Below are 71,648 nucleotides of genomic sequence, written 5' to 3'. Positions count from 1 at the left end.
TTGAAAACAAAGTATACGACGGCGCTAAAAATGTGTAAATATAGAACTATAAAGCTTTCTGCACATTATAGACCGGGGACCACTGTGAGGGGCTGGAAAAGCAGCATCTGCGGGGGGCAGGAGGTCCTCTGAGCAGCCACACCTTGTCTAACCACAGAGATAAGCTCCTTTTTGAAAGTTCACTGTTTGCCCTACAGAGGTTTGTCTGTACGGAACACGGGGCAAAGATAAAAATGTTCCCATTGCAACTGATGTCATGATTGCATTTAGAAATAATAAATCCTTGACTTTATGGAAAAAAATTAAAATAACCCACACGGGAAAAGGTGATATTTATACTCTGTTGCAGCTGGAAACACACTGTAATGAAGAATTAACCACTGTGTCTTGGTCTACTGCCTGTTTTTATTTCATTATAATTAGGCAGGGCTATAATTTTATTTTACCAAGTAGCTATACTGGTAAAACATTTACCGCATATGCAGTTCTGCTCATACAAATGTTTGATGTGTTAGCATATGTGATGCCATCCCCATTTTAAGCAAGAGATACGTGTAAGAACAGCACACATTGCACACGCACACATGTAGCAATTGTACTGCCTTCAGTGCAGCTGGGTAGATAGAGGAACATGGTGTGTGTGTGCAGATAGGTTCTCAGAAAGTTAGAATGGTATTCCAAAGATAAAACCCTTTTCCAATTATTTGTAGGAATTATTAACAGTAGAAAAAGCCATCTTGGAGACTGAGATTTAGCAGAATAAAAGGGTAAAACAGATTTGCATAAACAAAAAGGTAGGGTATTTTTCTGAATATTTTCCAATTACGCAGGTAGAACAGGCTCTGAGGGGAGCAGCAGGCACAGCCTCAGTAACAAAGGAATCTTTTTTCTCGAGAAACATTTGAATTCACTCATTGCTGTTCTAAGTGCTAAAAGGCAAATCACATCTACAACGTCTCCAGAAATAAAAAAAAAAGAGCAAGGACAGCTTCCTAATAGTTATTTTTAACATAACTTTTAAAATAAGAAAAAGAATCTTCTATGTAAAAAGAATGAAAAGAAAAAATGCTATGCTTTGAGGAATAGCAGCAGGTCGGGCTGCAGCCTCCTGCCTGGCACCACACCTTTCCTGTCAGCCTGCAGCAGGCAGAAGAGGTGCAAGGACTCACAGTAAAACAAGCCAGCTTCAGAACATTAATGTAGGGAGCAATAATTTTTCATTCAGCAGTGAACTCATACCAATACCTGAACATTCTACTTAGACCAGCAATGATCCAAGAAGGCAGCACATTTCTCCAGGAGAAACACTGAGCATCACTGCAGTGCTTGTTAGGACTGTGACTGGAGTACTGAGGAAATACTGCCTAGTGCCCAAGCACTTTTTTTTATCCTCAGCGTATCTCCCAGCACTGACCTGGAGCCAGCAGAGCTGGGCAGGGCCGGGCAGGCTCCTGCTGGGCCATGTGCCGAGGCACGGTGCTGGCAGCTTGTCCCAGCTGCACGCTGCAGCGGCCCAAGTTATTTATAGGCACCCTCCTGCAACAGGATTCTTGAGGGAGGATGTTGGGGCAGCCACTGCTATTCTGTGCACATGTACACATGCATCCACACACGACAGCTGCGTCTGTATTTAATAAATGGAGAACGCTTTTCTGACATAACTTCTGTGTTGTTTTTTTTTCCCAAGGAGGTCACAGGCACTGGGGGAAAACGAGCACAGCTCTGACCACAGTTAATCCACATCTCCTCTGAAAGCCTGGAGGCCTCCCCGCAAATTGTCATAACATCCTCATGAATTCATCGGAGCTGACAGCAGGGGTAAGCCTCTGACCATGCAAACAAGCTGTAATGCAAATGTGGCTCCACACACTTAGGCTGTACAAATACCTCTTCCTGGCCTCGAGTCACCACACTGCTCTAAAACTCGTGGTCCTCGGAGGAGCCCCAGACCTGGCCCCAGGGATGCCTGATGGCACTGCAGTGAGGTACAGAGCCCAACCACTGCTCAGTATAACCAGACACCCACCATGAGCAAAGAAAGACCTACATGGGGACTGTCTTCTGCCTCAGAAAAGGGATGAGCTGAGCAGGAAAATGAAACAACCTGAAAATGATTTGACAACAGGGGCGAGAACAGGTACAGTCATGAGGCACCCAAGAACGTGCATCTGCTAGTTTATTTTCTGTGCTTTACGGTTTCAAACGAGAGAGCACGGGCTGCCTGTTTGCTGCAGGAAGACTTTGCAGCAGGAATCACTGCTTCCTCGACAGATTCTGTATGCCTTCCTTCCCTTTCATTTTCCTGTGCAGAGGGAAAATGTACGTTTTGCTCCCTGTGTACAGAAAATATAAAGAAACTGGCAAACAGGATGGGAGTGTTTACTAACCCGCTCTGCAAGCCAATATAATGGGGAGAGAACGAATGCAAAATCTCCATGAGAGAGAAAACAAAGCCTGCCGCTCCCATCTTGAATTCTCATGGTCCTGCCAGGCAGACATGGTGCTCCACACATTTAAAGGCGCAAAGCACATTGTAGCAGCTATACCATAGGGGAAAGAGGAATGGCTGCACACATTTCATAGAAGGGAGTGCTGGAAGCCAGGAAAGCACAAGCACAACCCTTTTCCCACCTTTTTCTTCTATATGTGATCTGTGTTTTACGAATTACCATGATTGTGGAAGGTGGCATTGCAAAACAGACAGACAACCAATTCCAAATTTGCAGTTTCAAGACCTCTTGCACATGGCACAGCAGTCCAGATATTGGAGCCTTCTTTTGCAGCAGTGGAGCTGAATAAAGCAGCTGGCATTCCTGGTCATTGTGAATTTATTTCAGCCACAAACCTTGGGTGGCTTTGGGGATCTGCTTCCCACTCAGCCACCCTTCAGACCAAGTGCTCCAGCTCCTGTGGCTTTATCGCGTGCCCCTTCAGGCGTGGCCCAGCCTGTCAGATATTTGTGTATGTTAGAAATATTTCATACCTTCTTAACAACAGAATCCCTCACCTGGTCAGCCTTTATCTTATTGTCCCATGATCTTTTATCATGCACTCTCCCCACAGAAATCTTAGCAGGTGAGGTCACACCCAGGCACCAGCGGACACACAGCCCAGTGCTGCACCACTCAGTGCATGTCCTGCAGGGAGCATGTGCAGGCAGCTTGGCCAGCAGGACACTTCTTTCATTGTTTTAAGGTGCTGCACATCACGAAACACCTTGACACCCAACTTCAGTCTGGTTCGACCAAACACCTGCATACTGATCTCAACCTGAGCGTTCCACCTCATGCACAGGCTCCAGCAAGCTGAAGGGGCACCCAGCTATGTGACAGGGTATGGCTGTCATTTGGAAACTAAAAAGCAGAGAACCTTTCTCAAATGGCTTACCAAGACTTGAGACATCTTTTCTCCAACAGTTCTGGAGAGGAACCAGTCCCTAGATAATCTTCCCCAAAATACAGTTTTGTGGAACCTGCTGCCTTCAAGCTCCTACAGCAGCAGCTGAACTGGCTGCCTGGTTGTAGATGCACCACTGCTGAAGCTGTAAAACAAACCTGGGCTCAGCATTTGAGGGATGGGTGCAGAGAGGGAAACACAGGAGGAGAGAAGGGTAGTTGGGAAGCGTCCTGCTGAGAAACAGCCCCTCCCCTCCACGGCCTGGCACAGCTCGAGGTCCACATTGTGCAGTCAGGTGAGATGAAAATCAGGGCAGGAGTGAGGCAGCAAGGCACCATCAAGCACTGGGAAGCAGTCAACTTCCCCATGAGCAGTGAAGGCCGAGAGCAGCAGGGAGCAGAGAGAGGACAGCAGCAGCCCGAGGAAGGTAAAATGCACTGCAAGAAAATGAGAAAGGAAAAGAAGCAGATTAGCTGAATAAATTTTGTGGTGAAAACAGCTGGATGAGCATCTCAGGAGACTGAGAAAAACCAGAAACAGAATGGAGAGATCATCATCATCTGTCCATGCTTGTAACGATGACAGATATGACAGACTGCCCTAGCTAGGCATTCTCATCGTGCTGTGGGACCTCCCCTTCCTGGAACAAAGCCACCTCCAGCCCAACGTTTCACTGCTGCCTCCCGCATTTTCATTTTCATTTCACTGGTAGTTTTCTATTTTCTGGCCATTTTGGGGATAAGTAAAGAACATTACCTGGAGAACCATGCTACTTGTACGCAGGGATCAGGAGAGGCTCAGCTGCCTCCTGGCCCCTCTGGGTCCTCACATGTCCTCAGCAGCATTTGTCACCCATTGGATGTCACATAAGTAGCATTCATGTTCAATGGCCAAAACCTCATTGTGACATTCAACCCAAAGGGCCCATAATTAGCTCTGTTCTTCATTTTTGTGTGCATTTCTTCTTTTAAATTCCAATCCATAGGACTCCAGTGTAGAGTTTCACGATCTCCGCTCTACTCCATTACACTGACAGTGCAGACACTCCCCCACACTGCAGGAAATGTCCTCATCAAATACGAGTAGCATACAAATAGAGTAATATAACATATGAAAACTATGACAGAAATGACATTATCACCGTACCTTTATGCATATACTCTGCTGACTGCTGTATGAGAAGCCATGCAGAATGCCTTTTCTCTATGGACAGAAGTGCAAGAGAATAGCTGGTGCCTCAGGACCCCTTTACAAACGAAGCAAATGTGTTTTGAAGCAAAATAATGAGTTGCCAGCATTTCTCCTGGCGGTGGTTTCCAGTCCTGAATGCAGCCCCACTCTGTCCCTGACTGCAGTTCATCCTCACTCCTCATCCCCAGGGCTGCAGGATGAGCAATGCATCTCAGCATCAGTGCAAGCAGCCAGGCTGCTGGGGGCTGGCAAGCTGCACTCACACCTCCATCCACAGAAAGGACGGTGGAAATGACCATGGGAGCAACAGACCAGGAAGTTTGCCATCAACCCTAGACAGTAGAGCCTATATATAAAGTCACTAAAGACAGGGGTATACATGGTCTTTGGAGAAGACAGCACAGCTCCTGCAAAGAGAAATCCTGCCTTGCTGACCTGTTGGAGTTCTGGGTGCACGTTGATAAGGGCATGGAGAGAGGATCCAGTAGGTGCAGTACAGTCCAGCTTTGAAAACAGTTCTGACGACGTTCCACATCAAAAATTACCCAGAAGCAGAACTTGCCACAGGATGGGAGGAAAAAGACTCTTAGAAAACTGGAGGCAGAGCAGAACAGTCAGCTCCAAAGCCCAAAGATCATCCTCCAAAGAGGGTGATCTCTTCCGTGACAGGAATATCTCAATCCATGAAGAAGGTCACTGCCAGAAGTGTCATTAATGAAATGAAGTCAAGCCCGTGCAGCCAGCAGGGCAGACCCCTGGAAGCAAGGGCCATGGGGGAATTGGAATCAAGAGAGCAAAGAGGTTTAGCAGCTTGCACAGTCTGCAGCAGCTCTTCAGCCCCACATGCCATGTCATTTCCACAGCAATGAGTAAAAAGTGAATTCTCTGCCTCTCTCAGCTACTCCTCTTCCCCTTCTGCTTGGATTGCATCTCGAAGACTTTCCGGCTTTATGTCCCCTTTGCTAATGCTGCAGTGCAAGAGCTCAGAGGCTTCCAGGCTCCCGTTACAGAGGAGGGCTGCAGAGGCCAGTCCAAAGAGAGACCTCTGCTACCACTTAGAGCTGCATCCCAGCCCCCCTCAGCACCACCCACGCAGCCATCCATCAGCATCACCCGCGGAGCATCTGGGGGTAACGTGTAATTAGGAGTGATGCTGTCTGCCATTTATAGGCATACTGCTACAAAGCAAAGCTGGTGAAAGTAATACCCACCGACAGACATACCTTACAGCACACCTCAGAAGGTAATGGGGAGAAGGAATGGAAAGGTGGAAGAAAGATGCAGAGAGGAGAAAGATGAAGGCAGTAGCTGGCTCCACACAGCTTTAAAACAAAGCAGTCATTAAAACACACAGAGAGGGGTACTGATGAAGCTGTCTGATGAAATGGTTTATCTGAAGCAACAAATGAATTCCTGTCTTGCTGGAGAAGGGGAGCTACATTTGCTCCACGAACCTTGTCCTGGGATACAAAGCAGCAGAAGTCATGCAGGCACCCACATGCAGCATTTCCTATCCACAGGACATCATGAGGCCTGTGACATTTTCCTCTGCTCCTGAAGTCTTTCACTGAATAGCTTTACTTTTCGGTTTTACAGAGAGCTGATTAAGTCACGCTGTGTGGCTCATCACAAGCATGCCTGCTCCTCGATTGGGGTGTGCTGCTTTTCAGTTTTTTAATATTTTTTTAAGCTCCACATTTGGGTTTGGTTTTTTAAAAGCATTTTAAAAAATTGGTCGTCCTTGTCACTACACTGTTAGCATTTAACATGGAGTTGTGTATATTCACTTCAAGGCATGCATCAGCCAACTGTCACAGCAACAACTGGCTGTTACTGCCAGGACTCAGTAACTAGCTTTAGAAAAGCAACAGCAATCCAAAGGAGCATGAACTCTGACAAGGAATACGTGGAATGGTAATTTAGGAGGACTAAAGGAAATCTGAAGTGCAATTAGCTGAACGAATGAAAGCACAAGACAAATTATAAAAATGCATCACAACCTGGAAGCACGCAAGAACATTTTCCAAAGCAAGCAACAGAGAGTGCTTAAGGTCTAGAAAAGCATCAAGAGGAGCTGAAGGAGAGGTTTACATCCCTTGCAAGGATAAAGTCACATAGGAAATACACGTATCAATGAACTTGAATTAATTAAATGAGCTAAACAAATTAATAAGAAATAAAAAAAAAAGAGAGAGAGAGAGAAAGAGAGAGAGAGAGATGAGATGAAATCCAGAAAAAAAGTGACTGAACCACTATTTCATTAATGGAGAAAGGGAAGCAAATGGTCCAGCTCAAGGAACAACAGTATGGCCACAGAAGACTGCTAAGGCCTTAAAGCCACGTGTCTGGGGGCTATGGAAAATGCTCCTCTAATGAGGAGTTTTTCAATTATACCATGAAACAATGGTTGCTAATCTGCAGCAGTAAAACCGATGGCAGTTAAACAGGATGGAATTTATATCAGGCTCCAAAATTTTACTTGCTGTCTACAGTTTCCCTGCAGAATGGCTTCAAATTACATCGCGCTCGTGTGAAGTTGCCGAGTTTTGTCATCTGCCGATTCCACCAGCTCGGAACACACCACGGGAGCTGCCGCCCTCATCTGACTGCCATATGCCCAGGAACCTTCCCTGCAGCACACAGGCACCCTCACATCAACAAAGGCTCTTCCTGGCTGGGGGTTTGCAGGATCAGCTGCCATACAAACAGAACGGCCGTCTGCAGCACCAGTTAGCTGACATCCTTCTTGTGTGGATTCTTCATGTGCCTCTCACCCCAGGATCCAACCACACCAGCACCACATTTAATTCATCTGCCACAGATTGGATTGAAAATTCAACTGAAGTTTAATTAGCTTTTTATTTTTTAAATGTGATCCGACTATTGATTTTTCCTCAATTACTTCTTTTGTTTTGGGGATTTTTAATTTCCTTCAGTAACTATTTGCTAGGGTTTTTCACACCAATCCCATCAGGTGATTGCTGTATAGAAAGGGATCTCCCTCCAGCTTTGGTCCTTTGGACTACTCAAGCTGGGGGGGAAGGGAGAGGTATATCAATCCTTCAAAATTCAAATAATTTTTATGAAGATTACAGAAAATTACTTGTGGTCTCTGAGGAGCAGGAAAAATCCAGATTTCAGATTGCTTTTGTAGTTCTGTGTCCTTCCTTTAGGTGTATGTGCAATGATGTAGCTCTATTTGCACACAGAAGGAATCCAGCTGAGAGCACATTTTATTATAACTCCAGATGATGTTCAAGAGAATGAAAAACTCATTTTTCTCAGGCAGTCAGCGAACAAGTCCCAGCTAACTGGCATTCTCTTCCATCTAAATTATGCAGAGGAACTCAAACCATTTATAAAGCAGTTTCAAAGATGTCTTTAAAAATAAACACATGAAATGCAAAGAGAGAGAGAGGAGGAGAGACGGAAGACAGTCCTGGACTTTTTCACCTTTTCAATTAGTTTTTAGTCTCTTAAGAACAGTCATTTAAGTCAGAGTAGTCCAACTGTTATAAAACAGCTGCTAAAGCATTCTTCCATTGCAAATTGAAAGTTAGTTTACCAAAAGTTCCCATTGCACAACTACACCAGCAAAAACACAACATCAGGATTTAAAAAACACTAAGGGGGAAGGTAAGACCTAAAGGATCCATGACCTCGTGATAATTCAAGTCAATGACAAAGTTATAGCAGATTTTGTTCCTAGGAGATCATGTGTGATACAGAGATGCATAAATGTTGGGAGAAGGTCCAAATGGAGCTCACGTTTCAGGGCGAAGGCCAGGTTTCATACCCCTGCTGTAGAGCATATCTGTAACTTGGGCGAATTTCTCCACTTTAAACAAGGGAACTACCACACAAAAATGAATTAAGGTCAGCTACACATTGATCGCATTGCAGATACTAATAACTCAGCATAGCATAACATACACATAGCAGCTTTCAGCTTCGGAGCAATTCTGAACCCTCACACGATGTTCTGGGACACACTGAGGAGGAGAAAGTCCTCCAAGTGCCAGAACCAAACAGACAAGGGTGGTGTACTCCTGGACACAGGATAAAGAAGCAGAGTGGAATCTGTGCTTCCCTCATCTCTATAGGTGCAAGCTGTACGGATGCGCAGCCAGATCTGTCTCAGCTCCACCTCTCTGCCTGTGTTTGTAGGCAAGGAGCCCAGTCTCCCTGAACCCTGCACATTGCAGTGGAAATTGGGTGGGTGCTGCCTGTGCCTTTGTGGGGATCAGTCCCACAAAACCCACAGTAGTGAGCAGAGGGCCTACCAGTACCTGCTCCCCTCAACCACCAAGGATGCTTTACAGGGGCAAGCCTCCAGAGAGCAAAGACAGAAATCCTAACAATTACAACTCAATTAACTAATCTTGTATATGTGTATACGTGTGTACACAGGGAGTGGTTACATGAACATCGGAACAGCCTTTAAATGGGAACTGTTCTTTCCAATTTTATACATTGCTTGAATCAGAAAAAAAAACAAAAAAACAACCCAGCTTCTCACAACTCTGTAAATTTCCTTCCCTCTTTGTTCATACTCACTCTAGTATATCCATCATTTTTGACCCTCTACCGATTTCCATCGCTGGGACTCATTTTCTGTGACTTGAGAACCTGAAATTATACTATATATCTTTGTAGCTCATTGAACTAACCAGCATTTATTTCAATTTAGTAAGGAAACATTTGGCTGGGTGTGACCAAATAAATACTGTGTCTAAACCAACACAAATATACTTTGCACAAGGCTATAAACCTGTCTCGGAGCTCTAATGATATTGCAAGTCAATGAAGCTTCAGTGTTCTCATTAACATGACTCCATCAGACCTCTATGCTGCATATTATTAATTTTTAACAATAGGCGGTAATATAATTATAGCACTGTGGGGCAACAAAAGCTGAATCCTGGTAATAGTCCAACATTTTAGATTGATAATGGCTTTAGCACTGACCTAATATTTAAAGGTGGCCATGCACAGCGGACATCAGACCTAATTATAAACAAGACAACAGGGATAAAACACATCACTAGACTGTCGCTATGAAAACAAAACTTTCCTCAAGGAGCAAAAGGCACAGATCTTGTCATAGGGTCATGAGGAGTTTTATCACTTATTTTGTCACAAAAATAATCAAGAGCTTTGATTTAGAGAAGGATATTAGCACAATTTTCCCCTGCCCTTAGTCGGTTTTCTGATAAAAGGAGCAAAGTATAGAACAGCACAAGTTAAACTGGGTACCTATCCTTTAACTCAATTTGGAGGTAGGAATCAGCAGGAACAAGCATACTTTTACAGAGAAAAAGCAAGCCATCAAAATCTCTTTTGAAATCCATTAGGTCAATGACATTAGTACACTCACACTGCTCCTCTCCGCAGCCTGCTGATGACAGGGAACACAACCAGCTTTACTACAGACCGCAGATGTGATGGTTCTCAGCACTGTTCTGAGCACACAGCTCACCTCGTGGCCAGACCTCTGAGCAGGAGGGAACATGAACACCTAAGAAATGTTCAACTTATGTGGGAGCAACCTCTTGTGAAAGCCAACACAGCACAATTTCTTGGTTTAAAAGGCAACCTACTCACCAAAACATCCTTTAGAATTCCTGGTATTTTCTAATTGAGTCTTTCGTACAGTATCTAGAAACACAGTACAGCAGTAATAACGTAATTAGTATTTTCACTAGCTAAATTATAGAGCTGACTACAGAAGGTAGCATAGTAGTATCAATATTAACAGCTCGGTATTATACAAAATGACATCAATAGTTTTAGTACCGTCACGAGAGACACTGTAATTTCCTCTTTCTCTAGGATTCCTTCAGTTTGTGTCAGGAGAGGAAACTCATAGAATCCTCTGATTTTTAGTTCGACTCAAACTCTAAAAATTAGCATCTCAAAGGTATCTTATGTATCTTAATACTGTGTTCAGAAAGGAATATGGCATTTAAGTCCTGCTGCACCGTCCTCTGACGTGAATGTAGTATTTCTAGCACTTATGCAAATTAACACACACAGCTGAAGACGATGCATAGGGAGATGTAATACTTGTTCAGTACATTAAAAGCAGTCTTATGTCAATGCAAGAAGTGGAAGCAGTAGCTTTGCAGTCTAGTGCTACTCTGTATTTCCTTTCTATCCCGGTCACATACTGAGATCTAAAATTCTAGCAACCAAAATACTGGACTCTGAGCAGCTAATAAGGAGGACACCGAGGCAAGCATACTTTCAGATTTCTGACTATAAGGGACAACAGTCAGCCACATGCACATGCCCAGAAACCAGAGAACTCCAGTTTACACCAGAAGCTGCGGACTACCCCATGGCATCCTCCACACGTAGAACTCCCTTCTGGCCAAACCCATTCACAACCCACAGCACCAAATCAAGAATACCAAGAACACTGACACACACCATCAGCTTCCTTAATTACAGTAACTGTATGCTTTACTTCATAAAATGAGGTTCACTTGTTCTTCCACCAGTTCCATTCAGCTCCTCCAGCATTTTGTTCATTTGTTTGTTAAGACACAGCTCTTCAGCAGATTGATCACTTCAGATGAGACAAAGCAATGGCTTCGTAAATCCCTCTGGAAATGCGGAACATATTACATGCATAACAGTTGAACTCCTTGAATTTCCCCTTTGCAGATCCTCTTGGTTTCCAGTCATTCAGATAAAGAATGGAGCTTTTGTAGGCCAGTTAATCCACCCACTGAATGAAATATAGTCAAGTTTTACACATCCACATGTTCTTTAGAGGCCCTAGTTTACATCTGTAGATGTAATAATAGATGTAGTAATGTAGACAAAAATCATAGCTTGGGCCCCCAGAGAAGATCTTTAAAGACTGAGGTTCAAAAGTCCCCATGCTGCAGTCAAAGCAACTGGCAAAATGATTTAAAGGCTGTCTCTGCTTACATTTACTCTTGCCAAAGCACTAGCTTAATTTTCTTTGTGTGTCTTAATAAGCTACCTCTGCCAGAGAGACACTTACTTAAAATCTTTGTGTGTCTCTAAGCTCAGAAGGAGAAATGTAGGCACTGCTGAGTGGTATGCTGAGACAAACGCCCAGAGGTGGTGTCAGGCTCAGCTGCAAAATGAGTCTGTTCTTCATTTTCTCTAACATCACAGTCACAGACTAGCATGAAAACAGCATTTACACAACAAATTAAAATGCAAATCTATATTTTATTCTATGAAATTGAGACGAGTGGTACACACTTGAAGCTTGCCAGAGTAGCAATTACACACATTAATATAGTTTTAGATGATGACTTAAGACAAACAAGAGGATAGAACAGAAACGTTGTACATCGGAGCCTGTGAAATGCTCCAAGTAAAAAAAAAGCAACTCTTGCTCTAGTAAACTAAGTCTAAACCACAAATTAGTGATAATTCTGTAGCAAAGGCCTCGAACTGGCTTGTGCAGATGTGTACTGCCTGGAAAGCCTCCAGCCCCAGGGTGTACTACCATGCAGGGAAGCAGCCTGACAGCAAAGGAGAGCTGAGGGCTCTTCCAAGAAGCAGGCTTCTCAGAGAAGAGAGATTGGCTTTGCCACAGCCTAACGGGATATGCCATCATCAAAGAGGGAGACCTGCAACTAAAGGGCATACGGTTCCTCTGGACTAGGACAGAATTGCAGAACAGGAGTAAAGAGGGATTTTATGCTAGGTCTGATTGAGACAGTGCATTGCAAAATCCAATTGCTTTGAAGGTTTGACTTCTACAATCATTTCCATTGCCAAGAATCAGGAAAATAAAATGTGAGAAGATTGTGGACAAGGGGTTTAGACATTGAAATTTAACCCAGTGGAATCATCATGGTGTAACATGTTTGCCAGGGAACTGAAGCCTCTTTGCTCTCTCCACTCCCATTAGCATCGTGTGCTGAGCATGTACTCCCAAACATCTGATGCACCTATGGGGACACAGCTGAATGCCTACCCGGCCTCCCAGTTGCACTCCATTCAGCCTTCTACAGTATTTCTTCCCTGCTAGGTAAAACAAAACCTTCAGATCCTTCAAGATTCTCTGGAAGTTCTTGTATGACATTTTCTTTCAAAGAGTGTTTAAGATTTGATTTTTAAATATCCATAATGCATTTAGGAAAATTCATTGAGTATACCACCAATCTTCTTAAATACCTGATGTTTTTTTCCACAGCGTTGTAACATTATTAATGTCAAAATACAAATACCAAAAAAGAAAAGGCATTTGGTCATTCAGTTCTAAAGTTCTTCATTCTGGTGCAGGCTAAGGCAAGAACCCAGCTGGTGTGGCTTATATATCAGCACTCATGACACCAACAGCTTCCATTTCATTTATGCTCCATACAACCAGCTATTGAGCAGCCTCTGCTTCTCCTCAAACTAGTCCAAGAGTACCAAGTACTTCACAACAGGAACACAGCCCTCTGTGAAAGTAAAACTTAGCAGAATATAGCCCACCAATGCTTTTTGTGAATCACTGAAAAATATGCTGACAAGAAGAAAACCGTAATTTGGAATTTGGCAAGGAAAACTCACTCTAAATCATTTCCAACTGCATTAAGTCTTTGCTCCTGTTTTACAAGTAATAGAAGATGCTATCCCTGTTTTATAAACTCATTCAGCTAATACGTTTAAGAAAGTAGACAAGTTTCTCCTGCAGGGCTTTACAAGTATTGTATTCCCTTGCAGCTGCCAGAATTCTGACATCCCAACCCAGGAACACTGCATATTGCTCTCTGAGAAAGAAAAATAAAAGTGAAAAAAAAAAAAAAGAAAAAGAAAAAAGAAAAAATTGCTGCATATTTGGAAGAGAAAAAAGACTTGAAGAACAAAAAATGATACATGAGAACTACCTATTACTTAGTGAATAGTGTACAGTTGTACACTGTTCCCTGTTGCTACAGTACACCAGCAGAGTAAGTGGAATGTAAAAAGTCTTTTTGCCCTACATAAGAGGGCAAAAGTAATTTCAGGATGTTGTAGATGAAAGAGCTCCAGTAATCTCCCTGCCAACGTGATCTGCAAGTTCAAGACTAAGTTCCAAACATGTTTCAACTCAATTCTGCAGTAACTTCCACTCTTGAAGAGAAAGTACTAAGCAATCTTAGTTCCACCACTCAATTCAGTGGGACTCGAGTATCTGCAGCTTTCCCCTGGATGTGCTCAAAACTTTGCTAACAGCATTTCTGCAGCAAAACAATTTTCCTCTCTTCCTGAGAGGCCCAGGTACTGTTGACCCAAATGGGGCAGAACCTCACAGGGTCCTTACTCTCCCTTTATATCTATGGAAACTCTGAATTCACTCTATCCTTTCCAATAAGACATACCAAATAATGTGTTGCTGCTTCCCTCCGCAGCAAATCTTGCCTTAATTATGAGGAGTTTTGCAAAAGATGTACTATTTAGCATGCCACGACCATGACACTATTGTAGTATGCAGAATACAGCCCTTTTATCATCATGAGATCTTATTACTTCTTTATTTATCAGCTGCTAATATGTTTGGGGACGCAAAAATCACATCACTTTCCAAAAGGCAGTGGTGGGAAAAAAAGTCTCAGCATAGAATGAATTCTATAATTAGAAAAGGCAGAGGGGACATCTTTTTCCTCCCCCTCATCAAGCTTGGGAAGCTCTAAACAATATGCAAAGACAAAAGGGGGAAAATTGATAAAGTGCTGAGAAGGATCAAATTTGAATGAGATAATAACAAACTTTTCTTGTGGAAGGAAAAGGAAATGACTGATTCTAAAAAAGCTTCTGTGATAAATCAACACCCTTGCATGAAATTCCACTGATACACGCTGTAGTGCCTGGTCATAAAGTTAGAGAAAAACAAATAGGAACAAAAACTTAGCAACAGTTTTATAAAGAACAAAACACAGCTTGCTGGAAATACTGAGGTCTTACTGCAGTTCAAACAGTAGAAGTAGATTTCAGAATCTAACCAGAGTTTCAGCAGCTGTATTTGTGTTACAGTCATAAAAGCGTAAACGCGAAATACAGCTCTAATAAAAATTGAAGTTTATAAAACTGGTTGGTAATTTTCCACCCGTTCCAGAAGCATCTCCGAATATCCAGGGGAATAATACCTGAAAGAGAAACATATTGTTTGTGCATTAGACTACAGAGCATGTTCTGCGCTAAGTAATGAAACTATTCATATTTCTATTGATCAGGAAAAAATCCTAGCATTAAATAGTGGTCAAGGAATTTTACAGTTACTCTCTGGCAGTGCTGTAAGAGCTTGCTTTTCAACTTACAGTATCTTTTATACTTGGAAGTCAGGTTTTAAAAAAATCACTTGGCTTCTGTTAGGGCACATTGTAAGAGGCTAGTTTTTGGATAGGTTCAGCAGCCTTTCCTGGGAAGGGTGGATGTTAACTTCTATTGAAATGATGGCCCTTAATAAAATGGCACAAGTTTACACAGAATCATAGGCTAACAGAGAACAACAATCTACTGCTGTTTGTGAAACATAAGCACACACACCAAAGCTAATATGAAGTCTACATCACTGCAAGAGGCATTATGGAATAACAAGGAAAAAAAATATCACAGTGACTTTCTGTCTCAAGGACAGAGATTATCCAGTAAGTTCTCATTAAAGTAGAACTCTGTGGTGCCATTACTGTCCTGCTGTCACTCAGTTTTCCCACAATGGACCAGCTACATGCCTCCAATATGCATGCATCACCAAAACTGCGTTTAGTTCCTGTTTTCCAGGTTAATAGTAGGTGAAAATTATTACTGTTACTCTACAAATATAAATCACTGTGCATTTCTTTTTTTGCAGGCATGTTAAATTGCCACCTCTGAACCCTGAAGCTTTAACTATAAGGGCAAAGGATTGTTTCCATGCACTATATGCCTAAAATGTACTCAAGTAAAAATCTGCAACATTTTCACGTTAAACAAAGATCCATTTAACTTGCTGACTTTCTGGATGATTCCATAAAATGAAATTTTTTGAAGTTTTAAAAGAACTCAAATTAGCTCTCCAATTGTAAAGGTAACTTTTCAATGCACTATTATCATATTTGGGCCGCAAACAGCCTGAAATAATTGGTCTCCAGAACAACCCCAGAGCTGGTGTCTATTGTGGCAGATGTGGCTTGGGCAGCAGAAACACCACCAGCCATCAGCAATAAGTGGCAAGCAAAAGACATTGGAAGAGCCCTTTTCTTTGTTATGTCCCAGTCTACATCAGCAACTTTGTTTCATTTACACAAAGATTAAATAGTTGGACAAGGAAACACTGATTATATCCAGGGAAGTATAAACAAATGTCCTCCTTTCCCTCTGAAGTATTAGTAGCTATAGAATGAAGTTTCTTTATGATTTCGCTTTTAACCATTTGACAGCCACTGGCTTTTCCTCCTGGAGACAAACAAGGATCCATTTTGCATGACTGTAGCTCCTATTAGCTAGGGATCTCCTTTGCTGTAATTAAAATTGATGATGCAGATTTTCAGAGCCTGTAGAGGGAGTGCACAAGTACAACATCCTTTTGATGTGTTGATGGAGTGAAGGGCTAGTAAATGGATATCTAGAATCTAGGAGGGCATTTACCTCCTTATTACAATTTAGGATAGTGACATTTTGACTGTAAGCTATTTAATGGTGTTTCTGTATTCATTAAGGGCAAAGTTCAACTTGGTGCAGACAGCTGGTGTATGGTCCTTTTATATTTCACTTAAGCCTCATGATGAGGCTGGGGGAGGAAGGGCAGCTGTGGGCAGAGCAACTGTAGGAGAGCCTCTGGACCCTCTGTACAGCAGACAAAGTTTCAAAGGAGCCTCTGAATACACTAGTATTCAGCCAGGCTCTTACGGAAGTCAAGGTTGTAGCCAAAGATTCACCAATATCTGAGAAACCAAAAATAAGTTACTAAGATAAACTAAAGTTGTATCTGTAACTCTGAGTGGTTGTGCTGAAGCCTCAGAGTTTAGCTGGATAGTGCAGGACTAACTCTTCTTCCTCATTTCCCACAACAGCCTCATTATTTGGGCTTTGCTTACAGACAAAGAAAGCTAATTCCAAAACCAATCAGAAAATAGAAAGTATTCTGAAGCATCTCTCTAACATTTGTTCTTACCACTGGGACATTTAACCAAACGTTACACTGTTCTGTGGAAAAGTCATGTGGGAGTCCAATTAACATTTTAAATCCTCATTTTGTGCTGCTTTTATCAAGAACATTTGATGCTATACACATGCTGTTGTTTTTTTTTCATTTCATTTTCCCTACCTTACTATTTCCTCTGGATAGCAATTGTTAATAGTGTTGATATACTCCTGAAGAAGTGACCCAGGTTCTGCTTTTATTTCTTGAACCTTTTTAAGCCCACCAGTTGTTACAAAGAGACGACGTGCCTTACTGTCATGTGGTAACACCTACACAGAGAAGTATATTAAAAATATATACTCTTTTAATGCAATCCCTGTGTTACAAGCCTCAAATATTGCTAACATGTTTTAATTCAGAGGACAGATAAAGATGGAACACCTTGGAGATACAACATCTGTAATGACTTCTGTATTTTAACACCTTTATACAGCAAGTATCATAAACCAGCCCTTTATTGTTAAAGCAAAATTTAACATGTTCTTTAATACATAACATAGATAAAAATACCAAATTGAACATTTATTGTTACATAAATAATATTTCTTGAATTATCCCTACAGAGACAAGATGATTGTGGAGATTAAATAGATAATAAAAACAGAATACTAACATGGAATAACAACAGCATCTGTTCCACTTAAACCAAGTTATTCGGGTCTTTTATGTCGATTCCCACAGTTTAATTGTAGAGCAGAATTTTATATCATTATAATGATCTAGTATAGATTATTGCATGAAAACAATACTGAGAATTGTTGCAAGTGAACAATGCAGCCTCGAAGCATTACATGCTACTATTAAATTCCTGGATATTAAAATCCTACAACACACTGTGTAGCCATGGAAGCCTTTTTACACACATACACACATACAAAGCAGAAATGTTAAGTTTCTGAGCCAAAGGGGATGAGAAGCAGAAACGGTCAGACAATACATTCTGCACTCCCTGAGTGATGCCAATATGTGGCTCTGTCTAGAGGACGAAGGAGAGGGAGGTGGGGGCTGGGCCAGGCAATGGAGAGTGACAGCATGTAGTCTGCAGGCCCACAGGGCTGCAGTAATAATAATATTTTATTTATTAAAAAAAAAAAAAAAAGAATAATCCAAGATCTCAATGTCAGCCACATCTACAACAAAAACAGATAGGTTTAAAGCCAACACTAAGAGCTAAATACTATGGGAGCAAAAGCTTTTTTCTAAGTCTTCACCCTGATGGGATGAATCAAGCCACAGATTTGATTGTGTGTCAGTGTAAAACATGAGCCTTGAAGGAGGAAGGGATTGCCTAAAAGGCTGAAAGAAAATAAGGATGAGATCTCTGTCATGCATACAAGCAAACACCCTTTGTACTTCTGGTCCCTCTAAGCTGCACAAAATCAACAGACTGGTAAGTAAAACATTTTACAGGACTGCATAGAGACTTCTTTCTTCCTGCTCTGTTCCATACAAGTGCTGAGAACAACTGTGATCGTTTCACTCTGGGAACTATGAAGTGGTTGATTCCACATAGCTCCTACAAGAACTGTCAAGGAAGAACTAGCAAGGAGACCAGGTCTGACCCTATCCCTGCCTTCTTCCTCCACATTGTGGCTCCTGGGCTGAATAAGACAGCAAAAAGTTTCTTGGAAGAGGCTCTAAAGATAGTTAAACACCTTAGAGACCTAGAATCTCCCTCTTCCTAATCTTCCTAATCCAAACTGAGACAGCACAGAATTGCAAAGACCATGGAAAGGGCAATACTAAAATGACACAGCCCAGTACCAAAAACACATAGCTTCTCACCCTGAAGCACAGCTTGGAAATAAAGCTTTTACTGTGCTATAAATAAGCCAACAGACCCAATACATCTCAGGTTTAAAAATAGGAAATTCCGAAGTTATGGTATAGGAGAGAAAAAAAGCTTTTAGTGCAAATGACTTAATTTTAAATGTATACTTCAGAAGAATAAATGCTAGGCAAATGCTAGGTATTAAACAAACTGCACTTGTTTGTTTAATACAACGTAGAAGAAAAATTAAACAAAGTATCAGCTGATACCAACCCTACAAAACTGCTTCAACAGCAAACAACATTCAAATGTATACACTGGGTAACCAATTACTATGCACTCAGCTCTGTCGGCACACAAAAGCAAAGGTACTGGATTCTGACTACATCTCCAAAACACACGACAAACTGTGGCAGTTTTAGATCTCTGATAAGAACTGATTACTAATCAGAAGTGTTTTGCTTGTCCGTTTCCAAAGAGAGCACATCGCCAAGAGAATCTGGTACCCCTGCTAATAGATAACACTGCACAGTATCACATAAAAGAAGGGTCTACAGTTAAGCAAGGCTTCCAATTGCAGACACTGGAATTTTGATTATACTGCATTACATAGCAAATCTAATTTTTTGATACTGCAGTCAAATAGTTTGATTGCATTTTGATTATACTGCATTTCTCTTTGCACATTGTCCTTAAATCATTACTGTAATAGACAATAAACAACTGAAAATTTTAATGGAGGTAAGAAAAAATATGGAATTTGTTAAGCTTTCTTAAGACTGCAAATGAAAGAGGACAGAAATGGTGAGGCCCTCATACTCTAATGTATTAAGCCACTCCTGTACAGACAGCTGGCACTTTGTCTATAATGGATGTAACTGGGATTTACGTGATACTTTGGCTCAGTGAAAATATTTGTATGTGAGTTAGTATTTTGCTTACTCTCAAGAGGCAAAGAAAAAAAAAAAAAAAACACCTTCCCTATTATCAACTGTTTTCCCCTGTCTTAGTATGATTTATAGAAGGTTCCAGATAAAACAGTATCCAGCTTTAACAGCCAACAAAGCACAATGCTCCAAACTGATTCTATAGGGGATGCTTGAGGATCCTGAGAAAACAACTAAGATCTTTATAGATGCTTCATATTTAGAACAATAACTTTCTTGATAAGTTGAAAATGATTACTCATCAAGAAGAACCTTTTCTTACCTTGCTGAACTGCCCAACAATGTGTTTCATAATATTGGGAGGGGCATCTTGCAGCAGTGGTTCAAGTGCTGGAAGATAAGTGCATTTCTGAAGGATGCTCTTTAAGGCTCTTTTACTCTGTTGAAATGCAAAATAAAATTTCTACAGTGAGACATCAATGAAAACAAGAATTCATGAAACATATCACTGAAGTCTAACCAAAAAAAGCAAATTGATCAGAATTCTCAAAGTGCATCTTTTAAATAAAAAATATGATATCCATCAAGTTATTTAATGAAGAATCAATTTTCTACTTAAATTTATTAAGCTTCAAAACCTATGGTGCATCATATTCTTATTAAGTTATCTATGGTCAAAGTAATGGCAATTTTACTTTGGCTACAATGGAAGCAAGGGTAGACCCTTTAAGTAAATTGAAGTACTTCAATGTAATAAGAAAGCTAAATCAAAATACAGTTTAAAAGATTATATTTTAGAAGTGGCTTATTGGGAGAGTCTACTGGTGTGGGATAGCAAAGCGCATTACCATCCAGGCAGAACAGAAGAGAGACAGTGAGACAGTCAGTGCTGGCTACAAGAAGAGTAACGACCCCACTGGATAGGATTCTAGGTACAGCTCATTTGGTCTTGATATTTTTGTAAGCACTGAAAATGGCAATACAGTAGTTGTCATCTTATCTTACAGATCTGAAATTTGTTGTACTTCAGTGGACTGTAAAAGGTACAGTACAACCTGGAAGGACATATCCTGTCATATTATGCTATTCAGTCAGTTCATTTACTGTTGCCCAGAACTAGTCAAAGTCCAGCTCTACTAGCTCCAGTGGAATTAAGGCCCTAAACAGGAACGGTCGCATGTTTTAAAGAGCAGAGCTTTGATGATTTGTTAGTTTTATTACAATAATAAAAGATGTAAACAAATCTACTATGAGCTCTATAACACTTCGTACAAGAGCCCACACTTCAGAAAAAAAGGTAGACAATTAGTCACTTGTAGGAATAACAGCATTTATGAGCACACACAACTCTGATCTACAGTAGGAAGAAAATGAGAGATTACACTGCTGTGGCTGAATCATACGATACGGTATGTGCCATACACATACCCATTAGAACCAATCAGTCCTAATAAATGCCTTCAGACACCCTCCTCACAGGAAATCCATAACTTATTGAATATCAGTAAAAAAACCATACCACGTATATAGCTTTTAAGCATTTGTATACGTTGGTTACATTGAATTTTCATATTACATATACTTTGAATATACTTGCTTTCAGCTGAAGATCTTCTGAACTGCATGCGTCCATATACATAGAAAGCAGCGTGGATAGCACATTTGTTACTGCTACAGCATGTGCATGCTCAGGAGTATGTCTTCCAATCTGTCCCAAAGCCCACACAGCTGCTGCCTTAATATGGTCTTCTTGTTCTTCTAACAAACAGGTACACAGTGGTGGTATTCCCTGTAGCAGTAACCAAAAGCGCAGCCTTTAAACTGATACAGACTGTTAGGAAATATTTCTCTATTAACACTCTTCCTGTAATATAAGCTATAAGAGAATGATTGCTACTTGTTGCCATATTTTTACATCATCGTGACTAGCAAGAACTTTGAATAAATCTTTACAAATCTAGTTAAATGATGAGAGAAACATTCAGTATTTTCTGTTTAAGCAAACTAACTGTAAGGGATAAAAGGAATGCATCACATAATTCAGGCTGTACTAAAACTTAATTCTTCTTGAATTGAGCAGTTCACATCTGATGTATTCAATACATTCTAAAAAAGGCTTCACCGCTTGATGGGAAGACATCAAGAGATGGAGAATACCTCACTCACTTCCAGCAGCTACTGAAGTTCTTGTGGATAAGGGGTCATAATCCTTCTCCTTTCTCTAGAGGATTAAGGAGCTGTTCAGTAGCCAGTATTTTATGTCCATGATGCTTCAACAGATATCAACACTTCACATCACTTTAGGTGGGGTAAGGCTACTAAATCTCTAACTAGAAGTCCTTTTTCTTCCATCCTTTGGATCATCTATGGCCCCTTCTGCACCCTCTTTGTTTTTTCAAGATTCTTCTCAAATACAAACAACAGAAAAATAGGCACTTGCAATACAGATAGAAACACACTTTTTTTTTTTTTTTCCAGCAGTGTTCCATCTTCTTAATTTTTTTTTTTTTTTTTTTTTTTTTTTTTTGGGTCACAGCACTGCAGCAGAAGACCACACTGAAGAGTTTGTCCAGAATGACCCATAAAGTCACATTTTGATATTCATCTTTTCTAGCACGCAGTGCAGCCATATGGAGCTATAACATCTTAGATGTGTACCTTACAAATGGTCCCAGTTTATCAAGCCTTACCCTTAGCATTATGCATTATATCTCCTTCTCCTGAAGGAATATTTTCAAATGGGTTTCAGGTTTATCCAGGCTTCTTCTGTGGATCATTTGGTAAAATATTTCATTTCACGAGGTTGTACAGATCCCTACAAACCCACTTACTGCATTCTCATTCAGTTACAGTAGCAGGCATTACTTTTCAAAAATTTAACACATAGGTGCTTCCTCCTGAACATAGGCCAGGATTCATCATGCTTAAGCACATAAAAGCAGAAGTATAGTTGCATCCCGTACAAGGGTGAGACATGGGCACAACAACAGAAGATGGACCTCCACAAAGAATAAGCCAAAAGACTATTTCTTCAGTCTTCAAATGCAGAAGAGAATTTTTTGACCATGCTTACCTTCTCTGTGCACATAGTGATGTTATGTTGTACCGACTTTTATTTTTCAGCTTGCATTTCTACCAGAAAACACTTCTGTTCCTCCATTTTTATTGCTTATTTGTCTCTATTCATACGGTGAACTTTAAATCACAGAATGATTTGAATTACAAGGCACATTAAAAATCATCTAGCTCCAGTCCCCTGTCACAGGCATGTACGCTTGCTCAAAGCCCCATCCAACCTGGGTTTGAGCACCACCAGGGACAGGGCATACACAGCTGCTCTGGGCAGCCTGTGCCAGTACCTCACTACCTTCTGAGAGAAGAATTTCTTCCAAATATCAAATCTAAATATACTCTCCTTTTGATTTAAAATCATTAGCCCTTGTTTTTCCATTTCACTCCTTGAGAAAGACTCCCTCTCCAGCTCTCCTGTAGAACGCCTTTAGGTACTGAAAGGCTGCAGTTATGTCTGCCCAGAGCCTTCTCTTCTGCAGCCTGTCCACACAGGAGGGGTGCTCCAGCCCTCTCAGCATCCTCATGGACTCATCTGAACCCGTTCTAACAGGTCTGTATCTTCCTCATGCTGAAGGCTCCATAGCTGAGCACATTACTGCCAGTGAGGTCTCATGAGAGTGGGAGAATCACCTCTTTCAACCTGCTAGCATGAAAATGGACCAACAGCACTCAGTGAAATTACTTCCTTTCTCCTGTCATTAGCATCTTTCACATTAGAATTTGACCTCAGGCACTAATTTCACCTATTGCAGATATTGCAAATATCCCTTCTACATCGCCCTTCTGTCTCATTGCCCAGCAGAATTTATTTAATCCTGAAAATGTATAGCTTACCTCATTTGAAATATGACTTGCGCAATTGAATCAAACTGTACTACATTTCAGAAACTGAAGTCTTTGGAAGTCTGAAGATTTTGGTTGCAAGACTACTCTAGCAGTTACATTAGTGCAATATGGAATTTGCCATTAAATATTCTTGTTTCAGAGTTTTCATGTAGCCACAAATATTCATTTTAAGAGGAAACAGACCACAGAAATTCACTGACTTACTTTTGTATTCATTCAATTGCAACACAGAAAAATAATGTAGTGGAATACAAATAGACGTTCAGAAACAAAACCGGGTCATTTTTATAAGATGTTCGGATTCATAAGGACCAACTCTGATATAGCTACCACATAATTTCAGACATTGCAAGCAGCAACATTACAAGAAAGTGCATTAATCAACAGCAAGTATATAATCCCGTCACAAAACACATGTTCTGCCTATGTTAATTTGTATCTCTTTCTCAGAATACCATTGAAGAATTATAGGAAAAAGGAAAAGTGATAGCTAACCTTGGAGACAATAACTGCCATTGACAGGTTCTCTGAATGAGCTGCTACATAACCAAGCATCATGATGCCAGGCAGTCTGACAGTCCCTTTGCAGCTGCCAATACAATCAATCACAGCAGCAACTCCACCTGCATTTACTATAAACTGTGAAAGCTGCAAAGATAAACAGAACAGATTAGATACTGTGAAGTAACAACAAGCATAAAGCATCACATTATAAAAGTCTTTACATGTATTGCTCCTGACTTAGAAAATAAAACTGGAATAAGACTGATGTATCACACTGACTGTTAAACAGTGAGTGAAGCATGAAGTCCTCAGGAACTAAACTGTTTTGCTACCCTGATTTTGATTCACTTTACCACAAGGAAATCAGTATTCTGAATTCTCAACGTTGAAAATGTAATTCCATGCTATACAACTCCATTATTATACACCAAAGATTCACCCAAAAGACAAACGAATGCACAAATGACCTTGAGGGCACAAGTACTGAGCCAGATGCTCTTTCATACTGTTGCACATTTGTTCTCCAAGCCAGCAACATGTGTTCTGTGCAAGGAAAAAAGGAAAAGCCCACAGCTCCTCTCACCCGCACTCTAGAGGTAACCTCAGCAGCATTAAAGCCCTTGTGGTCCTCCTCCCCCACACTGAGGCATGAAGCCAAAGACAGCTGTCACGGTTGCCCAGAACCAACATGGACTATGTCACGCTGTGGTACTCTAAAGGACATCCCAGAGAGCACACTTGGTGGGCAATGGACATTTCTCCAGAATGCCCAATTATATAGCCTTGCTTATAAATGATAATCATGTCCATAGACTGTGATGCTTGCTGTGTACATTAAGCTACGTAACATGAATAATTCCAAATAGTATCACTTCCCACATCACTTGAGGGTCAGCAGTAGAGAACATACAGGATCAACAATGCATATAAATTAACATAATTCCGTTATGATTATTTTCTTCTATGTTGTTGGGTATATGCCACATCTTTGCAAAGATTCCAAAGTAAAAGAAACACCTGCTCAAGAGTTGCAATTACATAAACGAAAGTTGAAGGTACGTGGATTTCCAGTCCAGTTGATCTCTAACAGCATGAAATCCACTCTTACTTTTGAGCCTTTAGAATGAGATTGCTTTATTCATGACACAGCTACATGAAATTTCAAGTTATTACTTAGGAAAAAGCATTCACGTGACCACTAACTGCAGTCATCTGGGCTCTAGCATGTGAAGAGAGGTACAGCACTGCTGCACAGACACAAGCAGGCTGAAAAAACTCATGTTTAAACAATTCTCAGTTGTTAAGCTAGTATTACAATGGTTGTGTTCAGCACTGGTGCATTCCACATATGCATTGCTTGTATTTCATTCCATACTCATATTTAGAGTCTTTCAAATGACTCTGTGATTTGACAGATTAATGTAGCTCTAATTATTTGTTTTTCCTATGCATTTTGCACTTGCTTTGCTGATCCTCATGACCTATCTGTATTTGTTACTGGCAAAAAGACTGCAAATGCTGAGAATCGGACCATAAACTCAAGCTATTAAGAAAAGCTATCATCAGATAAATAATAAATAAGGGATTTTTGAGTTTCATTGTTATTGGAAAAATACATAAAATGTGATACCAGCACCCCAAAAAGTTTTTTTTAGAGAGACACACATCATCAGTTATTGTCACAACACGTGCGTGTCATTTATAAGCTGCTATCACGACTTCTGTGAGGCTTTGCTCGTGGCTTTTTTTAATATCTGACACTGACAGTACTGTCAGCCTAAAACTCTCTTTCTGTGCTGATATCTTATGGGAGGAAATAGCCAGGTGCGTTTTATGTGATTCCCAATTTTCCTAAGCCAATTCATATTCAATACACATCTCATAATATCAGCAAGCATTTCCATATTTTTCCAATGAATATGCCAAACAGCCTTTTGCCCTCCCTTTCGAAAAGCAAATGACAGAATAATCCTGTATTTTATTTAAAGTGTAAAATCTAATGATATGACCTTGTATTTGCATTTTCAAGGTTTTACCTCAGGCGAATGCTTTGCTATCTCTCTAATTAAAGTTGCACCATTTTTCTTGACATATTCATCCGAGTCCTTCAGGCATGTGAGCACAACTGGGAAAATTTCTGCTTCAACCACCAACTCTGCAAGATCCACCGAATGCTTTGCTATTTGGCTTAGCGCTGACAGCACCTGACGCTAGTAAATAAAAATTGTTATAAAATCAATAGTAGACAAACAGCCTGCAACACGCACTCCTCCTGCACACAAAAATCTATTGCATCAAGGAAAACAAAGAGGATAGAGAAAACAATTACAGCTACTTTACAATTCACTGAATCAATTCATGCACGAATATAATGGCTCAGAACGTTTGCTGGTTCCTGAATAAAAGTTTCTCCTTTTTTTCATGCCATTCAAACTTACTATGTCATAAAAAAGAAATATATGTATAACATTTAAAATTATAATTTAAAATTTAGCAACATCTACAGAAAGTATCTTTATTTGTCTACGTTTAGTGTGCCAGATCCATTATTTAAATCATTGTATCTATTTGTTTGAAGTGACATTTTACATTATCTTTTGTTACCATTAAACAGGAAAACGATAGTAAGAAAAAAAATTTCATTCCATTGAATTTGTGAGGAAATCTTCAACAAAAACAATCCATATCAGATAGTACATTCTAAAATACAATAATACATTTAATATTAGCACAGTATATCGTTAAGCATACAAAACCTTTTTTGTAACTGTATTGTGCAAATTTTCTCTATTAAAAATATTTGTTAGAAAAAATTGAAGGATGGGGTTTCATACATCGGTTTGCATTCCTCAAAGGATACTTAATTATTAAAATAAATAAAATGCTATTCACTTGAAAGATTGATTTTGCTGCTCCTGACAGGGCAGCAGTTTTTATCCAGTAGGAAAATCTGTGGACATGTTCAGAACTCTGTCACTACGTAGTTACACTTTGCTAACATTCAAAACAAGAGCTTTCTAAATAAATGCACACATTGGTGTCAATGATTCAATATCAAGTAATGACTGGTAAAATGGAGATTAAAAATAATTTTTAAATGTACCTTCAGTTTAGCATCAGGGTTCAGGATCATCTGAGCTAAGTGAGCGATAGCTCCTGCATCCACTACTGTCTGTGCTAACTCTGGAGAATGCTTTGAAATATCACTAAGAGTTGAAGCAGCAATCCTTTTCAAAGCAATTTCTGGCTCCTGGATACAGAGCACTAAAAGAGGAACAACTCCTGCATCCACCACAGCTTGTGACAGTTCTGTAGGTCCAAGGAAAGTAATTAAGTGAGTATGGGTGACTGACCCTTGTGCAAGCCATTTTTCACCCTGACAGATACAGCAAAGGAAAAAGGGGAGGGTGTAGTTCACTGTCTCGACATCTGCATTTCAAATCAGCCCTCCTGGTTTCATAAACCATGTGGACCAATCCAAAACTGAAAAGAATGCAGGTCAATAGATGGACCCCCATTTACATGCACACATTTGAGGTAGATTAGGCTGAAATGGTTTGTTATTCTGTTTTCTTTTTCTTTTTTTTTAAAGTAAGCAGATGTCAGCTGTTTAAACCCTGGCTATTCTACACTGATCAATAGGAAAGCATTTTATGCATGGCTAACAACAACACAGAAAGCCAAAGTACCAAAATTTTACCAACCACCTAATTAGAGAGCATTTTACCCTCTTTAAATGATAAGCAGATATTAGCATAGATCAAATGCCAAAAACAGAAATACAAAAAAACACACATAAAAGATTTATCTTAACATAAAAGACTGAAAAAACAGAATCGATCAAAACAAGGGTTTTGTGCAACCATACATGGGGAAAACACAGAATTTATACCTTGACGACATCAAAGTATTATTGCACACAATTAGATAAATGGGAAATATCATCACTGGCATATTGTATGTCTGGGATTAGCACAATACCCTTAACTAACTGCACCTTAAAGAAAAAAGAAAAAAATAAACCTGAGCACGTGACTAGCTGACAAGGACAAAAATCACACCGTTAGAAATTCATTAGCTCTCTCTATAGATACACAGCATTAAGCACAGTCCTAAAATAAGAATTACCAGACACCACAAGCAAAATATATTCTATAGCAAAGCTGTGCTCTTTTCAAATAGTGTGAAGAAGTAGTAAAAATCATGGTGGATTCAATAATCTATTAGGTCTTAGTTCAGTTTTGCTACATCTTGTTATGCATATCCATTATTATCTTTAACATTTATCTTGACTTGCAGTACCATGGCAACATATAGCTGTTGTATTTCGAGACTCTAACTTAGCTTTTGATTTATAGTCCATCCATGAAGACATTTTCATACTAAGAAAAATATAGCATACTTCATTAAATATACATAGACTAATACAGTTTTTCATGAAATCTGTAAGTCATGTCATCATTAGGTTGTTAGCATCCAAATAATATTCCCAACCAGATTTGTTTTCAATTAGTGAATTATAGTCACGCACTCCCACACACGTGATAATTCAAGTATTTATGCTATACATTATTTCACGTGATATAATATTTTAAGCAAAGTATAAACATCACCTCAAAAATTTTAAGTAATGCAGTGATTTTTTTTAAAATAAAGTACTAAAATATTAAACTTTCAAGTAACTTTTTGGCTGAAAGCATATAATGTGCAGCCTGGAAATAAACACACATCATAAGATTGGAACAAAACCCTGCCTAATGGTCTGGCTGCAAGTTTACAGATTTGAGACAAAATGAACCTGAAGCATGTATGAAAACAGATTGGAGAACTAGCTAAACAATACAAGTGGTGTAAGCTACATTCAGCTTTTTATGGGAAAAAAGACACCTGGTTTTTTTGTTTGTTTGTTTGTTTTGTTTTTTCAAATTGTATTTTAATACTGTACACTGACAGAGAGAAATACATCAAGAACTACTGACCAAAGGTCTGGATTAGTCTATCTGACTGGGTCCAGTTACAGGTGGTGTCTGAGCAACCATCTCAATTGCCTACAGTCTGCTGGTGAGATGCTAATATCACAAAAATATGTCAAGAGGTACAGGATAGTTCTAGAAGGTGTTTCTTTGATGCCTTATGAGCTGAAATTAAGTATGGAGGGAAAGAGTCACAGTAATAGCCAGGTATGTAAAAGTAACCATGAAAGTATTTTTAAAAGAGTGAACAATCTGATTCAATTAAGAGCACCTCTTGTTGTCAGAAGCTTGATATTATTTAAATACTGATGGTTACTGTTGGTCATGGTCAATTAAGTGGCTGTTCTTCCAGTGGTGTTTATGAAGTTCAAGGCTAGTAACTCCTGTACTCCATGGCTGTGCCATGCATCAAGAGACAGTCAGGTAGTAAACAGACTGTCAGGGAAAGTTGAAGCAGGACAAATGAAAATACATATTCTCCCATCATTTCCCCCTGCCAACTCAGCCCAGGACTGTGATACTAAGTACTAATGATTCTACGATAATTGCAATTCTTTTTCTCAAAAAGAAGATTAATCTCCCAACTTAGTAGAACATCTTTAATTCAAACTACACATTAAAGGATTTTAAAAACTTTCCTAATTACAGAATACAGATAGATGTGGATAAAAAATAAGGAATGCTGAGAAAGAGTTGAAGGAGAAAACACAGTTTTCAAGAAATTTTTTAAAACAAATATTCAGACAAAGAAATTAAGAGATGAAACAGAATCACAGAACAAATTACATTCTTCCAAGAATGCGATACGAGGGTAAAGACCAAACCAACAGAAGGAAAAGGAAAAAGAAAAAAAAATTTTAAAAGACAACCCACACCTAATTTATGAATATCATTTAAATCAACAGAAGTTTATGTAAAAGACAAGGCTGGAATTGTAGCCTGACCAAAGAAGACCAAAGAACTTGTCCAACTACACAGTGACAAAGCCAGACTTCTCCTTGCATGAGAGAAAGTAGGAAGTGTGATTCTACATAGAACAAGAGACAACAGAGCTCGGACTCAACACTCACCACAAGTAAGTTGCTTTTGTCCAGAAGTATGAAGAGGGTTTTGGCAAAGGGAGATACTACAGAAAGGAAGACTGACTGACACAGAGCTACGAGGAAGACTGATAAAGAAAGTAATTGGAGTTTAAGACATCACCATTTCAGCTAGAAGTTGTACTAGAGTTGTACTGATTTGCCTCAACACAAAAGTGGCTACCAGGCACTAAGAAATTAATTCAAAGTTGAGGCCTCGTGCTGATGTTATGTGATCAGGAAGAGTTGGAAGTGAACAAAGAGAAGTCAATAAGCTCCTGAATACACACCCTCTGAAATTAATGGAATGTCCTATAGGATTGATTTAAAAAAAAGAAAAAAAGGAAAAATCCATGCTAACATTAAAAAATAAGCGATAAGAGGCTGGATTAAAAAAAAAGATGAGGGAGAAAAATGAATACGAGAAAGTGAATGTGATGATAGTCTCCAGGGAAGGAAAACCACTACAGGAATATGGCATTTGTTCCCAGCAAGAAAGCAGCAGCAAAACCTTCTTTGCTTGGAAACAAATGTATGTTTCAATTGAGAGCATGGTTCTCAAACAGACTGCTGCAGTGGCAGGTGTATCCACAGGAAACAAGTTTTGACTAAAACAACCACCAATACTGTATTTTTCTGACGAACATGTGATTATGTGATGACCACATAGGAAGACTCTAATCCCCACAAGTAGCCCAAAAGGCTGCAATTCAAGATCACTAAATTTATGCAGACCACTTCAACCACAGTGGTCAAGATTTCACTGGAAACAGTGGAAACAGCTCAAATCAGTGGGATGGTGATTGTTAATTACAGGGCAAACTTAGATCCTGGAATAAGACTCGTAGCATTGAAGATGTGAGCAATTTTGCAGCTGGCCCTGATTTAAGCTGGGATCTTGACTAGAGCCCTCCTGAGCTGCCTTCTAACCTGAGATACCCTGTGATCCTAAGGGTACCACAGTGTGATAGAAAATGAGTTTAACTCCTCTCTCAGCAATATGCTTAAGTATAAATAGCATTGTTTATTTTCGTTTTACTATCAGCTCACCATATGCTGAAGCAGGTACAAGCACTAATAAATTAGATCTTTCATGCTCTTGGGCAGGCAAAGGAAAGGGGAAGCTAAGTTATATGCATTTCTTTATAATAAGAATTTTGCATTTAAACTAACTGGGTATGGTACAAGTAAAATTTAAAAAAATACTTTTCATGGACTCGATAGTATTTTGATAGTATTTGAAATGCTACACTTCTTTTCAAACACAATTATACAGTAGCAGAAGACTGGCAAAGTTAAAGTATACAGTGATCCACATACTTTGGAGTAAAATTAGCATCTGGACTCAGCTCAAGGGGACCTTCCAGAGAACAAGCAGAACTTGCAAGAGCTCAGGCTAAGATTTGGAAACTGACCCAGCAGGATTTCTAGTGTCTTGGAATCTCTGCCTTGACCTAAAATCTTACAGGCATTCTGGAGACATCTGTTCACAGATGAACTGTATTTTAAGCAATTGCTCTATGAATATAGAAAGGAACTTGCTAATCTCTGTCTTTTTTTTTTTTTTTTTACAGAGAAGAAAAAAAGAGCCGTGAATTTTCATAGTTAGAAGTCTTTTCAAGGGCACTGCAGTTCCTAGAGAGCAGCTTTATCAGGTCATGGATGGAATTTCTGATAAAAAAATGAGAAACTGCCCCACTGCTGAGCAGCTTCCACCTAATCCTGGGAGCTTTTGCTTGCACTCAGAGACAGAGGTTCACATCTCACCTAAGACAGGTCAGGATGTTAATGTTTCCCATATCCCAGATGTATACCCCAACTGTAAAACTATTCTTGCTGAGGTCAAGTAAACTTTCCCCACATCATCTTTTCAGGAGGTTAAAATAAAAAAAAAATTAAAAAAATCTTGCCTTAATGTTGTCCCTATTTGGAACAGGAACAGATTTTTGAAACTGAAAAACATCTCGTGGGTGGGGAAAACCATTTACCACCCTGCTCTATGTTTAGAGTTTAAACTGCAATATGCACCCACAGTCAGTGAGAGAAAATTGTAACTGCCAAATTTTGTCAACACTAAATATGAGTCCAATCCAGAGCTTCTTACACAGTAAATACCAGATGCTGATAAGAAGAGATCCAACTTTGGATCCCACCTCCAACAATACTCTGTTGCAAATGCTTGTAGTAGTACAAGAAACATAGTGTGCACAGAGCCATCTTCCTTCAGTATAACTGCTCTACTTTCAGTAGTTGCTGTTTTACAGACTTCCTGTGACTGTGTCAGAGAGGAAAGTAAAGACTCAGTTGGCTGTAGGTGGGCAACTCCACAGCAGGGGAAGAACTGACTTTTTGGTTGTTGGGTTTGTTTGTTTGGTTGGTTGGTTGGTTGGTTTGCTTGCTTTTAAACTTAGAATATTGAGTTATCTGCCCTTGTCCTCACAATTTCAACCCAATTCCTGAAACCGCTGTGCTTATTCCTGGCGTAAACTGATGAAGCATACATCCATTCACTGTCAGCGAATAAATAATTTATAACCACTGAATAAAAATTTGTATAAGGAGTTTCCTGTATTCAATACCTCCACATCTTCATCTTTGCAGACAATGGGATCACAGAGTGAACTGGATCACCCCAAAGATCAGCCAGCATCCACACAATGAATAGCAGGAAGGGTAATTGAGGTGAGTCAATATTGATTTACTGATATAACAAAACTACAGAAATGTTTATGCTAAGAGTAGCACAGACACACTCTTAGAATACACACATTTATACAAAGGAACACTTTCAAATGACACATGAAGATATTTCAGATGAAAGCAACACTTAATTTCAGGGATTCGGATCCAATAGATAAAAAATAAAATATACTTTGTTCAGAGAGGTGCACCAAGAATAAATCTGTTCCCTACTAAAAAGCAGCACATACAGAAGACACTGATAACTGGAGTTGGCTCCAGTAAATGGGAGAAATCCCCCATACTTTTTACAGTAAAACACTTAACAGCAATTGAAAAAAGAATAGCTTCCAAACTGCTGTTCACTGCCGTAATCCTGGAATAATTTTAACTTTAACCAACATGAACACAGGCTATTTACTCCATCCTTTCTATTCTGCAGTTTTGTCTCTCCGTTCATCGCTTCATAGCTCCAAACTTTTACTTGAACTTTATAAATAGCTGGTAAAAGAATTATTGACCATGTGGATTGGCTTTTAAACAGGAACATGATACTGCCAGTGAGTTATATAACTGCCTGCAAGACAGCAGTGAGCTGCTCAACATCAGATTCCTCAAACCTATTCCTGACTCCCGGGGAAAGAGTGTGGTCTGCTGCCTAATGATAATATAGTCACTGCAATGAATTTAGAACATTTATACTGCAGGCTGTGCTGTCAGCCGAATGGAACTTGGTTCTGCCTAGGCTTCTCCCTTTTACTATGTACATAAAAAAAGAACTTACTGTAAGCAAAAGAAATTTTGTTCCACAGTAACAGTTACATAATAGTACAGCTTCTGAAATTTCCTCACAAAGGAGAATAAAGCAGAATGTCATTTCCTGGCCACTCATCCAATGCATCTCTTCTTAGAGCAACTCTCACACTGCGGCTTGCTGTGGATGTCAGATATACAAGCTTCTCACATAAGGGACAGCACTGCCAGATTTGTAAAATTAGAGCAGGTTTTTACTCCAAGTTTAAAAATATATTACGGAAAAGAAAAAAGTATCTCATTCTGATTTATGGACATCACAGTAATACAATTCATTATGACTCACACAGTATTAGGTTGAGAGATAACAAACTGATCCTGTTACCTGAATTGTGTCGGGCAATATACCCGAGTGCCCAAGCTGCAGCTTCTTTGACTCCAGGGTCAAAATCTTCCAAGCATATCACAAGTGTTTCCAGTGCTCCACACTCAACTATTGCCTGAGCTAGCCGCGGAGAATGTTTACCAACTGCTCTTAGCACAAATGCAGCTGCTTTCTTGTAGAAACGCTATACACATGAGAAAAAAAAATGCTTTTTACTAACATTTAGTAGTTTATAGCATAACAGAGCACAGACATGCATAAATTAGACTTTTTTAATAGTGACAATATCTCATTCAGATCCAAGTCAGGACCACCAGACATCACACAAACAGTGAACATACAATACTTCCTTGAGACAGCACACGATCTAAAATCTGCAGCAAGTGCACAAACAAATGGAAAAAAATAGAGGGCTAAAAGGATACAGAGAAAAGAAAATAGTCTAGATAAGCCTGTTTGTTTAAGTGAGTCGTGAGTGATAAGAGCTACAAAAACAATAGTTCTTCACATATTTAACCAGATTACATAGATTATGCAGAGCAAGCTTCTAAAAATAATTCTACCCACCTGCAACATCAACAAGACTTCACAGTTTCTAATGTGCACACCCTCATAATATCACTATGTGAAAATACTGTTTACAAACAGGAAACAGAGACACGGAGAACATAATGTATGAAGTCTTTAGCAACTGAATCCCCAAATGCCTAAATACTGCCTAATGCCCCAGCTAAGATCCTGAAAACCCAGACCAGCAGACACCAGCACAATGGCCTTCAACTCTGACCAGACAACCTGAAAAGCTATACCTGCCCATGTCCAGAAACAGCTCACTTCCAAATGGACTAAGCTTGGCACCTCTGTCACAAGTTCAAGCAAAATCCCAGCACTTGCCTCAGGTTTTCTACCCATCTGCCTCAGTCCTGGAGCATCCATGTAATGTTCAATGTTGCACACATCATGGGGATTCACATAAACTACAGTGTGGCTGTGGCTTCTTTTAAAAGCACATTTTAAAAGTCACATTTTAATCTTCTGCAGTTGCAAAGCTATCCTTGGTGTGAGGAAGCTGAAGGTTACATTTCTTCCTTGCTACACAATTTCAAAATTCAGAACCCAGTTCATGTGCTTCTGCCACAACTGCGCTGGGGGAAAGCCCCTTTGACCCTCTTGCGGAGTCTCCTTGTGGCAATGAGGACAAGATTCAGCAGGACACAACCAACCTACCACCACCACCCTGTGCTCCTGGCAGCTGGCCTACTGGCACTGTGGGCTAACTTGAGAGGGCTCCTTCTCCGCACAGCAGCTGGTTTTAATCTTCTTCCAAGACATTTCATACTCCCCTGCTCTGTACAGCAAGCCTAGGCAGTTAACAATGCTGGGTTCCTACTGTCAAAGTACCCAACTTCTGCAAAGCAAGCTCCCCATCCCTTTGGGATCAAATCCATATCAATGAGAAGCCAGGTTAACACTTTCATGTCTCTTGCCAGAAGCCCAAACACCTTTGAAAAACTTCCCCTGAAGCACAAAGGTGTGGCAGTAGATGACTATCAGCAGTAGCTCCATAGGAAGTGAAGTGGACTCCGACCAAGCAACAGTGCACACCATGTGCAGGCACCTAAACTTCTCCTGCCTCAAAGCACAGTGGCCTCACCCATCCAACAGAGATCTGCTTCTGCTATCCCCTAAACCATATCCAGACATTGCCAAGCACTTTGATAGCTAGCACTGGCCCAAACCCCATTATTTGAGCATGTAAAGAGCAGTCATCTTCTAGTGCCTGAGTGCATACCCTGGCTCTGCTTAGTTTACATATAATTCCCTACTGCCAAAAAAAAAGATTTCTGAATTAAGGCCTACAAGGAGATACAGTGAATGTAATTTACAATAAAGACATTAAATATCTCTTAAAGGAAGAGAGGTTAAAGGAAGCAGTACAGACACAAGCGAACAAAACCCTAGCTTGTTTAAGTTACGTTCAGTTTTGCTGATATCAGTGAAGCCAGAATAATTTACGCCAGTATACGTCTGTGCAAATAAGGGTATGTTATTTCTGTTAAGTAATTATGCTTTTGGCAAAGAAAAATACTTCTTTGTTTTTATTGTTATTCAAAACACATTTATTTACAAACAAACTGTATTTGCAGGCACAGTTAGTACATACTGTAAAACTGTTCTGTTCAGTTTAATTGACAAAACACTGAGCTGGGATGTGACCCTGTAACTATTCTCCATAAACCAGCAAAATTAGTATTTGTTGTGTATTCAGAGGAACAGCTCCTTAAATATAGATGTTGATACACTAGAAGTGAGTGGAATGGAAATACATCTTTTTTTTCCCCTTTTTTTCTTTTTTTTTTTTTTTTGCCTATGGGAAGTAACAAACTGCATGCATTGCTAAACTCTGCATGAACTGGATAATGAGTTTCCTTCACTTGCCCTCAGTCACCAAGGCATAGTAGGATTTCCATGACCTCACACTAATCTTGCTGCTGCCCCAACTGATTCTGAATTACAGCCATCTCACAGATGTAGCAGCAGCACTGGCAGTAACATGGAAGAGATAAATCAGAGTACTCAAGCTAATTTAGTGTGTGCTTTGAATTGTAGCAGGGGGGTGGCTTCCAAATTATTTAAAAAAAAAAAAAAAAGTTCTGTTCCCCTCCTTCCCATAAAAACATAAATTAACCAAAATGATCATAAATTTGTCCAAGACCTTAATTTTCTTGAATTCAAGGCTTTTCTGACTTTTTGTTGCTGTTTTGATTAACTGTGTACGGAATGGCCAGACATGGAAGAAAAAAAGAAAGCAAAGAATACTTGCATTTGTCTTCCTCAAAAGATTGAAAATGAAAATATACTTTTCCAAACTATATTTCCATTGAAATTCTAATTCTCTGAGATCAAATAAACCAAAACTACAACCCAAGTGTGGCTATGGTATCAACGGATTTAACTGCCAGCTGTCTCCTCCATTTGCCAGTCACTGGAAACTGTATTGAAAGCTTTTTATTATTTTTGTTGTTGTTGTTGTTGTTGCTGTTAGCTTAGGTTAGGAACCAAAAACTAGAATATAAGGAAAAGCCAAAGGAAAACTGGCAAGGGAAAAAGAGACACCTTGAGATTTATTTGCAATGCAATTGCGTAGTAACTTTTTTTTTAATAAAAAATCAAACCCTTTAGCGTATTTTCCTGTATCAGTGGATTGATATTTCTTATGCTACAGATTTCCAAGTGGTTATGTTTGGAGATATAAACTGAACATCCATGATGAAACGTTTACTATGTATTTTACAAGTTTTTGGTATTATTGACAAATCCGAGTCCATTTTCACTACAGCTTTCCAGTTGTCTCAGTTTTTAAGAGGGATCTTTTATAATGTATCACCCAGCATTTTAAAGCCATAACAATGCCATGAGCGCATTTCTTATAATGCACTAGGAGGTAAGATGAGATTTTAAAGTCAAGCTTGTTTAAACTCAAAGTTATACACATTGATCTCTCTGGAGTTCAAGCATGCACACTCTCTGACTTCCACACGTTTCTTGTTACATTAGGAATAACAGCAGTCAGTACAGAAAGATTTCCCTTTACCTGTGCAACAGTTTAAACAAAAACGATTACTTAAGAAAACAATAATGCCTTACATTCTGCTCAGACAATGAACACACGAGCTGTGGAAGAATATCTCCCTTCACGACTGCCTCTGCCAGGTCATCGTTATAATTGGCGAGCCTCCCGAGAGCCAAAGCGGCCGTCTGTTGGATAGTTGGGACCACATCCAGCAAAAGAGGTCTCAGCAAAGACATGACACCTGAGTTACACCAGGAAGAGAAAAGCCCACATGGTAAGCGGAAATTTTCCACAACATTTATTCTAAACTTCACATCAACTTTACTCATAAAAACTTCTTATATTATTCATCCAGGTAATGAGAGCTTGTAGGAAATTTAGGTGTTCTGCTGAAATGAAATTGGCACTTAGACAGCATTGCTGAAGCATAGGAGTTTTTCTGCCCATTTTTTCACAGGTAGAAAATAACCGTGAAATATATATGTACATAAAATATATATGGTATAATCAAACATATATAAAATAGAAGCGTTAGCGAAGCATGTACAGAAAACCCTATCAGGAGGTCCTGGTGAGCTCCCGCTGCTATGTCACCCCTCCAGCCTGCCAGAAGAACCTCTGCCTTGAATTATGCCAGATTACATGCCATCCGTTACAAGCAGCCATTGATTCAAGGGCCAATAGCCATGACATCTTAAACTCCAGATACAAGAATTAAAGTTTGGCGGTAGTGCCGTCCTTTTTTTTTTTTTTTTTAATCACATCATAAATATTAATGTGTTTTACTGCAACCCAGAGTTCATCAGCTAAACGTGGATGAAATCCTCACATATCCTGAGGGTATTGCAATATACATACACTGAAATTATAGGTGAGGTAAGCAACCACGACACGAACTGTTAGCAGCTATAGCCCAAAAGAGTGCTTACAAAGATAAACAGTTGGCTAAAAAACAGAAACAACAGGCATAAACTTTCCATTCTTGCCATAGGATGGAGGAGGTCATGGTGCAGGTATTCAAGAGTTGTGCAGGGACATGTGCCTTGCAGCATTCACCTGTGCTGGTCACAGGGTCACACGTGCTGGTAACTAAGTGTTATTTGGGGAAGTGTCAGCGAGGAAAACTAAGAAACTAGGGGCTGAATGATATAGATACAGGGATATAGAAATGAAAAGATGCTAAATTGGAGGCCATCACCATGTTACTGTATAAATCTGTTCTGCATTTTACATTCTTCCCTAGAGTAGAACTGGAGAAGGCTTGGTAAAAGGCATCAAGGATGAGCAAAGGTGACCACTCTGTACATAGAGGCTATTTCTGCAGTTCACCTAAGACTTTTCAGTAGAGATATAAGAAAGATACACGCAGTTACATAAAGTATATGATTTGTAAGGTCTGGAAAATTATCTGTATTCCAATTCTTTGAAAGCAGTGCCTCTCTAAGAGCCAGCCATATGAATTAATACTGCTGAGCTTTATAACTCAGCCAGAAAGCAATGCTCTATGGAGCTGCAAAAGTGCTACGGCAGAACTCAGAGCTGCAGTTAAAAACCTCAGTATCAGCTGCCTCAGTTCTTTGCTCTTTCCACTACATTTGTTTGTATCAGATAAAGATTTAGCTGGCTGACCAGCGAAGAAAGCAAGACTTCCCTTCTCAAGGGCTTGTAAGCTTCTAAGTACCAAAGGTCTTTTGAGGCAACAGTCCCACAGCAGAAGGATCACTGCCTAATGGCAAATGATACCCAGATGTTGAGGAGACACAATGAAACAAGGACAGGCTGAGGGCATTAGAGCAAGAATTAGGCCAAAGGGTTGGAAGTTATAATAAATTATACCTATAGCATACTTCTGTATAGAGGGCACCCTGAAAAAGAACAAAAGGTGGGGAAAAAGTACTCAAGTAACAGGGTAATTCTCACAGAGAGCATTTATGTTAAGTTAAAACCATATGCCTCCCAGTGAGAAGATAATTTAATAGTCATCAGAAAGTTCTAAAAAAAAGGAGGATGATGGTGAGAGTGAAAAACTAACCACGGAGGCCATGCTGACACCACTGAGTTTGCAGTGCTGACCTTGCTAGAGCAAACAAGCTGTACACGGTGGTTGCAGCCTCCCAGGATGTTCACAAGTCAGAGAACCACAGGTCTTAAAGCAACGCACAATAAAAGGGAAAATGAAATGAGATTATCATGTTTAAACAACACTAGAGAAGTACCAAAAATGGCCACAGCCATAGCATGTATGACTTGAACGTGCACATAGAGACTATGGAAAGAGGACTGCAGTATAGCTGGGGCTCACTCACACTCCTGTCAAAGCAATGGGGCTGAAAGATGCCTCCTGTGCAGCAGCAGACAAAAGCTGGTCCTCCAGTACTGCACAGCCAGTGTGAACTCACTGAACACTTCACAGAAACCTTTATTTAAGAATGTGGTCGTTGGACTGGTATCTTCCTGCAGAACCTTCCAAACGGCAGCTATGGTCTCAATAGTAAATTACACTTCATATGAGGATGGACTAACAACTTTAATGGACAAATTAAAAGTGAAAACTAAACCAGAAAGACATGCAAGTTGGTGCCAACGCCACACATCATCTATAGCAAGCATATCTTCTAGTAAATCACCTGCATCCTCCACAGGAAAGCATCTCCTTGTCCTTCTCCCTAACAAAGGCGTATCCATCCTGCAGGCTGCATGCAGCCCAGCACAGCTGGTACCACAGCCCACATCCATCTGCCCTCACATTTCAATACATTGGCTAAACATTGTCCTGTGAACACAGAAAACTATGCAGTGATGCTTCCCATTCTCATAGAAGGATTTGAGAAGAGCCTTCAAGATTGATCAAAAATTTCTGACAAACAGCTTGAGACCTCACTAAAAATTGCAGCCACTGCCATCAAACCAGGGAATGATGTGTTAGTCTCACAAAAACAAAGCCACATACACTATTAGTTCTTGGCTTTTTGCTCTTTTTTTTTTTTTTTGCTGTTTTAATAAAAAATATTAAAGATTAAAATAAGTTCTGTTACTTACATCCATGAACTAGATTGTCTATTTTATGAAGGCTGCTCTGAAAGGAATGCTTCCTGTTTTATGATGTTGGCCCACAACATCAGAAGTCGATGTTGGCAGTATAGCAACAGTGATGGAACCTTCCAACCAATATTCCATTACATGTTGTTGTCATGTGACAGATGGCAGCAGAGGGGCAGTCTGTCAGAATGGCATCTGATATGGAAGCACATAGGAAGGAATAGAGTGGAGCTGAGTTCCTCCACATGGAAAAATTGGCACCCCCTGACATTCACCAATGTCTGCTGAATGTTTATGGAGACCAAAGAGTGGATGCGAGCACAGTGAGGTGGGGGTGGTGTGTTTGAGCAGTGGTGGCAGTGGGTCAACTCCACTGGTACAGACTGTTAGAAGTCCAGAGTGCAGGCTCTTGTTCATGGCTGCTGAAAATCTATAATCTAATGGTGGTGACTATATTGAAAGATAGCGTTTTGCAATTTAGAACCTGCTCTATGAAACTGTGATCCTGGTATCACTTGCGGTTTCCATGGAAATAAATAGGAGGCATTACTTTTGGAGCGACTTTTGAATATGCAGACCAAGATGATTCCTGTTCACTCAATGCAGAACAGCCAAGCCAGCAGGTTGGATGCCCACGGCCTAACAAATTACATGATCAAACACCTCCTGAAATTCCTGCAGGGACCTCTTGCTGTTCCAGCTCTTCATACTGTTCCTGCCTTACTGAAATACTGACAGGTAGGACAGCTGTACAGACATTACATTTGAACCCTTCAGGTGAAATATGAAAAGTAGATTAACTTCTTTTTTTTTTTATTAGGTTTTACTGATATAAAAGAGACTGTTAGTGGTTGGGAATATAGGCAACATCTCAGCATGCAGTGTTCTGTCCCTAGAAAAGCCAAGGTGGCACGTTCAAGGCAGTCTCAAAATTCAGTGACATTTAAACAGAGCAGTCACTTTATAGCAGAGCTAGAATCAGACCTCACAACATGTTTTCGGCCTGCACAACATACCATGACTCTGCAAAAGGTAAAACCACATGCTAGACAGTTTACATGATGTATGCTTTAAGTTGTCCCAGGTATGAGATTTATATGATTTGTATTTTCAAAAGTAGCTGATACAGGTTTTGCTTTTCAGGCTGAAGGCTTTTTAGCATGTTCTACAATGCTGCCAAGCAGCATGTCTCACCATGACCAGCGTTGATCATTTCACTGCAGAATAAAGCACACAAAGCTTGCTGATGACATCTAAGTGTCAGCACAAATGTCCTACTGCAAATTATTTGAGGTGATGCAACTGAAAGCAAGGATAGAGACAAAAAGTGGAATGGGAGTTACTGTTTGAAGAAAAGACTAAAGAAGAGTTGATAGAAGAGTGAAAGAATTAAAAAGATTTAGAAAGTAAATAGAAACTACACTGATTCTCAAGGAGAATGTATTTTTCCAGAGTGATGTCTGAATATAAGAAAAGGCAGCAACCAAATAATTATCATGACAGGAGCTTTGGTGTAACAAGAAAATCAATTCTTACTGCTGTACAAGCCTTACACTGACACCAAATTAACTAAGAATTGAGGGACTAGATTATGACTGCCCACTGATCTTAATTAAAAGCTTTACCTCCAAATTCCACATTTTCTGAAACAAGTTTCTTCCTCTGCATTGAGATGCTACTCATCAGCTCAGAATCTGATTCCTCTGCAAGACCAGATGCTTGAGAAGTTTTCATCAGACTCATTATTTTCATTTGCTTCATTTTCATGTTTACATCTTCAATAAACCAAATATTTCTCTCTGTGGCATTTAGAAGAACATCTAACTTTGCAATGTGAGAACTGCTACTTAGTGATGGCCTCCACAGAAACACCTAAAGGAAAGCAGAGGTGAGCACCTTTCCTTGTAGACTCCTGAAGACAGCACTGGAAAGGACCACTGTGCCTGCTGACAGAGCTGCCTGCCACAGGCCCACACAGCTGCTTTCACCAGAGCTACGGATGCCTCTGCTGAGATCCTTCATTTCATCTCCTTCCTGAATGTCCTGTCCAGAGCAAAGTCTACTCCTTTTGCTGAAAGAAGTCCAAGCCAGGATTCCTATCAGCTTTTTGAGCTAAATTGAAATATCTGTAAGACTGTCATAAGACAGGAAAATTGGTGAGAACTGTCCAGCAATGTCTTCTTGCTTCTACCACTGAGCCATAGACAGGAGCAGTAGAATTTTGGTGCCTGAAAGTTTAGGAGAACTCTTTGGTCACCTTCTGAAGGAGCCTTTTGTGACAGAAGTAGGAAATTCAGTAAGTTCAATTCAAAGGCAGCAGCAACACAAGGTTAACTATAAAATAAGCTATTTAAGCTGTTAGACTGGATTCGTTTTGGAAGAGTTCCCACCAGCAACTCAGAAACAAGGTAGCAGAGAATTACTGCCAAATATTCTCTCTTGCACCACATCACCTTGCTTGACCTCGGGCAAGGACCGATTCCCCTTTCCATCCTTGGTTTCCCACTCAGAATTGTTTCAAAGAATGTCACACTTAGGAGCTGAATCGCCCTTAACATGCTCCTCAAGTGGAGCTGTTGAGCCTAGGCCCAATGCATTTCTTTATAGCGAGCAAGAGCTGGCCGCCACCTATCTGTAAAGGAGGCAGGAAAAAAAAGAGAAAGGCACACTCGGGGCAACAGCAGATTCCATTTTTTCACTCCAAGTTTCCAAACAAACAGTTACTACTCTGGAGATAGCAGACTTCATTGGGTACATTTATGGAGGGGAGGGAGGGATTACATGAAAGTCATGCAGAATCTGAGTACTGTCTCTCCTTAAACCCCTTAAAGTCCTTGTGAAACTTGAATAATGAGTCAGAGAAAAGCAAAATGATTCCATGTAGTTGGGTAGGGGAAATAAATAGGAACAGCCTCTTCTTACCAATAAGGACACCTACAACAACCCAAAGCTTTGGGAATAGAGCTTTTAAAACTCACCACCAGTGGAATAGCTCTGGGGCTGGGAGAGAGCAACTGCCCACAGCACCATCCCTCAGCTGCAAAGAAACAAGTCCGTGAAGGAGGAGGTGCCCTGCCACACCCCAAGGGTTTGTGATGGTGCCTTCCTTTACACTGGCTTTTCAGAAGTTGGCTCCCACAGCTCTGAAGGCTGGCCAGCAATCAGGCATGGCTGAGGAACAGAAGTTTGGAAGAAATCTCCTCAAAGCATTTTAAGTGCAACCCTGGCAGAAATTAGAGGGAAAGCCAAGTGTGCAGAATGCCAGCATCCGAAGTCCCAAGCTCCTCAGCCACATGCATATGGGTTTCTTTTTTCACACCTCAGACTTAGTCTTCTCTATGACCCCCACACCCTCCAGAAAGGTGAACAGCTGACATTGTAAGTATCTAAGGTCAAAGATTAAGTTGATGGACTAAAACTGTTTCTTAATCACAATAATATTCTTAAATAACAGACAGTGAAAGCAAAGCTCCAATGCAAAAATAAATAAATACTTAATTCATACTACGGGAGAATACAAAACTGAACATACATAAATAATACAAGTCCTAATCTGATGCATTTATTAATACAGAAATGTTGCACTTTTCCATTAAGATAATATTAATTTACAGTGTTGTAACTCCCAAGGCAGATGAAGAAAACAGAATTAGGCCCTCAGTGACCACGAGCCTTAAAAACGTATTGGAGCCAGTTCAGATATTCTGCTAACATTTCTAAAAGACCAAAAGCTGCCTCAATCTCAGTGCAACAGAGAGAGAACAAGTTCACCTGCTGCTACAACTGAGAATGGTCAGCTTCTTGCAGAGGAGATGGGGTTCAACATGTCATTCCAGTACCAAATCTCATGAGCAGCATCTGCCAGAAGAATAGGTTTATTCCTGAAGAGTGTGTTTAAATCTGTTCCTGCCAGAGTAGCTTCTTCCAGCAGGATCCCTCCAGAAATGAGATCCGATGAAAGACTTGCCTGTTATTATTCCAAGCTTACATTTAACAAAATTAAAATGTTTAGGAGTTTTAGAAAAGGATTTTCTCCCAGCAACCGATCAATTAAACATTCAAAGGACAAATGTTGCCGTTATTATTCATTACAGTATTTAACCATAAAGAACAAACAGAACAAAATCAAAACAGCATAAATTGAGAACTGTTGAAAACGGACCAAGTCCAAAAGGAATTGCTCTGATCACTCCTTGCACAGTAAGGTCAAGAACTACACTAACATGTTTCTGTTTTGTGCAATGCTAGCTTGATACCCAGAGATACCTCTACAAAGAACAAAACTATCTCAAAGCTTTATTTTTCACAAGATACTAAGTATTTATCAAAAGTACTTTTAAAATGGAACCAAATGTTTATTCCTTGAGTACTGCTCTTTCACAGTTGCCAGCATGAGTTTTGGCTATTCCAAGTAACGTAAGCCAATAATACAAACATAGAGTACATTTTAAGGGCTCAGATTTGTTTGAATTCATATCACTGTGAACCTGCCTTCTGCTTCTGCTGGGAAAAGCCTCAGCCCTGACAACCCCAGAGATCCCACATGAGAACCCTTCCAAGTGCCCCAGACTCCCACACCCGATGGAAAATGACAGCAGCCAAAGACTTCCTGCATTATCTTAAAACAGAGAGCTTCCCAAAGAATAATTAACTCCCTTTACCAGAATATCACATTAGCCCCCCCAACTCGTTTAGATATGGGTTTAAACAGAGATACTTGTGTAGACAGTCATCTCTCTTTCTCAGGTTGTTTCTGTGGAGTGATCTGTTGATCACAGCAGCCCCTCACTGTTTGCATTGGATCTTACTGACAGCACACAACTACTTGTCACTTAGAGCAAGGTTTTGAAGCCTATTTCTAGCATACTCAGAAAAGATCAGGAGTAACAGTTACCGTTTTTATTATAATTTCATTTATCAGTTTTAAAAGCATATGTTGCGGGGAGATGGTAAAATATTTGTGGGCCACAGTCACTCAAATATGTAATAATAGGAAACACCATATTTGCAGACATCTCCCTCTTTTCTAGCATCTAAAAATCTATTGCAATCCTATGGGAAAGCAGCTCAGTACCGGAGCATTGCTTTCCAACCTCCTGGGCTCACAAAAGCACATTTGCACACTGTGACCCCAGAGCAGATTCTCGTGAAGCTGGCACTCAGACCAAAGCACGGGACAGTCTCAGGCCTCTCAATTATTATTTCTTCTTCACAACAACAAGGCAGTGCTAAGGAAAGCTACTCACTAGACTACAAACAACTATTTTAAGCACATGAAATACAATGGAAGTAAAATTAGCTTGGCACTTTGATGGCTTTCTTAAAATAGAAATTTTCTGCATGTTTTAAACACTGTAAGAGCTGCATCTGAACAAGAGCTCTGTCTGCAAGCAAACAAAAACCAGCTACAAACGGGTGTGGAGAGGCTGCTTCTTACAAGCAAGTCCCAAATCGTCTCTATGGTTGAGATGTTCCTTCAGTAAATGTGGGTAATTTGTGTAAATTAAAGCAGCAGCACGAAAAGATGAAAAATATTTTTTTTAATGAAAAAGAAGTTAAACAAAAAAAGCAAAGAAATGGAGTGACACAGTGAGGTGGTACAGCAGGCCCGTGCAAACGGCTCCTTAACAAAAGAAATCCTCAGCAAAACCATTTTCACGGAAAGCTGTGTTCACAGCAACCGAAAGTTGAAAGCATTAACGGCGTCGGTTTTCCTCGTGCGTTTGTCAGACCGGGCTGACAGCTTTATGTGATGCGGGACACGAGCCTTACAAACCAAACCGGGACGAACCAAAGCACTCCCAGCTCCCTAGAACCGCACGGTAAGCCAAGCGCAGCTGCACAGCCCTTCCCGAGCTGCCGGTACCGACCGCTCCTTTGCCCCGCTCGCTCAGAGAGCCGCGGGCACGCACGGCAGCACCGGGACAGCCGCTCCGGCAGCGGCGCGCCGGGAGCCGCGGTGCGGAGCCGACACGGCGCTGCGGCCGAGGGGCGAGGAACTCGCGGAAGAAGCGGATCGCGCTGAGAAAGTTTCCTTGGAGCAAGAAGGCGCGGCGAGACCACGGCCGGACGGTAGCCCCCGAAATAAAACGCGACATACGGCTGCGGCCCCGGGAGAAGCGCCGAGAGCCGCCCCCGGCCCGGCCCGTACCTGCGTCCTGCAGCATCTCGATGTTCTGCGGCCTCGAGGACAGCTCGGCCACCGCCTGCACGAAGTGCGTCCGGGCGCGCTGGTACTGCTCGAACACTGCGGGCGGCAGCGCAGGGGATCCGGGTGAGCGGCAGAGCGCCCGCCCGGCCCCGCCGCCCCGGCCCCAGCCCCAGCCCCAGCCCCAGCCCCAGCCCCAGCCCCAGCCTACCTTGCAGGACGCGCCGCTGGCTCATGGCGGAGGCTGCGCGCCCGCGCTGTGTACCCGTCGCCCCGGCAACCGGGCGGGCGGAAGCGGCGGCGGGGGTGGGGCCTAACCGCCGCCTGTGATGTCATCGCCCCGCCCCCGCCGCCCCGCCCCGCCCCGCCCCCGCCGCTGCCCCGTCGCGGCTCGGAGCTGCGGGCGGGGCGCGGAGTCCCGCGGGGCCGGCCCGGGGTCAGCCACCGCCCTCCCTGCTGCGGGTACCGCCGCCCCGGGAGGGAAAAAAGAAGGGAAAAGCGGAGCGGCCGCAGCGCGTCTTGCAGGGTCTTTTCATTTTTCTTTCTTTCTTCTCTTCTTTTTTTTCCCCTTTCCCTCCGCCCGTTGCCGAGCTGCGGAGCAGCTCCCACTGACACCGGGCCCGAGCTCCCGAGGGCGGCTGCCGGTACCCCGAGGACGGCGTGCTCAGGGTGGGCTCACCCGGAGGGACCGTCCCGTGCGGCGGATAACGGGGAAAAATCGCGCCGCGCGGCTCCAAGTTGGAAGGGAAAATGCACTGGAGAGGAGTAAGAAAGCCGCCGAAAGTTTAACCCCGAATCCCCGGGTGCGCTCAGCGGTGCGGTGCCGGTGCCGCCCGCCGCGCTTAACGGCAGCGTCGCTCCCCGGGAGCAAACAAACGGAGAGGGAGCGGGGAGACGTGGCGGTACGGGATGGGATCGGCGGGGCCGTTTGTCACAAAAAAATATTTGGGGAAATTATCGCCGTGTGGACTCGGGAAGGGAACAGCTGCTAAACACGTTTGCTGCGCGCTTAATTTCTGCTCTTAAGTAAGTTAAATTAAAAATAAATAAATAAACAAACGCTGAGGAATGGCTCGCGGGGTTATTTTCCAAAAGCAGCTGTGCCGATGGCCGATCGATTCATTTCTCTGTTTAACTGATCCCGACGCTCGGAGCGTCTCAGCCCCGCACCGCGCGGGGCCGTTGCGTGACCGCAGCAGCGGACGGCACCGTGGGGACAAACGTCGCGCGAACGCGGCTGCGGAAACGTCACCGGAGTTCTCGCAAAAGTACCGAGGACGGAAAATCACTGATGGCAGTGACGTCGCCGCGAGAGGGACGTCGGCTTCGGAAATTAACAGGGAGCGGGGGAACGAACACCGAATGTCCCGATCAGTGCCGCGTGCTCGCTTTCTGGCGGCTGTGCCTTACCTTTGATTCCTTGGGAAACGCGGCCGGATGGAGCCGGGACGCACCGTTTTTCCCCGGCCCGGTAGAGAGCGAAGGTAGTCGTGGGGCTCTGGAGGCCGCGGGGGGGCCGGGGCGCGGGGTGCTGGCACGGCCGGGGGTGTTCCGCGGCCGTCACCTCTCAGCTGACCCTCCCCGGTAGCCCGTGCCCGCCGGTACCGCGATGAGACCGCTTGTCTACGGCACGGGTAGAAAGAAGGCGACGTGTCCCGCCGCACCGCACGGCAGCTGCGGGACGTCCCCGCGGGATGTCCCCATGGGGTGTTCCCATGGAGTGTCCCCGTCAGGCAGATCGTTCCGTCTCTGAGCGCAGATAGTTTTGCAAAAAAAAGAGAGTTTAACTGCGGCACGGGCACGCTTGTCGGTGGGAGGGCGACGTGCACAGCCCGGGGTTTCCCCCCGCGATTCGGGGTTCGGGCGCTAGACTTCCTGAATGAGGGTTCACGAGGGGTCCGGATTGGAGGGGAATGAGATGCTCCATCGCTGAGCAAAGGGTGTTCAGCCTGGGGTAGGACTCACATTACAAGAGAAATAGTTCAACCGTTGCAATAAATGATTTAATTTCCCAGCCCAGGTCGGCTTTATCGTGACCAACCCGGCTCCAGGAGGGACTCCACCGGGGCTGTCCCACAGCCCTCTCTGCTACCGGGGTTCCGCACGGCTCCCCGCGGCTCTCGGTATCCCGCGGTCCCACCCCGCGCTCCTGGCGGCTGGTTCCATTTGAGGGTCCCTCCTATGGAACGAAGTAGTTCTGTGGGGCGAAGACACATCGACGTCGGGGCGCTGGGAAGAGGACTTCTCTTTTTTCCTCTCCGAAGAGGACAACATTAGCATTTGCCGCCGCGGTTCTACCGCCGCACGGCTCCGGCCGGTGGGGAGCGGCGCTTCGCCATTGCGGTGGGCAAAGGCAGAACAAAAATGATGAGGGAAAAATAGATGGGAAATGGGCAGAGTGTTTCGGGTTGGCTGCGGGATGGGGCCAGGAAATGCCAGCTGCTGAGGCTCAGCCCTTTTACCACGTGCGGATGGTTGAATCTCTGGTTTCCTGCGGAACCGCCGGCTCCTGTGCAGTACTATCAAAATAATAACAATAATAATACAAGATAAATATTTTTAGACGGTCCAAAACCGAAAGCCGGATCCGCGTTTCTTCGGGCAGCGGAAAGGAACGAGCTCTCCCTTCGTGTCAACCGCTGGGGCTGTGGGTGCGGACTGCACGCTGCCTGGACCTCCCTACGGGAACCCACGGGCGCTTCGCCCACCCCAGCCCCGGGCTGCGGCCGCGGGCAGCTCGCAAATGGACGGCGAAAACGCAAAATCCGCGAGATGCCCGGCGCCCGCCCCGTCCGCCAGCCCCTCCGTTGTCCCCGCGGCTGGAAGGTGGGGGCCCTCCGGCGACGTTCCGGTGTGCGGGAGAAGGTGGAACGAGAGGCACCGGCAGCAGAACGAGCTGCAAATCGCTGTCGTGTGGTTGCCACTAGCAACAAACCAGCTGCACAGCCTGCGAGCCCCGAGCACCTAGCGCGGAGGTGGCGAGGGAGAGGCCGGCACTGGGGCGTCGGGCTCTGCGGGCGCCTCGCGGGGGGGGAACGGGGCGCCCCGCTCCGGGCACGCGGTGCTGCGCGGGTCCCGCGTGGGTCCCGTTCGAATCTGACGGAGCGCAGGGGAAGTTCCGCAGGCGCGAGACGGGGGAGCTGCGCAGGCGCAAAATGGCCTCTGCCCAGGCGGAGGCCGCGCTCCGCTCCGCTCCGCGTCGGCGGAGATGCGGCCGCCCCAGTACGGCCGATAGCGGCCCCGCCGGAGCGGAGCGGAGCCGTGCGCGGCCGCCTCCCGCCCCGTCTGCGCGGCCCCAAGGGCGGCCTGCATCTCGTCGCGGCCCCGAGGCTGTGCCCGCTCCGTGCCGCCCTGCTGCTCCCGTTCCCCCTTCATTCTTGTTATTATTGTCGATGATCTCCGCGGTTGTAAAACAAACGCGGTTCTGGAGAGAGCGTGAAAAAGAAAGCTTGTAGTAAAATGAAGGAAATCCGTTTCAAGTACCCAGAGTAGAAGCGAGGACGTTAAAAATTAACAGCGGAAACAGGAAACACTTGGCTGGGTAAACATTGTCTCCGAATTTCACCCTCTGAGCATCGGGAGGGCGCGAGGTGCCGCCGCCGCTCCGGGCTGAGAGCGGTGTAGTTCATGGATGGGAAATGCGGGAGTTCCGCGGGCCCGGTAGGCGGCCGGAGGGGGCAGGCAGAGCCCCGGGCCCGCGGGATGGAGTGAGGTGGGGGCGAAGGACGCGCGGTGTGCGGGGCTGCTGCCCCGAGCCAGGCCGGTCGCGCCTCGATCTGGGGCGTCCGAATCGAAACGAGCGGGGCATGACGGGGCTACCCGGAGCTAGAGGCACGTCCTCGACGGCTGCGGGGGAAAAGGAAGAACAACGGGATTTCTCCCGGCAGGACGCCTGTCGTCTCGACCTGAGCCTTTCATAGCCCTCTCCATCACCAAAAAACCGGGAAGGGCCTCTAGGAGAGAGCGGGGCCGCCCGCAGCTACCCACGGCCGCCCGGGACACGGCACCCGGCGGCGGTTCCGCGGCTCCGAGCCGCTCGGGATGCGACGCTCCAACCTCACCGCTCACCCCGGGGGGAACCCGGCTCCTCACAGCTCTCCTCCGCCTTTCCGGCTGCCTCCTGCCTGCCCACCCGCCCCGGAGCTCCTCCTGCCTCTGCCCGGCTCCGTCCCCGGCAGCACCTCCATCACCAGAGCCCGGCTGGGGTCCGCGGGCAGCCGGAATGGGGCGGAAAGTTAGGGCGCGAATATAGAAAGCTATAGGGCGCTCGCCCCTACTGTTATCCAGCCGGGTTGCTGAACGCGCTCTTGCTGTCCTGCAAACTTCGTCTTTTCCGTCCCGATCCCAACAAATGCAACGTCGGGAGATGAGCAGCCTCCTCTCACGCACAGTTAATTGGGAGCTCTTCACCAGCTGCAGGGACCCTCTGCCGTCGACCCCCGCCCTCTGTGCGCGCAGAGGAACGCCGCGCAGCTCCAAGTTGAGCTCCGCGCTCCGCTCCCGGACCGAGACCTGCGCGGAATCCCGAGCGGCGGCGACGGCTGCAGGAGCGCGGCGGGAGGGGCTGCGGCAGCCGCTCGGCTTCTGGCGGAGGAGCGAGGAGAAGGAGGAGAGTTAACAGCCCTCGGAGGGAGGTATCTGCCCCGTGCCACTGCCTCGCTCTGCACGGAGACTTTACGAAGAGAAGTTTGATTTAAACGCCGACGGTTTTGATTTTCAGCTCCTCCCGGTGCGAGTGAGCACCGTTCGGTGACTTGTGCTAACGCGCAGGGCTTTGCTTTAGGTTCAGGGCTGGACTCGCCCAGTATTGCTTCCGACAGGACGGAGAGGGTAACAGACAGCCGAGGGAGCCGCGCCGAGACACGGCCGCGCGGAGCGCCGTGGCACCGAACCGCGGCTCCGCAGCCCCGCGCCGCGCTCCCCCAGCCCGGCCCTGCCCCTCTGCCCGTGGTGCCGCACGGCGCGCGGTTCCCGACGGGGCGCGGCACACCGCGGCCGTGCGCTGCCAGCGCCGCAACCGGCGCGGCACTGCCGGAACATCGCCGTGCTGCCACGGCACTGCCGCTCCGCTCGTCGCGCGGCTTTCATCCGCCCCGACAGACTGCAACGAGAGGAGTACGTCTCTCCCTGGACGCCGCGTTACCGACAAAGCTCATTTGGTCCTTTTTTTTTTTTTTCAATGAATTATCCCTTTTATTTGTTTATTTCTTTGATCAACTATAAATGAAAGTTATTCGTGTATATAAAACTGAAGTTTTTTACCGTTGAAATCGAACTGTACATGTTTACTACAGGAAAAAATATCAACTCTTGTTTAACAAGACATTATACATCAATAAGCAAGAACCTTGTGGAGGGTTTGCAATCACCTGGTCTATAAAAACAAGCGGGACAAATAACAGCAATTTATATGCAAAAGTAATGATTTAATGACTATAAGCAAGACAAAGCAATAGAATTGTGCTTCTTTTGCAGACTGGAGACAATGAAATGTTTAACTACAATTTTCCCGTACAAACATGAAACAATATCCATATAGAATAAACACCCTCACAAATGTATAACTGGTGGGTGATGAACACACACGAAGTTCGACCAAAGCAAAGCACAAACTGAAAAGTGTTCTGGGCCGTTCTGTTTGGTGTCAGAAAAGTTCCTTCTGCTGAAAAAACCATACCCTCAGAAGCCCCCAGGAAACGCCCCCGCTGGCGGCCTTTACCGAGGAGGCATTCTCCGCCATTTCTTGGAAAGATTCAAGTACCTGTTAAGTTCTAATGAAGTTAGTACTGTACCATATACATATATATTAAAAGAAATTTAGATAAAATGCCTTCACCCAGCGACTCGCTGGCTCCTTAAGATTTATACCAAATAGTTTATGGCTTCTATAATGATTCCATGTGCTTTTAAAAACACAGTCCCCACCGCACCGAGTAATAAAAAGGCAATCAAGCACATCAATTACTTTCATCTCCCTTAACTTTTTGTTGTTTTTTTTTTAATTTTTTTTTTTTGCTATTTTTTTTTTCCTTCACTTCATCACTTCAACAATATTTGGTAAAGTAAAAAATATACCGCTTGGAAAACAAAGAAAAAAAAAAGAAAAAAAAAAAGACAAAGGCAGTCAAATGCTTTCGGGATTGGCAATTGCCTCCAGGTTATCAGAGTGGTTGTGCTTCCTCAGCGCTGCAGCTCTATGGCAGTGCGAGCAGAGCTCAACCAGGCGGCATCTGCAAGGGTCGAACCGGTTCTGAAATTTAACAACCATATCATGAGTGCATGAAACACAATATTTTCTTTATAGTATTTATAAATATATCATACAATACTGTTTCCTGTTATGTCATATACCAATATGGCATTGTACAATAAGCATAATGCCATCTGATTCTTACAAAAGCGAATCATTTAAACAAGTCAGTAAATAAAACGGTTATACCCGCTTTTAGGCATACAGATTGTAAAACTGAAGTTTACTTTTCGTTTGATCGGTTCTGCGCAGCAACAGAGAATTAAAGATGCAACATAAGAATCAAAATGGCTAATACGCAAAAATTGTTATTCACAGTGACATGGCTACATATATGCATTATTCTATGCATATCCTTTCTGTTTCGTCGAATTTCAAGATGAAAAAGCACTTGCTTTCTACAGGTTCACAAAACGGCATAATAACAATAACAATCGAAGAGAACGCGGTGGAGGAGTTAGTCTGGGTTAACCAGCTACATCCCAGGGCTTCTACCAGCTCGGTCGGGCTGAGGGCCCCGCAGCACTCAGCACACCCAGGTGTCACTTCTGTTTGCTTCCCGGTCCTTTGGAAACCATTTACATTTCAATCTCGCGTCGCAATTAACGTCCACACAGCGAATGTCACCTAGTTCGCCTTTTATAGCCAAGTTCAGTGTCACTACAAAAGAAAGCAGTTTGGACGAGAGTCACGTGTATTAGCATCTATAAAGCTGTAACGGCATGAGAGATCTATAGAGAGGAGGGCTGGGGCCAGGCCGTCAGCCGGACGAAGTGGCCGAGGAGCCGTTTATGGAGGATTTCCGCGCTCTGTTGGTGAAGGAGGACTGGTGGTTGCTGCCGGGGCTGCTGCTGGTGCCGTTCATGGTGCTGGAGATGTGTGGGAACTGCGGGTGGGGGGACTGGACCGGCGTGCTGGGGCTGGGCAGGCAGGAGGAGGTGGAGGGCAGCCCCCCAGCTGGGCTGCTGGCCTTGTCACTGCCCGAGTCGCTCTCCAGCTCGCCGCTGTTGCTGAGGCCTTCCCGCTGGTGGCCGATCTTCATCCGTTTGCAGGTGGGTCGCACGCGGTACTTGAGAGGCAGCGGGCCGTTCTGCAAGGCAAGAGACCCGTCAGAACCCTAGGTAACATCCCACAACACCACTGCAGGCCACTCAGTCATTACCCGTCTCCAGGTGTAGATGTAGGCAATGTCCATCAGCGTGTAGTAGTCCTTCAGGGGCTCCTCCTCGTACATCACATCAATCTGCCAGGAGACACAGCCTAAGGTTAGCATGCAGCTCTGAGCTGAAGGCAGCCTCAGAGCATCCCAAAACACCAGGCCCGGCACACAGGGAACTGGGAATTTTCACATAGACTAAACAGATTAATTAATCTCTTCACACTTCAATATCTACAGCATGGCCAAACCCTCCACAAGGTACATTAAATAATACACTCACTCCCACCAGTGTGCTGCCAACTCCACATAAGCAGCCAGAAACCCAAAGCATGGGATACCAGCAGCGTTAGCAGGGATTGGGCAGTGAGGTACCTGGAAAGTGTTGGGGATATCCATCTTACTCCGCAGGAACTTTCGTAGATGCATCACAGTCATTGCTGCCGGGCAGCGCAAGTATCTTTTGTCATTCACCTATCAGCACAGGAAGGGATACGGGTCACCAAAGCTGCACTCCAACATTGTAGGTGAGATTTTAAAAATGCACACTGTTAAATTAAAAACCAAAATATGGCAATTCCTGCTCTTCTAGGGGTCAACAGAAAGGCGTGGTAAAACACAGGTCTAGAAAAAATAATTAAAAAGCAACTGATTTAACAACAACAACAACAAAAAAGCTTGTATCTGACACTAAATCCCTTTCAATAATGCATATGTATTACAGGCTGACTAAATAATAATAATAAAAATAACATATTACAAAATAATAATTAAAAAAACCCATCAGATTGAACTTTCAAAGTGACACTGCCAGCATTTGTTATTTGCTATTTCCAGGAGCTGGCAGCATGCAGGGCTGCAGGAAGCCCCTTTTTTGTCCTGGACACAAACCAACTATTTTTCCCAGCTGCAAACCTACTAGGAACCTGCTCACGGCTGTGCCGCATTTCCTCTGGGGTAAAGGAAAGTTATTTACCTCCTCCTTGGATTTTTCTTTCTCTTTATTTCCTTTCCGTTCCAGTCTACGAGGAGAAATGAAACAATTACAACAAATAACAAAGAGCTGCTATCAGTCAGGTGAGCATAAAACACTGCCATTCTGGAACTTGCCTGTTCTGGTCAAAGAACTCAATGGATAAGCTTATTATCTCGTCGTCTGTTATAATTCTTTTGTCTTCGTCAGCCACTTCTCCCCTGTCTTCATTAGAGCCATTGGCAGCTGCGCAGAAATTTCCACAATAATTTACATTTTGAAATTCAAATCAGGAAGAAGGGCAATTCTCAGCGAGGAGGAAAAAAAAAAATCCCCACGGTGAGATTACGAATTAAATCTACGGAACCGCCAAAGCAGCAAACTTTTATCATGCTGAATTTAATCCTTAAAATTCCACCCCGACAACACCACCGCTTGTGAGTTATAAAGGAAAGAGCAGAGCACCGAGGGCAACGCGACATCGATTACAGTCAGGAGCAAGAAGCTTTTACCATCAGCCGACGGATGAGCAGCATAGAAATCCCTTCTTCTTTTCATTTCATCTGGGGAAAAGCACACGTGGGGCATCAGAACCTCTCTGCAGCTCCCGGCAGTGATGCGGGAGAGCAGTTCTGGGCTCAGGGTATTCCTTCTACTTTTCGGTACTTACTTTTGAAAAGGCCCGGTACGAGCTTGTACACAATATCCTGGAGAGTTTTATCTGACCTGGAAATAAGCAGCGAGCACAACACTGAGCGGATGAAGCGGCGTTTTGATGCGAACAGCAGCTCCTGGCGCGTAACCTCTGCCAACAACAGGCATCCCGGCCTCGCAGGAGGCCGCCCATAAAACGCAGCTTACAGGAGCTTAAAATCAAACTAACGCCGCTCTGAGCACCGCTGTAAAACCCAGCCCGGCTCACCCGCGGCACAGCCGCCGAAAAATCGCTCTGCCTAAACCTACAGCTCCTCCTCAGAAAACGAGGAGTGGCAGAAAGGGACGGCGCGGAGAAAACGCTTCTGGCGGGAGAAGCGTGCTTAAAGGGACTGGCTTTCGGCCGCCGGAGCTCCGGCAAGTTTTGGGGGCTGAGCTTTGCCCGTGGGAAACGGCCAGCGGCGACGGGAGCTCCGGTGCGCAGGGACGGCACCGCGCCCGCCGCAACCTCCCTCCGCAAAGCCCGACAGCACTCCGCTCGCACCCGGTGGAATCTTCAACTTCCATCAATGACAAAACTCCAAAGAGAGCGCCCGGCCGCGAGGCAGCCTGTAAATTCACGGCTCCTTTCAGATTGAAATCGCGACGCACAGATAAGATCGCCCAGCGGCGCAGCCCCCGCGCGGCGCGCCCGCTCCTACCTGATGTTGAGCAGCGGCCGGGTTTTGTGCACTTGGACGTCACAGATCGGGCAGTACTTGCTCGTCTCCAAGTACCGCACGATGCACGTCTTGCAGACTGCAAGGCAAACACGGGAGCCTTTAGCGATGGTCGGAGGTGACACACCGAGCATGCATAGACGGAGAGAGGTGCGATCTCCTAAACTATGCGGCCGGGAATCGGCCATTGTCAGCAGCGCGCTGCTTAAGCTAAACAAATACTCGAATCAGCCGCAATTAACATGAAAAGGCGACGCTTAGAGCACATATATTGCGCCTTTAACAAAGACCGTAGGGCCGCCGCCAGGACGAGCCGCGGTGCCGCGGTACTCACAGGAGTGCAGGCACTCGATGATGGTCGTCGCGTCGATGAAGTACCCGCCGCACAGCACGCACATGAGGTGCGGGTTCAGCTCGGTGATTTTGATCCTGGTCGTCCGGTGCATTTTGGCGCGGGGCGAGGCGGCTCTGCAACACACACGGCCGGGGCGGGCCGCTCAGCGGGGCCGCGTCCCAGGTGCGGGGCCCGGCGGAGGGCGGCGGCGGTGCGGGGCCGGGCCGGGCCGTGCGGGGCGCAGCGCGGGGGGTCGGCCGGGAGCAGCGCGTGGAGGCGCGGCCGCTGCCCGCCGGGCGCGGGGCTGCCGGGGCTGCCGGCGCGGCGCGGAGCTCGGCGGGGCCGGCCGGGCACCGGGCTGCCGGCGAGCAGCACAAAGGGGAACCAGCGCCTCCCGGTGCGGCTGCCCTGGCATTTCCGGAGAGCGGGGAGGGGAGGGGAGGCGGGGGGAGGGCGGGGGGGGGGGACACGCACCTCGCGGCAGGGCCGGGCACCGGGCGGCGGGGCCGGGCCGCGAGGGGGTCCGGGCGGCCGCGGCTGCCGCTCGGTGCCGATCCGGATCCGCTCCGCTCTCCGAGGGGGTTGCTATAGCAACTTACACTTACACTTGGCATCCTGCCACCGCTGGGAACACGCGAGAGCCGGGCGGGGGGGCGGCCGGGGGGGCGGGCCGGGCCGAGCCGAGCCGGGCCGGGGGGTGGGACGCGGGGCCCGGGGGCTGGAAGAGGGGGTGGAGGAGCAGAGCGGCCCGCGGGGGTCTGGGAGCCCGGCGGCGAGGGGAGGGGAGGGGACGGGAGGGAGGGAAGAGGAGGGAAGGGGAAGGGAAGAGAAGGGCGGGCAGGGGGAGGGCGGCGAGAGGGGGGCGGGAGCCGCCGGGAGTGGGGGGGGTCGGGCTCGAGGGGCGCGGGGCGCGGTGCGGGGCCGAGCCGGGCCGAGGCGAGCGCGGGAGGCTCCTCCCGAGCCTCGGCCATTTCGGATCCTCGCGGGGGCCTCTCTCTCTCCACGTCGACTCGGGGCGAGGAGCTGCGCCGAGCCGCCGCTCCCCCCCGCCGCTTCTCCGCCCGTTCCCGCGCCGGGCACCGCGCCCGCGGCCCCTCTGCTCCCTGCCTGCCTCCGCCGCTCCTCTCCTCTCCCCGCTGCAGCGCTCTCTCTTTCTCTCCCCCCTCTATTGAGGCTCATCTGAACGCATCCCGCGGCAGCAGCGGAGCGGGGCGAAGTTCCTCGGGAGGGGGTCAGAGGCTCGAGGCGCCGGGCGAGGGGATGAGGGCAGAACACACGTCCCGGTCCTTATGACCCTCCCCCTTTTGGGTCATGAAGCGGCGCACCGAGAGGGGGGAAAAAAACACAAAGCCCAAACCGACCTTAAACGGTACCTCCGTGACAACACGCAAGGGACCATGTGACCGGACCATTCCTAAAGCTAAATCAACACCTTGTCAACACGACGCGGCGACGGGAGCGAAAAACAAATGTCATCTTCACAGCCTGAAACCCATAAAGCCCATCGGGTGCAGTGGCACCGACGTTCCGCGCACACACACTACTGAAAACGAGAAGGAATACGAACCGGAGGGGAAAGCACTCCGCGGGAAACTGCCCCACTGGCCCCGACAGCAGCACGGCAGATCGCCTTCTGCCCGCTGGACCCGAGCAATGCCGCCCGGCACCGGGTCCCTCCCACCCCCACCGCTGCCCGACGCCGCTCCCCGGGCCCCGCGCGGAGCCGCCGCCCCTCGGGGCGCCGCTCCCGGCACCGCGCAGCCCGGGGAGGGCACGCGCGGCTCTCCCGTGGGCTCCACGGTTCGGCCACGCTGGCCCGGACCGGGCACGGCGCTGCCCGAGAACGGCGCACAGCGCCGACGAGCGACCTCGGCACGGAAACTTCTGCTGCTGCTGCTGCTCCTGCAGGAGCTCCAAACGAGCTCCCCGATATCAAGCCAGGGCAAGTAGGCACAGAGAAAAGCGAAACGTCCAAAACGCCGGGTGAGCCGGGATCCTCAGAGCTGCTCCTACATCGGGCAGCAAAGAGGGAGCCCGCACTGCTGTGTTCCGTCTGAATGGAGCTTCCAGGGTCCCCGACCCCTCCACTCTTCACTCCCAAAGCGGCACTCAGGGCTGCTGCGCCGGCGACAGGCAGCACCCTGCCCCGCTGCCCGCCCGGTTCTGGCTCTGCCCGCACAGTGCTCGCCGCTCCCAACCGCCCGGAGTAACCTCAGCACGAGAGCTGAGCAAGGATTCCTCCCCAGCTCTGGCGCTCTGGGACCAACTTTTCAACACAGAGACGCGTTTATTTCACTCTTTCATAAATGGATGAGGATTGAATTAACCCTGAAATGTGTTCTGACGAACCCACCCCCCCAGCTCGAACGCGGGAGATTTACCGCCCCCACACTGCCCATGTCAGCGCTGTGTCACTCCACAATCCCCGCCCGACGGGACCACCATGAGTATCGGTCCCTGCCCCGCGCACCGGCCCCACGCACACGCAGCATGAGCCCTGGATTTGGCCAGCAGATAAACCCCTTTGGATTTTTCCAGCCGGCGGTGGCAGCGCTTGACGAGGTCACCCGGCAACTCCGGGCCGGAACAACACGTGTGTATTTACACCCGACACACAGAGCGGCCCGATCCAAACACAGGGAGATAACACCCGCCGGGAGTAAACGCTGCCCGCAACCGATTATTGAGAGGCCTTATACGGGTGATGTCAAAATGAAGAAAACCAGAAGGGTACTCTCCCGCTCAGGATCAGCGGCATTATCACAAATCTACAAACGCAACCGGCTCCCGAACTCTGCCCGACGGAGCCCACGGACAGCCCCGGCCGGGCCGCCCCGCTCTGCCCCCGCGCCGCTTCGGGGAGGGACGCGACAAGAGCTTCCCGCGGGGGCTCCGCGTCCTCGCTCTGCAGCCAACGAAGAGCCGAAGGTCGGGACAGAGAGCAAAAAGATCCCGTCCTTTAAGCAGCCGCCGCGGTACCGCGTTAACTCCGCAGCGTGTCCCCTGGAACCGCCCCGAGGTGCTCGCTGTGCGCCGGGGACGGCCGGGGCAGCGCTCGGCACGGCGCGGGCTGCAGCCCCCATCCCGGGGACGGCCCCCCGGGGCCGCTCGGAGCGCTTGGGGCTCGCAGCGGTGCTCACAGCATCTCCCGACCGGGAACGGGCACACACCCGGCCAGGTCCCCGAGCTTCGTGGGGAGCGGAGCAGCGAGCAAAGTTTCTAAAGGCTGAAAAGTGCCCCTCCGACTTCCACAGAAAAGCGCCTTTTTTTTTTTTTTTACCCTTTATTTTTACCTGATTTTTTTTTTTTGGCGAATATTTACAGAGCCGCACGTCCCCTGCCCGCGTGTATTTTCTGCCAGGCCACGCACCCGCAGACACCTCCACAGCCGTCCGCCCGCGGCCGTCGGGGGCCCCCACGCGCGGCCGCCGCACCCGGCGGGGACTGCGCGCGAAGTCCCCTCCGGGGCCCGAGAGAAGGGAACCTCGACCGAGAGCGGCCACGTCCGCGGCCCCGTCCCTCCGCTCCGGGGCTCTGCACCCCGCACGCCGCTCCGAAGCCCACACTCAAACCGCGAGCTCAACCCAAAACTAGGGGTGAAAAGAAAAAAAAAAAAAGAAAAAGAAAAAAAGAAAAAAGTTGCGTCCCGGCGCTGCCCCCCCCGCCGCCCCTCGCAGCGGGGTTACCCCAAACTTCGCCGTTTTCTGCACGACCGGGGGAGAGGAGCCGGGAGCAGCCGGGGACCGCCATCTTACCGCCACCCGCTCTGCCCCGCCGCTCGCCCAACTTAAGTTAATAACACTCGGTGCGGGGCGGCCCGCAGCCTAACAGCCCCCGCGCGGGGACCGCCGCCCCCCAACGGCCCCGTCCCTATAAAACGGCCGCGCTCGAGGGCCCCTTCGCCCCCCCCGGCCGCGTTGATCGCCGAGAGCCCCGCGCTCGCTCGACCCGGGCGGCTCCGCGCTTCGCGATCGTCCCCGTTCCATCAAAATCTGCCTTTAAACAAAGGGCGCCGGGGCCGGGCCGGCAGCGGGGGCCGCAAATACAAATATTCTCCTCGGGGGCCGTGCGCGCCTAAAGCCGCTCGGGGGCTCGGGGGGGAAGAAAGGAACTAAAATCGGGCGCCGTGGGCGCGTAACGAAAGCGGCCGCCCGGGCCGCCGCCGCCGCCGCCGCCGTGTGTGTGTGTGCGCGCGTGCGGCGGGCGCGGGGCTGTCAGCGCCGCTCCGAACCGCGCCGAGCGGGGACGCCCCGCGCCCGCCGCCCCCCGCCGCCCCCCGCCCGCCCGGGGCCACCCCGCCGCATACGTACCCGGAAAAGGGAGCCGGCGGGCGACGATCGGGGCGGCCGAAAAAGACAATGAAAGTTAAAAGTCGTTCAGCAGAAAATGAATGTGAGCCAAGCGGCCATCTTGAAATGAACTGCAGACGCTGTCAATCGCGAGGAGCGCACCGCCGCCGCCGCCGCGGCGCTCCGCTCATGCCGCCCGCGGGACCGCCGTGTCCGCGCCGCTCCGCCGACCCTCGGCGCTCCCTCGGCGCCGCGCGGGGCCGCGCCGGGCTCAGCCGGCCGGGGGCCGCCCGCTCCGGCCCATTGTCTCGCCCGCTCCCCCCCGCTCCGCCGCCCGCTCGCCGTTTTTTTTTTTTTTTTATTATGATTATTTCATAGTTGGTGGCGGGGGGACGGGGGAGGGAGGGCGGAGGAGGGAAAAACGCGAGGCTGAAGGCACACACTGGAAACTGACACCGTCCCCAAAATGGCTCGGAGTTCGCCCGCCCCGCCAGCGTCACGTGGGGCTCCTCATTCCTTAAGGGTGGCCTGGGAATTAGCGGCGGTGCGGCCGGGGCCGGCCGCCTCCCCGTGACCCAATCCCGCACCCGGCCGCCTCCCCCCCGCCCCCCGCCCCTCTTCTCCTCCCCCGCTTCCCCCCGCCCCCCCAAACCGCCCCCTCCCCTCCCCCCGGCCCTGCACGCGCCCGCCCGCGCGCCGCCGATGCCTCCTTTTCGCCGCCGCCTCCCCGCCCCGGCCCGACCCCCGCCCGGCCCCGGCCCCGCTCCCCGCCCGCTCCCGCTCAGCGTCCGCCGCCCCCTCCGCCTCCTACCCCCGCGGTCGCGCGTGTCCCCCGTCGTCGTCCCGTCCCCCCCCCCTACTTCGGGGCCCCCCACGCCGCACTTGTTGCGTGGCCCTCCCGCACCCACGCGTGGGGCAGCGCTGCGCGGGGCCCCTCGGGGGCGGGGGGAGGCGGCGGAGCCCCGCAGCGCAGAGCGGGACTGCGCCGTGGCCGGCCCGGCGCACTCCGTCGGGGCCCGCTCCGCGCCTCCCCGCGGGGGGGCAGCCCCGACCCGATCCTTCCCTTCCCGCGGCACCCGCGCTCCCCCCGGCGGCAGGTGCGGGTGGGGGGCATCGCAGGGCGGGAGAGAGGGAAGGAGAGAGAGCGGGCTGCGGGATCAGCCCGAGGGTAACAAGGAGGGCGGTGCAGCCGTCGGCGTACGGTACCCCGCGGCCCGCGCCGACACCGCGCACTCGTCTGTGGGGAGCTGAGCCCAGGCGGTTGGGGGGGCGAAGGGGGTGGAAATCGCCTTTAATGGAACCCGAAGGAAAACGCACAGAGTAAAAAGAGGAGGGATGCTCTGCAGACACAACAATTGAGGCAGTATTTAAGTGAAGAGTTAATTTTCAAGAAAATGTAACAGGAACGTGGAATACTGACTGCATGTTCCATCCAAACTCTTTGTTTAATTCATGCCTAGAAATCATTAAAAAAAATAGTTTGCATCAAGAGATGTGCACTGAGATGAAGGGCGTTTGCCAGAGGGAATGTTCTCACGCAGTGCCTGATTGCCCTCGGTCACAGCTGCGTTGCTCTCTCCAGGCTCTTGGCAGCGTCCTTCAGCTTCCCAACCAAATCCTGCAAGAGGGAACACCTCCGAATGAGTATTTTGGAAAGGCCAGCGCGAGGTGCCACAGCATCCCTCGGTGCATGGCAGAATGGGATATCCCAGATGTACTCCTTGTCCGTTGGACAACACAAGCAAATAATTACATTTCTCACAGGTTTTTTTTTCCTGCTATAAAATAGGATGGCACGCTGGAACTGAAGGACAATACCTTGTAACATATATGACCTACTAACATACATTGCTGTCCTTACCACATCAGTACAGCTGCAATGGCTGCTGCACACGGCTGCTCTGAGCATCATAGGCACCTCTTCCACCCTGAAAATACTGAGTGCCATTCTGCACAGGGACTATCCCAAGTGCCAGCTCTGCCCAGGGCAGCATCAGCCCAAGCTTGGGCACTGGCAATGACACCTCCCAGTACCCCCAGATCACTCCCTTTTGCACAGGTGTGTAGCTACACCACAGAGCAGAGCTCAGTGTTTGCTTCACCACACTGCTGGCATGTCACCTGCACGCTGATGCTGGCTTCAGTTCATTCCCTGCTTTGAAGTATGGCATGCTTAGGTCATTGAACTGCTTCCTTCAGCCACTTCCCTGAACCAGTGGGATGAGTTTTGGAGAAGTGATGCATTCCTTCCCAAACACGTGTGTGACAGCACACCCATTATCTATGCATGTACTAAAAGTAGCACATGCCACTGAAATTATTCACTTTACAACTTCAATGAACACCACAACCAGAAGCATACAACAAATTTACCCCTACCCTCCTGCCTGTTTTTTGTTTGCTTTTTTTTTTTTTTTTTTTAGAATTATTTGTACCATTTAATTGTGATTTAAAAAGTGTTAGAGACATTGCCATCCAGAGCGGGAGCCAGGGAGGGAAATGAGGAGGAGAGAGGTACCTGCAGCTGCTCCATGGTGCAGGTGAAGGTGAGGTCTGGCTGTGATCCCACATCACTGTTCTGTAGAAAACAAAACCAAAGCAGGCTGCTTTACTGCAAAATGACATAAATGTCACTTCTTCCCTGGGGGTGGGTGAGAGGAACACCTACCTCGGTGCTGAGGGTCAGCATGTAGGTGGGCTGGTAGGCGCGGTGCAGCTCGTGGGTCTGCAGCAAACAGCGCTCAGCACATCAGGGCCTTGGCAGTGGGGGGGGGGTCCCACACCCCTGTGCCCCCATCCTTACCTGTATACGGTACGCCAGGTGCCAGGACACGTCTGTCACGTGTGGGGGAGCCCGGCCTATGCTGGGAGGGAGACAACAGCCGGTGGTGCAGGAGGGGCTGAGCCCACACTGCCCGCCTATGGTACGCAGCACTGCTGCAGAGGGTCACAATGACTTAAAGGGCAATATGGAAAGGAGGGGGACAAGTTTCTACAGTTGTTTACTATAGTCTGTTAGAAATGCAATAAAAAATGATAACTAAAAAAATCCATAAAGCATTACTTTTGACATGGATGAGAAGTGTGCCTGGTGCTCCCCAGGCAGCCTCCCTTCCCGCAGCCCTGTGCCCACCTACCTCCCCAGCAGCTCCTCCAGTGCCTCCTGGTTTTTCTGGAGAAAAGGAAAAAAAAAAAAAAAGAAAGAAAGACAAGAGCAAAATACATTTGCAAAATTCGAACCAACTGCTCCAGGAGAAAGAAAACACCGATGTGATACAGCAGCGTGCCAGACCTGGTATTCGGTGCAGAACTGCTCGATGCGCTCCCTGTCCAACTTGCACTCCTCCAGGCACGCGCTGCAAAAGGACACACGGCCATGGGCATCCCCTCACACACACACACACACACACACACACACACACACACACACACACACACGGCCCCGCCAGCCCCGGCGTTGCTTGGCGGCGTTGCCGGGCACCATCAGTACCTGAGGGCCGCGCGGTCGGCGCGCTGCCTGCCCGCCTCCAGGATGCAGGCGGCGGCGGCGGCGTGGCACTGCTTCAGCACCGCGGGGTCAACGTCGCTCAGCTCGGGGTCGGCTGCGGGAGACGCGGGGCTGCCAACACCGCCGCTCGCCCGCGGGACGGCGCTTCTGCCCCGCGCCGCGCGCTCCATCCCGTGACCCGAAGGCGCGTCCCGCCCGGAGCCGCTCCTCCGCGCGGGTACGGAAGGCGGCAGCGGCTCCCCCAGCCCCGCGCCCGCCCCGAGGAAAAACGCGGGGAGGGCACGGACGCGCGCGGCGCGGCGAAAGCTTCAGCGGGCGGGGGAGCGGGGCGGCCACGGGAGGGGTCCGGTCGGTGAGAGCGGCGCGGGGCCGCTGGCGATGCGATACGCGCGTGCCCACGTGCATGCACGGCCACGACTCTGCGTGTGCACTGACGTCCGTGTACACGGACCTACACCCACGTGCAAGCGTGTGCGCACATACACCTGTACGCGTGCACTTTCCTCTGTGTGCACGCACAGACATCTACACGCGTGCACACTCCTATGTGGACACAGAAACGCACGCACGTGGCTCTGTATACACGCACACCCCCATGTGCACGCAGACATCCTTCCGTGCACACACACCTACTCGCACGCACGGACACCTGCCAGCACGGACACCCCCTAAGCGCACCCACTCGCGCGGACACCCCCACTCACGCACAGCCGCCGATACGCGCGGACACCCCGATGTGCACGCGCACCGACACGCACACGCGCACCCCTGCGCCCAGCACACGGCACGCAGGCAGCCCCGCCGCCCCACGCGGAGCCCCGCCGCCCGCTCCCGCTCACCCACGCCGGCGCGGGGCTGCAGCACGCCTCGGAAGGCGGCGCGGAGCAGCGCGGCGTAGGCGCGGCGGGACAGGCGCCGGGGGTCGCCCAGCAGCCGGCAGCCGCCCTGCGCGTACGCCGACAGCTCCATTGCGGCGCCGCGACCTTCGACACGCGCCCACGTGACCGCCGCCGCTAAGGCGGAGCCGTCGCAGCAGCGCCGCCGGCGGGAGGAGGCGCCGCCGGGCGGGGAGCGGAGTGGAGCCCGAGCGTGGGGCCGCGTCCCGGCGGCGCCTCCTCCCGCCCGGGGCGGCACGAAGCGAGACGCCGGGCGGCTCTGGGCAAACGCGCCCGGTTCCCTTTGTGATATGAAGGCGCTCCCTTCCTGCGCCTCAGCCCTCCGCTCGGTGCCGAGGCGGGGGCGGTCCCGCTTCGGACGCGGGGTTCTCCGTCCGTGCGTTGAAAACGTGAATTTCCGAGCCTGGCTCTCAGCTGCGCTCGAGCGGAGGAGGAGAGGAAATCCCGGCGCCCGCAGGATCGGCCCCGCGGTTCCGTCCGGATTAGGCCTCGTGGCACCGCCGCGGCCAACGCCGCCGCCCCGTGCGCGCCGCGCTGCTCCCGCGCTGCGCCCCAACAACGAGAGCCCCGGCACCCGGGGACGGAGCGCGGAGCCCGGCGGACGGCGTTCCGGGGATGCGCCTTGTGCCGCGCACCGGGAAGGCGTGACAACGGCAAGGTGGGCTCGGCGGCGGCCGTCCTCCGTCCCGTGGCACCGCTGTCACATAGAGACGCAAGACATAAGAAAAGACATAAAATGGAGGAGAAGAAAAACCATAAAATGGAGGAGAGGACAAAGCTCGGAGCCGTGGGTTTACGAAGGTGCGGAGACCACGGCTATGAAACAGGAGCGTAATAAAAAAATATCAGAAATGTGCACGCGTGGCGTGGCTGCGCGCCGCGGAAATCTCCTTCCTTATCACCGACACCGCGTGGAAATCTGTAAATTAAAATCTGCATTCAAAGACAAATGAATCTGTTAAGCGTTCCTCACGACGTTGCGGAATCCGCATCAGTGCTTAAAATAATTTGTGTTTTCTCCTCCCCTGCCCCACCTCTCAGCAACATCTCCCCTTTTTCCCCCTCCAAAAAGGAACAAGATGCATTCACACTGTGAGGCTGAGCAGATTTCACCACTCGTGCACAGTGTTTGCGCGTTCTAAACCCAGTTCATTGTAATTTCTAAAAGGTAGGGAATGTGTATCGAATAAAAAAACTACCGAGGAAGTTCATTAATACCCGAATATTAATTAATCAGTGAAATAAACCACCCCAACCCGTGCAGGCTGCTGTTTCTCCAGCTTGTCCATTACTCAGAAGAAAATGATGCAGCTGTCCAAAGTGAAGGGAAATCATTTTCTGTATCAGGAGTGCTAATTCCTAAAATTTCAGAGTTGCCATAAGCATTCCTGAAAACTCCTGGTGTTGCACTTTTTTTTCCTGTATATTGGTTTTTGCAGAGTTAGAAGATGGTAACTTAAGGTGATCTTTCTAGCTCTGATTTTGTATGAAATCGTTACTGACTCTGGGAGAGTTTCATCTCCAGAGCAATGGGCTGTCCCCAGAATCTTTGTTTTCGGTCAGCACTGAGCCTTCTTTGTTGTAATGTATGGATTCTACAAAACACAAAACAAAACAAAAAAACCCACAACATAATACTGTTTGAGTCAGAGAAGCACATTAAATAATAAGTAGCTGTTTACTACAAGTTGTAATTTCTTGCTGGATTGATTTCTGAAGGAAAAACTCGACAGTCGCATTTCAGTCCCCGATAGTATTGTAGCATCAAAGAAAAGGACCATACAGACCCAAAAAGGCCCAGGAGAATTTCTCACGTGTTTCTGGTACCAAAGTGCAAGGCAGCAAAGAAGCTCCTGCCCTGAGCCAAGCCCTAGTGAGGACCATTTATTTGGTACAGCCCTTGTAGGCAGCCCTCCTGCCCAGGGAAATGCAGTGCTTAACATTTACTTCAGAAAGATTCTATGCTCCCAGGTTTTTCTGGCATGTGTGAATTGTAGTCAGTGCCTTGTTTGGCTGCAGACAGGGACTGTGCAATAAAACATTCAGTGTTTGCTCACAAATAGTTCTGATTTAAGTGAGGAGTTCAGGAAATTAACTTTTTAATTAAATATGTGAAGGAGCTTAATTTATTTCAGTAAGGTAAAACCAGTAGAAGCTGAATATGGTTTTGATCAGGAATTTAATATCTCTTAATTTTAAGTTTAAACTGAAAAGAATTTTTTTGCTGCTAGGTAGTATTTTTTGGAATTTAAGTGACATTAATTTAGGAAAAATAAATCAAGAAGGGTTTCTCCATTTATCTTTTGATTTACTTCCTTGCTGACTTGTTTCTGTCTTCTTTTTGTCCAAACTTAAGACCTCCTATAAAAATAGGATCTATCTATCTACCTCTAAAAATACGTATATCTTATAATAAACCTGGCAGCTTTCACATGTAAATTACATATGCTCATTTAGATGATACGCTTCTAAGCTGTTAATGTTTTGGATCTTACTTAAGTGCTCAGGAACAGAGGCAAGCAGAGAAGAGATATTAGTTTCTCACATCATATCTCCCCTGATTTCTAACAATATGGGAAAATCTCGCCTGTTATAATTGTCCCTTTATTTATAAATGTGTATCAGAATGAGCTCTCAAAAATATATTTGAATTTCTATTTTATATATCAAATAGAAAAGAAATTACCAGGAGAATTTCTACATTTTTGAAGATTGCATCAAAAATAAGTAATAAAATGGTGCAATGGTTTGGACGTGTAAGCAAGCATCACAGTGCTGTGCCGCAGAACACATCCTGGGGGAGAGCAGCTTTGTCCTTTTGTGCATTTTAACACATCGCAGCATACTACTAATTAAGGGAAATTACTGTATTCACTGCATTGTGAGTTGTTCTCTTTCTCTCACAGAGAAGCAGAGTTCCACAGTTCATCACTTATTTGCTCCTTCTCAAGACAAAACTCCATGTCCCTGTCCAAATTCACACAGGTTTACGATCGAGGCCTACATGAAAGGTGCTCACCTTTGGTGCTGCATGCAGAACCAAGAAGATCCCGTCTGCTTCTCCCAACCACAGCGCAGTTCCGTGTGTGCTCCTGTGCCACAGACACGTGTAGTTTGTCATACTCAGGAAAATGCTGGGAAGTGCTGTTGGATGTTGATATCAGTAGCTTGTCTTTGTAAGCGACATTTTTTGGCGGTAGATTTCGCCCTGATGCTTTTGCTGCCTTTCAAAGGCACTGACATAATTTACAGACGCTTCAAAGTTGTGCTCCTGCTCCTGCTGCTCGGGCACATTCAGGTTCAGGCGTCACACGCTGCTCTCAAATCCTTTACGTTTCTCCTTATTTTTTTGGATTTATTGAGAAATGTCTGGTCCTCTAAACAGGAAACCAAATCCGTTTGGAATTTGTCAGTGTTTCAAGTCAGGCTTTTTTGCATGTTGATGCAGTCAGTGGTGGGATCGCAGCCTTGCTGTTGGGAGCCTGCGAGGAGGATATTATGCTCTATTGTCAGGAAGCATTCACAGTCTGTCACATTAGTGCTGGAGATGTGTATAGAAGAGTAATTATTATAAGCTGACATTCAGCAAAGGAAGTAAAAACAGATAAACCTCAAAGGAAAATTAGGCTGGATGGTTTAGGTTCTGTTTGTCTCCAGATGCTTAATGTCAGGGCACTAAAACATAATTTAGCACAGCACCTAGTTGGGAAAATAATTTTGTGCTTGTGTAACGAACAGAAATGTGTTTTTTCTTGTAGCTCTGCATTTCGTTAGTTTCTCACCAAGGCAGGTAAATACAAAAATGCAATCAGTGAGCTATCAGAAAGCCAGTATTTAAAGAGCTGCATGGTGTGACACCTTTAATTCTATTTATTTGGTTCAACAGCATCAAGCCGTATAACTGTTTAAATTTAAGAACGTGGTGGGTTGTTTTCATAAAAATGTGATGGAACAGATAGCGCAGTGACAGCGATCACTACGTGGCATTCTTTCTCTAGAATTAATCCTGCTGTTTCATGGAAATGTTTGATTCTGATCATCACACAAGGCTTGCGTGCCAAAACGATAGATGCCTCGAAAGAAGCTTTGCTAAATAAAATCCTGCAGAGCTTGGCATTCACAGTTCCCTTTTGGCAATAGTGAGGAATGGCTGAGTAATATTTAGGAAATTGAGTTATTTAAGATGGAGTCATTGCATCCAAAGGCATTAGGGCTAGATCTGCAGCTAGTGTAAATCAGCATATCTCCCTCCGTGTTCTGTGTATTGCTTTGTGTCGGCAGAGAATCTGGCCCATATCCATTATCTAGAGGGAATATCAACTACTACAAAGCATACTTATCTAACCAAAAGCAAACGTAGTCTGCGTAGCTCATTGAAGTTTCTTGTAACACTTGTGTTAACCTTTATAATGTGATAAAAATCTGGCACAGATATGTACGGTTACAAATCATTTGGGTTTGATAATATCAACAATTATACATTAGAATGCATCACTTTTAATACTGCTTCAAATTTCATTGATAAAAGCTTAGCTCGATATTGATGAGAAGACCAATAATTGGGGGTCTCTCTGTTGCTCTAATTAATGTTACTGAGGGAAGAATTGGGCCTCTCTGAAGCAAAGCTGTCTATCATAGCAATATATAGTCGTTGGTTGGTTGTTTTTTTTTAATACAGTGTATTTTTTGTTTTCTTTTTTGGGGATCATACTTCATGTTCAGTGATGAAATTATTTTACAGAGCCACAGGGTTTAGCTGCCTGGAATTTACAATCAAACAAGTAAAATCAACCTGGTAAAACCAGTGTGTTCAGCTCAGTGCAGGCACCTGCAGAGCCCAAGATGCAAGTTTTAGTGTAAAAGCCTGCCCTGCAAGAATCAGAGCAATATGACCAGCTCTGCCTCCTCCTTCATTTGCTTGGCTCAGCTGATGAAAGGGGTAGTTTACTAATTATTTACATTCTGGGAAGTAAAAGCTGGGGCCAAGCTGTACCTCAATTAGCAGCGATAATCCTGCACCTTGAGTCTGTCCAGCAGCCACCACTGCCAGGAGGATCCAGGCACTGAATGAGTGGCATCATACATGTGCCCAACAGTCTGCACTGCTTATATGACACCAGGTTAATTTCAGGTTCTAGGAACAGTTTTGAAATGAAATGCACTTGTAGTTTCCGCCCATTATAAAATGGCAAATGACTTCACGGTCAATATGAGAAAACAAAGAGGAGTGCTTTGGTGATCCTAAACGTACTGTATTGTTAACACTGCTGAAAACTACTAGTGTCCGTGTACTGCCTGTTTCATGCAAGATTTATTTGTTGTGAGAGAAAGCCCTGATGGTTGGTTAGTGAATTAGGTCAATAAGCAGTAGGATAGTGATAGGGGAGATTCTATTGCTCTTGGGGATTTAGGCTTCCTAGCACGACATTTAAATCAATAGGAATCATCAGCTACCCTAATCTGCCCATACCAAGCAGTGCAGGGCCCAAGGTGGTGGAAAATATCGGAGGGAATCCTGCTAAACAGCAGTTGTTTGGTTTATTTATTTTTTTTCCTGGGATAATTAATGAAATGTGCCACATGGATACTTAAAAACATTTTTTATCTACTTTTACTATATGTACAATTTTATTAAAAACATGTGTTCCTAAAACTGACACTAATTATGATCAGCATCACTTCTCACTCATTTGCTCCTAGAATTATTCAACCATTTCTTCAAATGCATCAGTAATTTGTCAACGTGTGCACTAGAAAGAGGCACCAGGCAAGACATTCCCACCGCAGTGTTAAGATCCTGACTTGAAACTGCTGGCAATACAATGTTCATGCAGCCAAAATGATAACAGAAAGGCAGAGTCAGATTTACAAAGCCCTGTACAGCCACTGTGAGGAAATGCGAGAAGTCTGTATTTTGAAGGTAAAAATTTATCTTCAAAAATAATTCAGATTATTACAGTACGAACCCGGAACTAAATAAATGCACCAATGAGATGTAAAGACACATTGTTCTCACCTCCCAGACTTTCAGTGCATACACTGAATCATGCAGTGAATGCCCACTGCCGTAGCAGCGTGAGGAACGATGTTCTTCCAAACAAACACAAAACCCTTTGTTTTATTAGTACCAGTCAAATAACATTCCATTTTTGCCAATTGCTTTTGCCAATTTGCTATAATAAATCATACGTAGTTGTTATATTTGATAACAGTTTTAAGCAGTTTGTTACATACATTGTGGGGTACCTCCATGCCTCCTCTTGTCTTGTGCTCATTACAAAACATAAGCAAACTCATTTTTTGCTCTGAAGGCTGGATATGTTAAAGGATCTTCTTAGAAAAAAGACCTCTTAGGCCACCGTTCGCAGCAAGTGTTAGGTGCTCTCCTCAGATGCAGCAGGAGCTGGGTATCCCCAGAGAGCTGCAGGAGCCC

General features: G+C 46.0%; 2 protein-coding genes across 2 annotated transcripts; both read right to left on the bottom strand.

Annotated features, from left to right (window-relative positions):
- Window positions 1–11,782: 11,782 nt before the first annotated feature.
- On the bottom strand, window positions 11,783–46,549 carry SPAG6 (sperm associated antigen 6). The gene is made up of 10 exons (XM_065731353.1): window positions 46,440–46,549; window positions 37,324–37,490; window positions 33,676–33,859; window positions 26,910–27,115; window positions 25,843–26,016; window positions 23,798–23,950; window positions 20,982–21,173; window positions 19,707–19,823; window positions 16,850–16,995; window positions 11,783–14,690 (listed from the first exon to the last, which is right to left on the bottom strand). The coding sequence occupies exons 1-10, from the start codon at window positions 46,453–46,455 to the stop codon at window positions 14,624–14,626; spliced, it is 1,422 nt and encodes a 473-aa protein (XP_065587425.1). The 5' UTR covers window positions 46,456–46,549; the 3' UTR covers window positions 11,783–14,623.
- A 5,868-nt stretch (window positions 46,550–52,417) lies between these two features.
- Window positions 52,418–65,301, bottom strand: LOC136045391 (uncharacterized). Its single transcript, XM_065731216.1, has 19 exons — window positions 65,159–65,301; window positions 64,302–64,413; window positions 64,104–64,167; window positions 63,949–63,983; window positions 63,615–63,675; window positions 63,480–63,536; window positions 63,330–63,389; window positions 62,374–62,429; window positions 61,255–61,960; window positions 60,833–60,951; window positions 56,523–56,656; window positions 56,171–56,267; window positions 55,486–55,541; window positions 55,328–55,378; window positions 54,953–55,061; window positions 54,819–54,864; window positions 54,218–54,316; window positions 53,849–53,929; window positions 52,418–53,776 (listed from the first exon to the last, which is right to left on the bottom strand). Exons 1-19 carry the CDS (start codon window positions 65,286–65,288, stop codon window positions 53,447–53,449), a joined length of 2,403 nt encoding a protein of 800 aa, XP_065587288.1. The 5' UTR covers window positions 65,289–65,301; the 3' UTR covers window positions 52,418–53,446.
- Between the last annotated feature and the right edge of the window lie 6,347 nt (window positions 65,302–71,648).

This window comes from Cyrtonyx montezumae, unplaced genomic scaffold (genome assembly GCF_038088225.1).
Source record: "Cyrtonyx montezumae isolate F1298 unplaced genomic scaffold, pur_monq_1.0 scaffold_14, whole genome shotgun sequence".
Taxonomy (NCBI): Eukaryota; Metazoa; Chordata; class Aves; order Galliformes; family Odontophoridae; genus Cyrtonyx; species Cyrtonyx montezumae.
Note: the sequence above shows the minus strand (reverse complement) of the source record. Positions and strands in the feature narration are given on the sequence as shown.

What these genes read in the sequence shown, in the direction of transcription:
- LOC136045391 (XM_065731216.1), bottom strand. Translation starts at nt 65,288, where the DNA reads ATGGAGCTGTCGGCGTACGCGCAGGGCGGCTGCCGGCTGCTGGGCGAC. An exon ending in TGCTGACCCTCAGCACCGAG is followed by an intron (nt 63,390 to 63,479) that starts GTAGGTGTTCCT and finishes TGTTTTCTACAG; the next exon opens with AACAGTGATGTGGGATCACA. An exon ending in CATCGAGTGCCTGCACTCCT is followed by an intron (nt 56,268 to 56,522) that starts GTGAGTACCGCG and finishes TTTGCCTTGCAG; the next exon opens with TCTGCAAGACGTGCATCGTG.
- SPAG6 (XM_065731353.1), bottom strand. An exon ending in TGGCAGTTATTGTCTCCAAG is followed by an intron (nt 21,174 to 23,797) that starts GTTAGCTATCAC and finishes TTACTGCTACAG; the next exon opens with GGAATACCACCACTGTGTAC. An exon ending in CAGAAGATCTTCAGCTGAAA is followed by an intron (nt 19,824 to 20,981) that starts GCAAGTATATTC and finishes GCATTTCAACAG; the next exon opens with AGTAAAAGAGCCTTAAAGAG.